We start from the raw sequence: 72,089 nt of genomic DNA, 5'->3' as shown, positions 1-72,089 counted from the left end.
ATTTACAAAGGACCTTGAAATTTCCATCCTCAATTTGTGGATCAACTTTCTACTTTCTTGGAAATTTATAATTGAATCATGTAGTTTAGATTTGGAAAGGAACTCAGGATCTCAGCTTTTATTTCTGTCCTTCGTAAAACTTTATTTAGTTGTAATTTTTTATTTACTTAATTTAAAAATCTTTGCCATCGGCTAGATTGTAATCTTTATTTATTTATTTATTTTTATTTTTATTTTTTGTGAGGAGATCAGCCCTGTGCTAACATCTGCCAATCCTCCTCTTTTTTTGCTGAGGAAGGCTAGCCCTGGGCTAACATCCATGCACATCTTCCTCCACTTTATATAGGACGCCGCCACAGCATGGCTTGCCAAGCAGTACGTATGTGCGCGCCTGGATCCGAACCGGCAAACCCCGGGCCGCCGCAGCGGAGCGCGGGCACTTAATTGCTTGTGCCACCTGGCCGGCCCCTTTTTTCTCTTTTTTTTTGTGGTAACATTGGTTTATAACATTGTATAAATTTCAGGTGTACATCATTATACTTCTATTTCTGAATAATCTTTATAGCATCTGGCACAATTGGAAGGCATATAGCAAGTACTCAAAAACTATCTGTTGAATGAATGAGGTTGTCTGAATTAACCTTCTACATAGAGATGACATCTTTTTTATAGCTTCCTGAACAGTTGACTCCTTAACTATGGTCTCTATTAATATCCTCAGTGATAAAGCTTGGCCAGTCACCAAGGTATGCTATGCCCCTGTTGGGCTGCCATCATTAAGAAGGAGCCAATTTCTTTTGAAAGAAGGGGGATGAACTTTAGGTTACCAGGATATTCTAGGTCAAAGGACATGAGAATATTGAATGCTTCTTAGGTTTCAGATAGGCAGTAGGCTTTAGGTAAGATAAAATGAAATGAAATATATCAGGGCCTTTTTGCATTTCTAAAAAAGCCTTATGGAATTAGACATTACTATACCCGTTTTCCATATAAAGTAAAAGAGGCTAAACTTGGAGTACTTTATTCAAGACAATATAGTAGTGAAATTGATTTGAAACCAGGTCTGGCTTGGAAACTCAGATTCTTCCTAACTTGTTACACATTTAAAAATATAAAACAGAATTTCTACCCTCAAATAAGTCACAATATAGCTGGAGAGATAGATTTGTAAATGCCTACCATAATGTTTCTCACAAGCACAAAAAAGAAAGCTATTAGTTTGGTCTGAAGTTTGGAAATGTCAGAGAAGGCTTCACCAAAGAGATGGCTTCTGACCTGGGTTATGAAGGTAGAATCAACCAGACTCATCAGAAAGCGTCTCCCAGAAGAAGTCCAAGAACTCAGTGCAGCCAGAAGACTTTCTCATTGGGGCATAGTATGTTCTAGCTAGGCTGGGGACACACCCAAGTCAATGTGTAATATCTTCAGTGGGTTTTTTATAAGGTTTTGTTTGCTTGATTCATAAGTACCCCCTTAAATCCCTCCACCTGTGTGCACACACACATACACACCCCACCACCACTACCACATACATCCTATTGTCATGCCTGGACAAATTGTCTCAGTGCCCTTTCTACTACATTCACTGCCTCTGAGCATCAATATACAAGGCACGCAGTTTATGTGATTATAAGGGTACAACTGAAGGAATTTTAAATGCCAGACATGGTTAATTTAACTGACTTCAATGTTACAGACACTTGTCTAGCACCAAAATTTAGTAAATACAGACTAGACAGCAGTAGAGAGATTTCCTGAACCTCTCAAGTTCATAATGGAAATTGGTGAATGTACTTTGCAATTTGCTTTTAATGCAGATGGAACCAGTCTCTCATGGAAACAGATATCTTCCTGTACATGTATTGCATGTAAAAAAAAAAAAAAGACTGTGTCTGGCTTTAAGATAGCCACACAGACCACTTCACTCTGTTGCTTAGAGGAGACTCAATAGGGAATTTAAAATTAAAACTACAGCTTGTTCATCACACATCACACACTATCCAATACTAATGGGCAAACAGTAAATCAAACTTGCTGGTATTATGGTATTTAAGCAGAACAAGAGGCGTTATTTGACATATTGAGTAAGTGGTTGATTTGTGATTATTGCTTAGCTGTTAATAAGTATTGTGAGAATAAGGACCTTTCAAAGAAAGCATTGCTACTCCTGAACAATGCCCCTGGTCACTCAATAAAGTTTGAGTCTTTGGCAGCAAACATTAAATTTTAAGTTTCTTCCACCCAGCACAAACCCATACAGCAGCCAATGAAGCAGGGAGTGATTGTGTATCCAAGACGGACTGGATGTACTGGATGTAACACCCATTTTATAGCTCATCAATGATACTGAGGTTCAGGGTGGCACATGTCACGGATTTTGGCACAATTCTACTATTAGGTTAAGAAAAATATTGAAAAATGATGGTGGGAAGTGACATGAACAGTGTGTAGAAAGAAGTCTAATTTGAGAGTGGACACGATTTCCTTAGTCCTGAACTTGATATGCCTCGAATTCCCAACACTCCATGGTTTGTACAACTGGATAGTTTTAATGAGGTCATGGAAGATGATGAGAGAGTGACATTAAATCCTTACAATGAGCCCTTAGAGAGCAAATGTTGCTGCTGCCGAAGAGAATTCAGAGAATTTTCCAGTGCAAAGAGCTTTAACATGTTCAAAGGAGCCAAATATACTTCTGAAAAAGAAGTCCTAGAAATGAGAACCACAGCAGTAAAGTGTTAAAGAAGATGTCGAAAGTACTGATCTATAATGAAAGGAATTAGGAACAAACGAGGAAAGAGATCTCTTTAGAAAAACTCAGTTCTATCTTGATTCACAGAAAGAAGCAGAGGAGGATTAACCCAAGAAGAGAAAATTGAGGCAACTATGCCTCTAAATAGCATGGTCTTTCTTCCAGGTTGTCACATTACCTTTCGTAGGGAAACTAATCTTGGAACTTTAGAATTAGAAAGAATATTAGAGATCATCTACCTCAATCCTATTATTATACAGCCGGGGAAACTGAGAGCCCAGAGGTGGTGATTGACCCAAGGCTGCACAGTTAGTAACTGATCAACTAGGACTAGAGCTCATCTTTCAGACTTCTTTGGGGAAAAGCAATGCCCCCAATACCCTTCTGCAACATAGTCTTAGCTCTAGTAAGAATTTAGAGATATAGAGCTGGTTGGGAAAAAAATTTTATTATGTTTTCTAACTTTGGAACTCAACAAATAATTTCTAATTACTATGCAACTTACTTTCCTTATTTCCCTATTTCAGTAGGGAAAATTCCTACTGAAACTAATCTTTCCTTCATTAGCAAACAAAGTAAATTTAATTTAAAAATATATACAGGAGGTTGGCCCCATGGCCTAGTGGTTAATTTCGGTGCACTCCACTTCAGCAGCCGGGGTTTTGTTCCCAGACGCAGACCTATACCACTCATCAGTGGCCATGTTGTGGCGGCAACCCACATACAAAATAGAGGAAGACTGGCAACAGATGTTAGCTCAGGGCGAATCTTCCTCAGCAAAAGAAAAAATATATATATACATATACACACACACAAGACCTCTCAGACAGCTGGTTAATAATTCAAAGCAATTGACACCTACTTAAAAATACTATCAGCATTTATGAACCAACTCATTCATTAAATATTTCAGTCAAGTTATAATTCAGTTTAAGTTTAGCATTTGGATTTTCTAAAAATAGAATTATTCCATTGATACAACCTGACATTATTTCATTTGCTACCTAGTTTTAAGTGGAAGAACATATACCAGATATTTGAATTCATAAAATGTTGGTCTTTAAAAATTTATTATTTCTATTTGTCCTTGTATTTTCTTAAATATCTTTGTTGTTAACTAGGATATAAAATGTCTTATGCTAACATTTATTCTTTTGCATCTTCTCCAGAGGACATTCATCATTCAGCACATAAAAATGACACTGTCTCTCATTTGAGAAGTGGCTGAATTTCAATGGGTATATTTTGTGAAATTCAACTAAGCTTCTGCCAGTACCACCAGGGGAAAAAAATGGTCCAAATTGCCACACTTGATTTTGCCTCTCAGTTCTAGGGCATAGAAACATTAGTTATCTTCATCATCAGAAAGTTCCAGGACTAAATTCTACCAAGTGAAATGATATTGTTGCTAAGGAATAAGATGTAAGAGAAATGAAGTTGATTCTCAAATTTGATTTCCCTCACTGAAAAAATGCCAGATAGTGAATTTTAATATACAGAGCCTTCACTGCCATCAAGACCTTCTGGAGTTCCTAAATTCCTCTCAACTAGCATCTTTCAATTTGCAGAGATGGAAAAGTGCTTCCAGAGACGTGGTCACCATCATCACATCTGTGACAGCAATGACATGGAAAGTTCTCACACAAGAAGTTGGTGTGTCAAAATGTAGTCTTGGGTGAACTTTGCTAATTCAGGACAGACAGCAATATTTTAATTCCATTCATAGCTTTCTGAATTTTTAAGTTTAGAAAAAACTTACTCCTATTTTACTCACAGGAGAAGTTCCACAGGAAAAACAACGGACTCTACAGGATAAAAGAACACATCTATATAGCTTGGCCCAAGCAAACTCTAACAACAGGGATTTGTTTAGCAATAGTCTCTAGATCAGGGTGATAAGAGGAAAGCAGAAGAATGGGAGCATCAACATGTGACCTGCATATTGTCCAAGGTGGTATGAGATACTTTATCAAAAGTCCAGACGAGATAGATCAAGTAAATTGATTGGCTCCAGAAGTAGCTCAGTGAGGATCCACAGAATGCTATAAGAAGGGTCAAGTATTACTTCTGAAAGCTATATGGGGGTCACATTGCAGATGATGGGGTTTGGAGTCAGACAGATCTGGGTTTGAATTCTGGCTCCACCACTCACTAGCTGACTGACCTTGCAAAAGTTACTTAATCTCTCTGAACCTCAGTTTCTTCATCTGGAAAGTGGGGATAACACTGACTACCTCAGTGGGCTGCTGTGGCATTAGGTGGGCACATGAGTGTGAATGCTTAACACAGTGCCTGGCACACAGCAAGAGATGAAACAAAATAGCTACTCCAGGGGATCACAGATGTGACCAAAAGGTTTTACAAAAGATTATATGGACTAAACAGAGAGGAGCAGTGTGCTATCATTACTAGCACACTTGTCATCCCTGTCAGTCCAGACAGGGCATGACAAGTCCAGAAACCTCATTTAAATCTTCCGGTTTTCCAAGTAAAATGATTGATTATTAGTAACAACATAAACCAAATTTAGGACCAGAATAAAAAGGAGATTTCACTAATAATTGGAGATGATTTGAAGAACTACATGGGTACAGGATATCTAGATGTATTCTCATCAGACAATGGAAAAGTTTATCAACTGAAGACGACAAAAAGAGTTGAAAGCACAATAGCCTTCAGGGTATTGCTTGCTAGTGATCACCAATAGTTTCAAGATACCCCCTAAGAATTCCTTCAGTTGGCTGGATAAGTGGACAGTGATACAATAGTCTGTTCATTGTCATCTGAAGTCAGTTGTTGCACATTTTGTCCCCAAACCATTTGTTCAATAGTTAAAAAACTACATGATAATTTTTAGGTGTACATAAGCCAAATCCATATTTTTATCCCCAAAGAGGCTAAAAACATATACTGTGCTCCAAAAATTTAGTTATTTTAAACATTTGAGAAACAATGTTATTTTCATTTATCAAGGCAGGCTATTCTAGTCTTACATATCTAGAAGAAGGTAATAGAACCTAAGAGTGGAACATACAAAGTTTGAATAAACCATGTTTTCAATATTATATTTTTTTAATACCTAGAAACAGATAAACAATAAAGTATTTTTCAAAAGCTACAGAAAAAAAAGTTTGATATAATCTTGGCTGGTGAAGAAACTCAGAAAACAGAAAACAAACGGAGCAATCATCTCTACCCCTCCCCCATCTTGGTCTCCCTCTTTTGCAGACAGGGCATAAAATAATTTCAAGAGAAACATGAGATTTTTCTTTATCAGAGAGGGGCAGAGGTTATAAAAAGGTTGAGAAACACCTTTAGAAACCCACCAGCTGGAGAACTATTTAAACATCACTAGGGACAACATATTCTCCCCATGAGGCATGCTTCAGGAAGGAGATGAATTGAAGCCTTTAATCTCCTCTGTGGTAAATGGAGCCCAAAAAATCAGATTATAAACATTGGAATACTAGCCCTAGTGGTCCCACCAAAGACTGTATTGCAGTGACTGTGTCAGACCTTTGTTGTTATTAGTTCCCTTAGAAGGAATAATTTTAAGTCAGAACAAGATCCGTAAATGAGGTTTCACTTCTTTACACAACTGCTAATCCTACATTCATCTAAAAAGGAAAATGAAAAAGTAAATATTACTCTTATAATTGCCAGTTTTATGTGAATTTAATACATGTTACTCTTTTTAAAATGACTTTTCACTTAAGTAAGACTTACAATAATATACTCGATTTTTCTCTAAGAGCTAAGTATTTTTTGCTTATGCTAAGAGTCTAATTGCCTTATGCTACTTCAGTACCTTCCCTTAGATTATTTCTTTGCATCATTGAGATATCTTCTCAGTCTCTTTTTCAACCCTATCTCTTGAATGTAGTCCCTCATTAAGGTTATATTTTTTAATTGAAATAATATTTTACACAAAACCAAAAACATCACCTCTCTTTGGGCAATAATGACCAGTTCAAGAATATTTGCACATCTCTGAACAACTACAGAAATGGCAAGTTCTGATATCTCATCTGCTGCCAAATATCTGAATGTTTCAAGAAAGTTTATGTTATTAATGATAGTTCATGGTTATAAGCACAAATTTATATTGTCAATAATTATCAGCTGATACTTCAGCTTACATTGCTAGAACCACTTCAGTGTTTACATTATAAAGGGAATGAACACACTAGAGACAATTGAATTGCATCAGTGTTAGGCTGTGGGTGATTGCTAAGTGGGTTGAGACAAGGACTTTGGGTCTTGCTCAGGGTCTGGTTGATAATGCAGTTAGTATTAGGACGCACTCAAGGCCAAGCAGACGGTAAGTAAAGAGCTCAGAATCTCAGACAGCAGTCGAGGTTGTTTGTAAAGTTCTGTAGGAGAAATGCCTATGCAGCTCAGTAAACGTGTTACATCTCCCTGGGTGAAGGATACTTCAAGAGAGTGTTCACTGCCATTGATAAAGCCTCACTGTTTAAATGCGAAGGCTGGGACAGGCTGAAGCTGCAGAGCAGGGCCGCCATGCAGATAACATGCTGGACAAAACAATTGAGCTCATCCAGAGATGGGCTGAAATAAGGTTATAAAATCAGTCATGGAAAACAGAAAGCTTCTGGATCATCCGTAGCAGCTTGGTCAAGCTTCCCCTCATGCCTAGATGGGCAACTCCAAACTCTTCTGGTATATGCAGATGTTTTATCCCAGCAGGCAGTTTGGGACTAGGCATAAGGTGGACTTAACTCCTGAGATGCTTCATTGGCAGTGGGTCCCTGACATCAAACTCAGAAAACCTCTTTGAAAACGAACTGTCTAACTGTAGGTAATATGAATAGGCCATTACATTTGTAAGACTGACCACTGGATATATTTGCCATTTCGTTGCCTTTCAAACCAAGACAGGTTTACATGAGCCAATTTTCTAGTGGATGAAGAAAAGAAATAGACATCAAATATTAGATGCCATTGGTGATTGGATACAGATTAGGGAAAAAATTATGACATGGACCTATACCACTAGCACTACTCTTAAATGGAGGATTAATTTCAAAGGACTCACTAAAGTTAGCTCAGTGAAGAAAACAAAATACGAGTAGAATATCCTAAGGCTTTAATCCAGACTCAATTATTTGCTTCAGGATAGTGAATTCAGAGAATCATTCTAGGGGTTAATGATAATTTCTAGATTTTCTTTGGAATCTAATGAATCATTTATGGCATTTGAGTCTCTATGTAATACAGAAGGGACCCAATAATTTGGAGATGAGAGAAACAAACATTCTACATATTGGTTTGCGTTCAGTCAATATGGGCTGGATAAATCTGAGAGTGTTTTCAGGATTTTAACGTCAACTTCTATATCACTGATATGAGTAAGACTATTATTCCATTTTCTCAATCCTTATAATGCCTTGATTTTAAGAATGTAAGTTCTACTTAACATTTGAGTATCTACTATATCCAAAACACTGATACTCAGATAAGTAAGGAATTTTACTTTGTGCCCGTTGTCCAGGGGGCAGTAATCGCATAAAAATGTAAGTTAACCTCAAAAGAAAGTGGAGCTAGTCACCTGGGGTACAGTTTATAACCAACAGGTACGTAATTGTGCAAGGACGAAGGCAAATTTGGCGTTAATGTACATTTTTTTCTGGAAAAGGGGACCATAGCTTTCATTATACTAAAAATTGGTCAAGATCATTGTTTTGTAGTTTGAGTTGTAGATTCTATTTCTACACAGCACCAGATGTGTATTATTTCTGAGATAGGGGAGCTGATAGTTTATTATAATTATACTTTAGAAAGAGAATACCTGATAGGATCTGAAGGAACTTCTAGTGATTTTAGTTTGAAAAACTGTTTTTCTTGGCCATAAATCTGCCATTCAGATGGATTTGGTTTATTGCTTGGGAAACAGAGGAGAAGGAAAGTGAAAAGTCTTAGAAAAAATTAAAAGTAAAAAACAAAAGTCTTAAAATATTAAAAAGCAATTAGAAATGTGAAAACACAAGCAGCAAAATATAATTCTTAACATAAACAATTGAAGTAAACTCAAATTCTAAACAAACTCAGGGCTAACAGTAGTTTTTAAATTACTTTTTGCCAAAACCAAACTTCTTAACACACTAATTGGTCTATTTTAGGCTAAAGATAATAGATAGATAGATAGATAGATAGATAGATAGATAGATAGATAGATGGATGATAGATCAATCATGGATACCAGATCACATAAAATTCAAAGCCACGGAGTAGGCTTAATTATTAGCAGTTTTTGAAGAGCAGAACAGGCAATCTTAGTAATGTGAGTTTTCAGGGGCCGGCCGGGTGGCACAGGGGGTTAAGTGCGCGTGCTCCACTTTGGCGGCCCGGGGATCACGGGTTCGGATCCCGGGGGCGCACTGACGCACCACTTGTCACGCCATGCTGTGGTGGCGTCCCATATAAAGTAGAGGAAGATGGGCACAGAGGTTAGGTCAGGGCCAATCTTCCTCGGTAAAAAAAGAGGAGGATCAGCATAAGACGTTAGCTCAGGGCTGATCTCCCTCACACACACACACAAAAAAGCAATGCGAGTTTTAAAATATTGTCAACAATCTGAAATAGTAAGAGCCAAGATAAAATAAAAGTCATCAGAGCAATAAAGGGTATTTAATGATGTAAACGTTACCTACCTATTTTCAAGCAAGCCAGAATCCACTGTTTAAAATATTAAGTATGTCATTTGGGGCTCTCGGCATTGGAGAGATTATCTTGTTGAATATCATAACTCCAGAGCCCATTACACAGTAGATTCTTGATAAATATTTAGTAAACGAATGGAGTCTGAAGATTCCAGAAATTTGGCACTCTTGGGCCAATTGATATTGGCTCCCCTACCATCACAAAACCTGCAGCCCTTTCAAGTATTAAGGTCTGGGTTCTGAGGTGAATCCGTAGGGAAGAGAGCTCTTAGCAATATTAAAAATGTAGGACTAGATTTTCAGAGCTGAGTCAGAAGGTGGTGTGACCTGGGGAGCACAGGGAAGAGGGGATGGAGGACTTTGTAAATGAAGTCTACACATATTTATGGGAACACCTAGGCCAGCTTATACCTACAACCAGTATCTGACTGGTTAAGGGAGTATTATTATATAGTTTATTCATCCTTATAAAAAACTATAGTGGTTCCTATCATATATCAGCAAGTGAAGCCTTCCGTGATTTAATAAATGCCTAAACATAGATTTTTCTTACATATATATGCATGCTGGGTAAGGTGCGGCATGCATAAATCAGAATCCAATACAAAATTCTACTCATAAATGACAGATTTTCAACAGTCTGACCTTAACCTTCAGTTAATAAAAGGACTTTTGTGTTTGAAATATACCTATTCATGATATGCAACTCATTTTATCTTGTTTCCAAATGGATGGGACTGGCAATGGGGGAAACAATGACAAAACTGTCTCGACGGAAAGTGTTCTACAAACCCTCCCTCCTCTCCAATCTCTCTCCTGTTCCCTTGCCCCACAACCAGTGGCTCCAAGAGAAGGAGGAGCATTAGGATGCTGCTGGTGATGATTGCTGTTGGCTGCATCTTCGCACTTAGGCACATGGCTGTCTGGCAGTGGATACAAAGGTTTCTGCAGCCCCACTAGCCAGTGCTGTGCTGCCCATTTCCAGCATTCGTTTCTGAGGCAACATGAGGGCAAAACCTTCGGTTCCTGTCCTCACTCCCCTCCCCGAGCTGAGCAAGGGATAGGCATTAAGTAAGGCCTCCTTTGCAGAGAGCATTTCCCCCACTTGAACATTCACTCACAAGCCCCCTTTGTTCCCTGCCCTCCACCCCATCTATATGCTGCAGCAGCAGTTGCCCAGATGTTCTCTATCAAAGCCTGAGCCATGCCAGCAAACTTTGGCACGCATGAAAGTGCACAGAGTACTGGCCCTCCAGAAATACCTTTTCCCCCCCTCTGATTTCTGCAAATATTTTAAAATGTTAATGGGTTCCACTCACCCACAACCTAGGGGGAGGTTACAGAACAGGGCTCTGTGTGTCCAGCAAATTAGCAGCCTGAGGATACTCCCTGGCGCCTGGGTTCTGTCCCACCCTTGGGCGTTGGCTGGGGTTCTCCAACCCTGAACTGCTGAGGCCAGTTTGCCAGTGCATAGCTTTCTAGTGACAGAGGTTAGATAGGCAGTTGACAGGAAAGTTGCTCCAAGCTACAAAAAAGAAAGGGCCATATCTTGCGCTGAAGTTTCTGAGAGCAAGAGAGATCCTTTAAGCATCACCAAAATAAGATTTGAAATGTTTATTTTTTCCTCTTACTCATCATCTTCCTCCTCTTCTTCTTTTTTTTCTTTTCCTATTAAAAATTTTTTTTCCAGTTCATTACATGGGTACAGAACAATTTGATGTGTGCTCCAGTACTCTGGCTATCACGTCCCTTTTGATAGAAAGGTGATGACAGAAAATGGTACATCAACAGAAGGCTTGGTGCAAATTTTAATGCAATGGAAATTTGGATCTTTTATATGGAGGTTGAAAAGTGTTATGTATTTGGACAGAGAAGAGTGGATTACACATGTTTATCACAGAGGAAACTTACTTGCGTTGTGACAGCTGTTTTAGGGCCCAACTGGAGGCCTCTGAAAAGTCCAGTTTCAAAAGATAATTGAAAGCTGCCCTTGAAGATTCGTTGTTTTTAATCCTGTCCTGATAATCTCACCATCATTCTAGAAACAAATTGCTTAGATGTTATCACCTCTAGGCCCTTGCTTCTCCCTGGCTAAAGCTCCCTTGTTGCTCATGAAGTCACAAGGCTTGAAGTAGGTAGCCCACATGTCTTGCCTCTGCCCATGATGGGGAGTAGAGACTCTGGCTCTCAGGGCTTCAGTCTTCTAGATGCGAGCTTCAGATAATCACACCATGGTCCAAAGACTTCAGAATGTGCCAGCTATACCATCAGCATTCCTGCTTCAGGTGAAATTTTATTCTACCGCTTTCTAGTGAGGACTAGCAGAGAATTAGGAGGACCGCAATGAGATCTGACTGCAGAGCAAATGCAGGGTTACACAATCCACATAACTGTGGAGAATCTTGAGAAGTAAAACCTTCTACCCATACATCAGCCTGGGTACTAAGAAAGGAAATCACTGCCTGCATTCACATGATTTTCTATTCCACTATCTTCATTATCATTTTTTTTTTTTTTTTTTTACTCTTCTAAGACTGTCCTACCCAAGCAAATGGTTTGGTTGTCCATTACAGGAATTTCCCAAAAGACTCAACAACTCTTCAATGGAAAGCATCAACAGACAAGTGCGCCCTCAGATTCTTTGAATCCCTTGCCTCAAAATCTTCCCCTTGCTCTTTCTAGAAATCTTGGACTTCTTACCCAATCCTAATCAAGTCCTCATATTGAAAGAGCAGATTTAAACCAAAATTCCAATCCTCAATAAATTCTGAACTTACCTTTCCCCCTTACCCGCTTCCAGACACTGCCAAAGCTTTGTAAGGTGGTACCTAGTACCCCACCACAGTAAGCAATACACTCAGCACTATTTTACCAACAGATTTTGTTGGTGATATTTACGGAGCCAGCTCTTGACATTCTTTTGTTTATAACCTGAGATGAAACTAAGATTCTTAGATTTTGGATTTTATGCTTAAAACTGGGGGAAGTGGGACAGTTTTTTCAATTCTCTATCTTCTTTCTCTCAAAATTATTTTTCTCCGTTAATTAAAAAGTTATGAGATAACAAAAAAAACTGAAATTAAGAAAAATTTCCATTATGAATTAACTCTAAAATGAAATTTAAATAATTTTAGTGAGCAAAACTTTACTTAAGCTAAAAATATAAGCAAGGACCATGTCTTCAATCTCCAAATTTGAGTGATGACAAATTAATTAACTTGGCACAAACCAAAATACCTCTAAATGTTTATGTCCATGTCAAATCATTTGGACTTTTTGGAAGTGGGAAAACCCAGCATTCAGAATTCTATTGTTGGCAGTCCTTGCAAGTGGGACTCACCCTGGATCCATGCTGATAAGGTTCCAACATAGGCACTATCTGGACATCAGGCAAAAGAATGTAACCAGACAGAAGAAGCACACATGGGACTTCACTAAATTTATTTTCAGTCAGCAGCCAAACAAAGCTCAGTTATAAATGCCTGATATAACATAGGTGCCTCACCAAAGAAAATGATTACACAGAGCACTAAAAACTCTGAAGGAGAGGGGTGCTAGTTCAAGGATAGAACTGGAGGATAATCACTGCCCTATTTATAAACGCTTTTGTTAAATAAAAAAAAAAAAAGAAGAAGTACAAACCCAGTGGAGATTTTAGGTACAACAGTGTTTCTCAGGCTCAGTGACCTCTAGAAGCCTGAAAAATTTTGGCTTTTCTTTAAAGGGGGTCTGCAAGTTTGAGGACCACTGCTATACACTCTAAATCCTTACTTAAACCAATATAAAGAAGATAAGACTTTTGGTTCAAGAAGGCAAGCTAAACATCATCTCCATCTGTTCTATCTCCCCAAAATCAGAGAAAGTATAAAAGCAAAAATAAATCCACAGCAAGCCTGGAATGTCGAGAAGGATAGCATCAGTGTCCACAAACAGAATTTTCTGTAGATGAGATTAGATTGACTGCAAATTCCAAAAGAGCTAAACACACACATACACACACACACACCCACCTTAATCTCATAAAAATGAAGGAGAGAATCTCCTGAAAATTTGAGTTTACCTACCAGGACCCTAGATTAAACCCAGGCATCACAGGCAGCAGGGGCTGGGAGGAATGGGTCCTGGGTGGGCAGGTAATGAAGGGCAGCAGAACTGCTGAGCCAATCTCCACACACAGAACCACTTGCTTTGGTATTACCCCAAGCAGAAAGCACGAGTACTGATCTCCCATAAAAATGGAAGTTCTAATCCAGAATAGACAGAACGCGCTGTGGGTGAAATATGTGCCCCTATCTATTACAAGGGCTGGGAGATCTCATAAAAGACAACAAGTCCCTCCTACACCCAAGCCTGGCCTGCAGCACATCATACCTCCCTTTTCACAACCAGCAGAGCCAGGGCTCACGTACTTAGCAAGGGACAAGTGTCATTACCTAGGCTGATGAAATATGTTCTAACAAGCAACAGTGATCAGCCTAGCCTGGGGGTTCTTGACCTCTTTTATGCCCTATGGACCTCTTTGACTGTCTGATGAAGCCTATGGACCCTTTCTCAGAATAATGTTGTGAAATGTATAACATAGAGAAATAAGATTAAAAAGGAAGCTAATTGCTTTGAAATGAAACTATCAAAATATTTTAAAATTATAATATAAAAATATACTTGCTTCTTTATTAACACATAAAATGACAAGATCTAGCAGAAATACTGCCAAAATTTTGAAGCAGCAATGACCATAATCCACCCTTATAAATTAATGTGATGTGGAAATATCTGTGATTTCAATCGGTGACAAAGTCACAGATACTGCTAATACTCCTGTGGTTGTTGCCTACATTCATAATTGAAGGAATTGCTAAATTTCATCTTGAAGCCAGTTTAAAAAATGTAATTTTCCCCATCTAAATGCAGAGACACCCTGAATTCTATGCAGGGACTCCTCATTGATCTGTGGCCCTCCAGTTAAGAACCTCTGATGTAGACCTTCATCTACAAATATGAACAGGCAATCAAATATCAAACATACGAGAAGGTCAACCAAATGTTTTAAGCAGCACCAAATTCCACAAAAGAACTAATTCCTGAGGAAAGAACATTATAGGAACTTGGAAAGAATCGTAAAATAACTATCAATAGTAACTACAGATAGTTTCAAAAGGAAAAGATGTCAAATAAAGAAAAATACTTCAACCAAAATAGGATGCTATGAAAAACAAGCAGAGTTTTTTCGAAAATTATCAAGATGATTGAAATATGGTCTGAATTGCAGAATGAATGAAACCTGAGATTAAATTAGTGAGCTGGAAGGGTAAACTGAAAGATTCTATCAGAATTCAGTGAAAAGGAGAGAGATTAAAAGGATGAGAGAAAAGATGAGATACGTGGAATATATCTAAAAGTTCTGCAATCCATCTAATAGGAGATCAAGAAAGAGAAAATAAAAAATAGAGGGAAAAGGGGGCTGGCCTGGTGGTGTAGTGGTTAAGTTTGCATGCTCAGCTTCAGCAGCCCAGCACTCACGGGTTTGGATCCTGGGTGTGGGCCTATTCACCACTCATCAAGCCATGCTATGGCAGCATCCCATACAAAAAAAATAGAGGACGATTGGCACAGATGTCAGCTCAGGGCCAATCTTACTTACCAAAAAAAAAAAAAAAAAAAGGAGGGAAAAAATCAAATAAATAATAAAAACAATAAGGAACAGTAAAAACAAAATTTCCCCCAGATAAAGTCTCTTCATATTGAAAGAATCCATTAACAGCAGTGCAAGAATAACATCTAGATACATTTTATTAAAATATATGAACTCCAACAATAAGTAAACAGTTTTAATAAACTATGAAAGAGATAAAGTGTATAACCAAATAGAAAGGGAAATTAAAACAGCACCAGACTTCTCACCTGCAACAAAGGATGCTAGAAGATAATGGAACAATACTTTAAATTAATAACGGACAATTAGAATTTACATACAAAGCTAAACTATCATTTAAAAACTAGGGTAAACAGGGGCTGGCCCAGTGACACAGTGGTTAAGTGCGCACGCTTCCCTGTGGCAGCCCAGGGTTCAGATCCCAGGCACGTACCAATGCACCACTTGTCAAGCCATGCTGTGGTAGCATCCCATATAAAGTAGAGAAAGATGGGCACGGATGTTAGCCCAGGGCCAGTCTTCCTCAGCAAAAAGAGGAGGATTGGCAACAGATGTTAGCTCAGGGCTGATCTTCCTCACAAAAAAACAAAACAAAACAAAAACAAAAACCACGGCAAATAATAATATAATAATAATAGTCTAAGAGTTGAACTATGACCTTTCTGAAAAAATACAAAATAATGTACTATAACAAACTAAAAACTGAATTCAAGAAAAAGGATAATATAAGAAAAAAATTGTAAGCAAAGATAAAGCTTGCAGTTAAGTTCAAATAGCAATTGATAATTGACTCTAAACTTAATTCAATTGCGAAGAAATTATTCCTAAGAAATCAGGAATCGGAAATCAGAAACGAGTGATAGAGAGGATGCAGATACACCCAAATCAATCAGAAGGGTTCCAAAAGATCTTAAAATGTAAGTTGATGGTGCAGTGTTAAAGAGAAAGTCTGCTAAAGGATTTGTGTGTTCTGGGAGATAGAGGAAATTCATAGATTAGGATTAATTCTTAATGTTGATAGAAAAGTTGATATCAGTATGCTATTACAAATGTATAAATAAAAATATTTTAAAATTTGCATAACATGGACACCACATATTTTCCCCCTCTGCTTTGGCCCTAAAAATTTTCAGAGCCAAAATTGTGATGCAGCTCTAGAAAGCATATAAGACCTTGAAACATGTTTTTGTGTACTATCTTCATTCTTGGCTCCATTTTATTTTTCCTACCCTTATTTTCCTTTAACTCAGATTTCCTTACTTTCTTTGGAAAAAAAAAATATATATGCATTTGCAGGTGTGTGTATATATGTACGCATTCACATACATACATGTGTATGTGTGTATATATATGTTGAATTTAAGGTGAGATATATATATCTGGCCAAGGCAGAAATATAGAGTACAGATTTATAGTTTCTTCAAAGATGATTTTAATTAACTAAAGGCAAGGGTATGGTTTAGCCACATTACTATTCACTCTCCATTTTATTAATATAATCCAAAGATTATTTGGCACAGAATTGTCTTAACCTTAAAATGGTTTACAAACTGTCTACTCTTCTGAATATCAATGACAGCTTCACTGTATCTCTTATCCACATATGTTGAAAGAATCTTACGTAAATTCAATTACCTAAAAGAAGAACTTTAAAATATTCAAAGTGATTGGCTAAATACAGTAATGATTAGGTTTCTCTAAAACAAAACAAAACCAAACCAACACTTGAGGCATACGAGTGCATTGATTAAGAGCACAATTTCTTGAGTCAGACTGTCCAGGTTAACACCAATTACTAGGTGTGGCAACTTGGACAAGTTTCTTAAACTCTTTGTTCTTCAGCTTCCTCATCTGCAAAATGGGAGGAATAATAAGAAGGTTGTTGGGAGGATTCAGTAAGATAATACATGAGAAAATCTTAGACTGGAGACTACAATAAATGTTAGCTACAATTATTTTAATAAAATATTTTCCTAGAAGACATCTTTCCCAGAGCCATATTAGCATCCTATCATACAAATGATGATTGTTTTGAGAGATCCAGCTCAAAGCTCATTCAGAGGAGAAGAGTCAAAGATTCTTTATGAATAACAAATAAATAAAAAGTGATCACTTCAACTTTTGCGATTTCCATTCATTTTGTCAAGCCACTTATCTAACAGCTACTAAAGTTTACAACTAGGCATTTGCTCAGAATGTTCCATCTGATATAAGGTGACTAAATCCTGTCAAAACTTTCCCAGATGGTGTAGGCCCAAATAACTGTACTAGTCCGTCTTACCCAATTAAGCCAATTTCTCCCATTAAACTTAGGCCTTCATAACTGACGGCTTCCATACTGCATTAGCAAATATATAAAAGAATCCCTCTTCAGCGGTCTACTGGAGCAGGCTGGCATCAACTGGTAGGAGGTGATTTATGTATACCTTCTTAACTCCATATTTCATAGTTACACTATGGGAATCAGTACATCAAGGTGGTTTTTGGCTTTTTTTTTTCTTTTCTGGAGAGCCTTTTGATAAATAATACCAGCACATCACTGCCTCCAGTCCAAAAGAACCAGCCTTTGTGAAGTCCCAGAGTTAGAGTGCCCACATTATCTTTTACAATGCAGCTTATCTCAAGAGCTTGTATCTTATTTCAGAACACATCATGATTTGCATATATAAAAGAAATATGGTGTAAAAAAACACAACAAAATAAGTGTGTTTCTATCTGGAATATTCCTATCTGTGAATCCAGCTTTCTATTCTGGTTTAAAAATCTGAGCACAAATCTTTTCAGATGCAATAGCAACTATGGTGGTAATGATGTGGTCTGATGATTCCACATACTAAATTAACTTGGAAATATTAATACATGTGATGTAAGTACCCTTAGCAATTCATTCTGTTTTATTCAAAGAATTTTAAATTCAGAATTTTATTTTGTTCTGGAAATTTTATAAAGGTATTTTTCCAAAAGCATTAAATATTTGATTCTACTTGTTAAGATTTGCAGGAACTGCTTTAAATTTATTATAAAAAATAACAGTAACAGCAACACATTTTCCCCTTTCATTTAAGGTAGTGAAAAAAAGAACTTTAAGAGCTTTTCCATAAAAATGCTCTAAAATATTCCATTAAAATTAAAAGGCAACTGCCATTTCACACGTGGTCAGATTTAACTATTCAAAGTTATTTTAGGTATATCAGCCCCCAAAGACCAAACTACCCGGGAGTCCAGCTGTGTTCAAAGATCTGCAGAACCCAGCCTCCAGAGTTGGATAGGGCTAATAAAAGGGTTGACAGACCTGACAAGGGAAGAATAATTCTGGGTTCCGTATTAGTATTCTGCCCCCTAAAATCCTCACTTGATTATGGTTTTCTTAATGAGACAATCATCCTTCGATGGTCAGGGAGAAATCCACAATAGGGCAAGGAGCTTGGAACAAAAGCCCAATCCAATACTGATAGCATGTGACCTCACGTCGGCAATAGTGAAGTGAGAATCTTAAAAGCAATCTTCCAGGGTTGTGAGAAATAATAGCATTTCAGTTGAAATCTTAAGCTCTCGTGATTATAAAAAGTATCTTTAAAACGCTACAATACTATGCATATTTGCCGTTAAATATTATACTCCTTCTGGTATGGCTCTCCTTGCCCAGTTTTGTTTTATGGCAGTATTTATGCATTTTAAATATGGTTCAAACATTAGTTGCCACAGAGATATGCAGTTTCCTGCATAAGTAACTTATTAATGTATTTCTTAGGGTGGTCCATTATATGTATGTTTAATTAGCCTTAGAATCAGATTGTTAAATACTTGTTTAAACGTCTCAAATATCAAGAAATAAGAGTACTCTATATTTTTCAGGAATTTATTATTGACTTTGTACTTAAACCTTAACAATCCTTCACCAGCATCCTTGTTAGGGTCTCCCAGAACCCCAACAAACTTTGATATTACTTACCCTTACCTTAGTACCAGATACCGATGTGTTTGGAATTTCATTTTTGGTATAAAAAAGAGTTATCAAAAAAAAAAAGGTGAACTAATGACTATAAGATTTAAAAACATGGACACAAATGATACAGTAATTAACTTAAAAGGCCAAAAGACTTGCCAGTAAGTGTTAACATCTTATTTCCTGAACCAGTGTTAGAAATAGGACATGGGGGTAGGAGCATTTTTGTTGGGTTTGCTTGTTTGTTTAGAGTTAAGTGAAAGGTACAGGGCTTGAAGTCATAGATACTTGGGATAATATTCTTACTCTTCCATTTACTCATTTGCTTGACCCTGAAGAAGTCACTCAACTTCAAGTAACTTCTAGATTTCATCAGATTTCCTTTCAGATCCATCAAAAAATGAGAAAACAAAAATAACAGACACTATTTAATGATATTATTTATACAAATATGGTATAAATACTGAAAAAAGATAGAGCAATGATAACTTGCAGGTTAGGCCATTGTGTTTCCTTGAAATATCCCTGTTAAGAACTTCTCAGCCTTTGCTTTAGAACGATGTCTTATTGTGAAGCGTGGCTATAACGTTATTTAAAGTGAAGAATTTCTTCAACTTCACACATATGCACACTACTTGCTTGCAGGCCACTGCTTTTCTTCTCAAGGAAGGGGCAATTTCCAGTCTACTTGCCAAGCATTTACTGTGAGCTCAACTGCAGTTGTTGGAAAGCTGCCATATGTTTATGAGAGCTGAAGAGTATACTGGGTGGTTGTCATCTTTCTTTTGCTCCCTCCTACCACACCAAATGCCCTGGCAAGGTTGCCACACCCGGACACCGCATTCCCTAGAGAGCACCTCATAACCAAAATTGCGAAAAACTTGGACCAAGTTCAGAGAAGAGCTACTAAAATGATTAAGTGACTGAGGGGACCAATTTATAAGGAACTCAGAATTGTTTGGTTAAGTGGTAATTACCCTAAAAAAGGTGTAGCGGCTTTTGCATTACATTTGAATGCCGAGCCATACTTGACAAAGAAGCCTCCTTTCAAGCCTCTACATTCAGAAATACTCTGAAAAGCGGGGCAGAATCTCATTCTTGCTTGGCCCTCCAACTACTGCACAGGCTACCTGGGTGGTATTCACACTCAAGGGTAGTGACCTTTACAAACAAGCCCAGAAGGCAACATTACCAAAGCAGAGAGCTCATTTAAGAAGCCAAAGGATGCTTAAAGGAAAGTCTTCTCAGGAATCATGAAGAAGGAGCCTGGGGTGTGAAGGGCCAGTGTTTCCATCCTAGTTAAGCACCTATCCACACCCCATTGCCAATCTCTGCTTGATGGGTGGTACCATTTAATAAGAGCTGCCAACTGAATCCAAGTGTGCAAGTCTGTCAAAAATACACTGCTGGGAATATTGATTCCTTTAAGAATGACAGTTCCCATCTGGCCAAAGAAGAAAACCTAAGAACACCTGTAACAGTTAAGAAGGCTGAAAGAGATAATTCCTCATAGTAGCATTTCCCAAAATGTCTTCCAGGTGATGTTACTATGTGTTACACACATTGAAAAAGAAAAGAACTAAAAACTGGAATAAATAAAGTTAAACCGTGTGTGTGTGTGTGTGTGTGTGTGTAATGTGTTTGTTTTTTAACAGCAACACCTCTCATTAATATGTCAAAGTCTATTGTGTCTCACTGAGAGGACAGTATGTGCCCTATTGCTCAAATTCAAATTGAGCACGGAATGCTTTATTCCCTAAGTACAAAGTCTTTGTATTCACAGGCACTTTCATAATGCCTTTTATAATGCTACACTCAATAAATGAACAATGAATTTATGAATCAGCCTAGGCTAGAACATAGGTCTTAAATCCCACCCCACTCCTCTTTCCACCATATTGATATTCTAGTTACTCTTCACTTACATGAATCTTTTCATCCTATATAAATGAAATAAAATTTGTTCACTAGAAGCGGATTGACCTGAAGCTACTAAAGATCAAGCTTGAGGGCCTTTCACTTGCTTAAGGCTTTCAAATCCCTATAAGTGTGTATTTAGTGTTGTATTCTTTCTTCTTAAGGAGGCCCCACAAAACTGTATGGCCTTCATGTCCTGCAAAACCTGCTGCTACCATATGAGACGAAAATGGCTCAACGGGTTTTCACCAAATTTATAAGTTGCGATTGAGAAAGCTGAACTTAAATTATTGCTGACATAAAATTCACTTTGGATTACTCTGGGGTCACCTTTGAGAGATAAGTATTCATCTCTCTGTGTAGCTAAAATTTAGATCTGAAGAAGAAATAAATCTAGACTCACTCTTTCTGTACTCTACATAATTACATTAGCTTCAACCGTCTCACTCCTTAGAATTCTTCTTAAGACATTTATCATCTCTACTATTCTGTTTTTTAATAAATAAGCACCTTACCCAACAGTCTTACTTCCACTCTCCCCACCTCTCAATATTTTAAGACTATGAATAGCTATATTGAAATCATCACATTGTAAATATTACCACAGTTGGAATTCCTTCTGAAGACCATCTGTAGTTTCTGCATCAATTTTTTCCATGAGCAGGGACTGACATCTTTAAACTTGAATCTACAGTACTGCAATTTGTCATTCCACTTCAATTCTTTAAAAGCTTCATTTATATTGATCTTGTCTTTTGGAATTTCCTGTAAGCTGCCTCAGATAAAATATTTTCCAGCCTAATCTTCATCTTATCTGCTCTCTAGTTTGACATTATGCCTTCAAAATCAAATCTTATTATTTAATCCAAAACAAAAACACTTTATTACAGAATATTAAATCAATAACATTAACAGACTGACTTTGGTAATTCACTTTTATTTTATGATTGATAAGCCAATGTTTAAGCTTTGACTATTGATACTCAAAACTTTGCAAATTTCTTCCAGACTACTCATAATTTAACAAGATATTCTAATCACCACACACACACACAAATCACTATCCAACCACTTTGTGTCTTAGACTAAATCAATGCTTTACGCTCTCATTTTTCTAGTAAACTTACAGCCAAAATTATAAAATTAGGACTGAGCGTAAAGGCCAAACATTTTACCCTCCTGTTTCCTTCCCATCATCTTCCTGAATTGGTGACTATGAAAATATGCTAAGCCCAAAATAGCAGTTATGCAGTGCCAGGTCAGCCTCAGTCATTTCTAAGCCAAAGGGGAATTGACAGACACCTCCTTTACAAGTCTAGTGTTTGTAAATATCCAATGAAATGACTTCATTCAGTAAATTATTTCTAGAGAGCTGGCAGAATAATGTAGTAATTATAGTCAGGACTGATGGAAACTGTTAAACAGAAGAGCTATTTTGCCTAGCAGTTCTAGTTAATACTTTTAATGCATTTTCATTTTTAAAAAATGCTTGAAATACTACTGCAATTAAAAGGAACTGCCTCTTCGTTGAGAAACATATTTAAAATATTCCAGTGACAATAGCATATGAAAAAGGAAGGAGAAACTCAGTTTTCCAGTATCTTCTTAGAGTCAGTATGATTTCTTATTTTACGTATGATAAATTCTGAAATCAAAACACAACTGTCTTCAAACATAAATAGAAAAGACAGCCCAAGGCTAGGACACCATACAGTCAGGACTCAATTGCCTGTGTGTTAGGTATTCATTTGATAGAGCATCCACTGTCTATAGCATATTTTCACTCTGCCCCATCTTCCTTTGATACTCCTCCAACTGGCCACCAATTGCAGCCAATCTTGATTCATCCATCCATTCATTCTTTCAACAATATTGAGCCACTATCTCAGGCACTGTTCTAGTTACTTGTAATGTAGCCATAAACAAAAATATTTTCCCAAATACCTCTCCTGGGTGCCTAATGGTTATGCACTTGGAGACAGACAAAAGTTGTAACGCAAAGTAACAAATTGGAACCCAAAAGCTGATGGAAAGAGCTCTAAATGCTTCCAAAAGGAAAATTCAAGCTGTTAAATTACTTGCAGCACTTCATTTTTAAAAGACTCTTGTATACAAATAACCACCATCTTTCCTAGCGCCCGATGCCATGGATACAAAGGTTAAAAAAAGGGAAACTTTTTGGCCATCTGTAACAATCTAAAGAATAGAGTAAGAGAAGTCGGCAAAAGTCAGGAACAACTTAGGGAAACCAAGCCAGAAAAATTCCAAGGTGAGCGAAATTGGAAGAGTTAGTGACTAACAACAGCTTCTGCTACACTTCACAAATATTTCTCATTTCTTTTTGTCAGAATACATGATATTTCACTTACTAAAGATTCCTCTGGATGAAGAAGCATACTTTTTTGAAAATGCAAATAAAATGGGAGTATGGGGTGAAGGACTGTCAGTCAATCACATTCTGTTCCTCTGAGCTACATAAGAATAAAGAAAATATTTTCCACAGTTCTTTTTAAACTGAGGAATACTATAAAATCCGAATGGCATGGTTGTTAAGATCATAGATATTGGAGCCATACTGCCTGAGTTTGAAGCCTACCTCTACTATTAACAAGCTATGCAACTTTGGGCAACTAACTTAATTTCTTGGTGCCTCAGTTTCCTCATCTACAAAATGGGAATAATAGTTGAAACTACTCCAGAAGGTTGTTGAAAGGCTTAAATTAGTTAATATATGTAAAGCATTTAAAACAGTGCTGGGGCTTGCACTTTTGACTGAAATAGAGTAACAAGGACTGAATTTATGCTCCTTCTTGAAACAACCAAAAACAAAAAAAAAGCAAATAGAATATATTAAACAATGATTTTCAAGACACAGGGTATCAGGCAACGAAGGGCAGTGATACCTGAGACCCCTGGCCACAGTATGGGAGGGGAGAGGAAGAAATCCAGGAAAAGCCTGCATCACTCCCTAAGTTGAGATGGAGTTCAGAGTACTAGGAGAACAAGGGGGTGAGAATTTGCAACACAAAGTACCAGAAAGGAGGGAGCTGCACAGCAGAGGGTCCCCTCAAGTATTCAACAGAGTAGTCATCAGCAGATGCATGTGAGGAAACTAATGAGGCCAGGGAAAGAACAACCCAAAAGCATCAGAAAGTAGAGTACACAGCACTCACACAGGAGCAGGAATAGTGGCCATTGCCACCAGTCAGAATGGAAAACCTTGTAATTCACAAAGCATTTGGTAGAGTATTCAGAATATTCTTGCCTCAGCAGTAGGAAATAATTAATCTTGACTAAAAACTTCTCTAACAAATTTTGTCTAACAAATTTTAAAAGCAATTCTCAAAAAGATAAAACTATTGCCAAGTAACTTAACTGCATCTCAGAACAAAGCTCAAAAATATTTATAGGAAAACAAGAATAGCTAGCACCCAACAAGGTAAAATTCATAAAGTCTTGAATCAAATCAAAGATTATCAAGCATGCAAAGCAGGAAAGTATGAATCATAATGAGGAAAAAATTAATCAATTGAAACTGACCCAGAATTAATATAGACATTAGAATCATCAATGACATTACTGTTTATCATTACCGTATTCCATACGTTCAAAAAGTCAAAGAGAGAGATCAAAGATATAAAAAAGACCCAAATCGAACATTTATAGATGAAAACTACAATGTCTGTGATGAAAAATACACTGGATGGAATTAGTAGAAGATTAGACATTGGAGAAGAAAATATTAGTGAACTTGAAGACACAGCAATAGAAACTATACAAAATGAAGCACAAAGAGAATAAAAGATGTTAAAAAATGAAAAGAGCATCAGTGAACTATAGGAAAACTTCAAGCGGCTAACAAATGTGTAATGGAAGCCACAAAAGAAGAGAGTGGGGAGGACAGAAAATATATTTGATAAACTAATGGCCAGAAAATTTTCAAATTTGCTGAAAACCACAAGCCCACACATCTAAGAATCTCAAATAACCTCAAGCACAAGAAATATTAAGAAAACTACACCATGGAATATCATATGCAAGTTACTCAAAAAGAGTGACAAAGTGAAAATCTTAAAAGCAGACAGAGAAAAAAGATATGTGTGAAGAAACAAAGGTGAGGATAATAGATTTCTCATCACAAACAATGCAAGCTAAGAGACATGGAGCAGCATCTGTAAAGTACTGGGAAAAAAAAGTCAAATTAGAATTTTATACTCAGGGAAATATCTTTCAAAATCAAAGGCAAAATAAAGACTTTTCATATATATAAAAGCTAAAAGAATTCATCAACAGCAGCCCTGTACTATAAGAAATGTTAAAAGAAGTCCTTCAGGCAGAAGGAAAATTATACCTGATGGAAATATGGATCTGCAAAAAAGAATGAAGAGCACAGGAAATTGTATCTATATAAGTAAATATATAAGACTTTCTTATTTAAATCTTTTAAAAAGATAACTGTTTAAACAAAAATAATTATAATGCATTGTGAGGTTTAAAACATATGCATAAGTGAAATTTATGGAAAAAATAGCATAAAGGCCAGGAGGGAAGAAGTGGAAATATATATTTGTAAGTTTCTTATACTATATGTGAAGTGGTATAATATTACCTGAAGGTTGACTGTGATAAGTTAAAGATGTGACTATGATGCTGAAGCAACCACTAAAATAACAAATCAAGGAGTTATAGCTAATAAGTTACCAAAGGAAACAGAATTATTAAAAATAATTCAATACAAAAGATGGAGAAAGGGAACAAACAACAGATGAAATTAAGAAAACATAAAGACTGAAATGTTTTGGTTTAAGGTTTAAGGTTTAGCTTAGAGGTTTAAGACCTAAACATAATAATCACATTAAATGTAAACAGTGTATGTATGATTTCATTCATATGTGGAAGATAAACAAACACATACATAAGGAGAACGATTAGCGGTACTAGAGGAAAAGGGGGCAGGGGGAGGGCAAAAGGGGTAAAGGGGCACATGTGTATGGTGACAGATAAAAACTGGACTATTGGTGGTGAACAAAATACAATCTATACAGAAACTGAAGTATAATAAAGTACACCTGAAATTTACACAGTGTTAAAAGCCAATATGACCTCAATAAAATTTAAAAAATGTAAATGGTATAAACACACCAATTAAAAGACAGAGATTGTTAAACTTGATAGAAAAGCAAGACCAACTATATGCTGCCTAAAAAAAGGGTACAAGTAGGTTAAAAATTTTTAAAAAATGAAAAGAATATACCATGCTAACATTCATCAAAAGAAAGTTACAGTGGTATATTAATATTAGACACAGTAGATTTCAGACTAATATTACCAGGCAAAAGGAGGGCAAATTTTATAATAATAAGTGATTCAAATAATCAAGAAGACATACAATTCTAAATGTTTATGCACCTAATAACAGAGTTTCAAGACACATAAAGCAAAACTGACAGAACAGCAAGAATAAATCCAAAATTAAAGCAGATTTCAATTTTCATCTCTCAATAAATAATAGAATAACTAGATGGAAGATCAGTAAGGATATAGGGGACTTAAAAAACACAATCAAAATTGACCTGATTGGCACTAATAGAACACTCCAACCAACAGCAGCAGAATACATGTTCATTTCATTTGCACACAGAACACTTTCCACGAGAGACTACATTCTGGGCGATAAAAGAAGTCTCATTAAATATAAAAGAATTCAAATTATACAAACTACTTCTCTGACCACAAAGGAATTAAATTAGGAATCCATAGGAGAGGTCTCCAGAAATCTCCAAATATTTGAAACTAAACAACAGAATTTTAAATAATCAATGACTCAAAGAAAAAATCAAAAGAGAAATTAGAAAGTATTTTGAATTGAATGAAAATCAAGACACAATATATCCAAATTCATGGGATTCTGCTAAAGCAGTACTTAGGAGAAAATTTATAGCACTAACACCTCTTTAGAAAAGAAGAAAAGTTTTAAATCAGTGACCTCAATTTCCACCCTAAGAAACTAGGAAAAGAAGAGCAAATGAAACCCAAAGTAAGCAGAAGAAAAAAAATAGTAAAGATTAGAGCAGAAATCAACAAAGTGGAAAACTAATAAATAGAGAAATTCAATAAAACCAAAAGCTTGTTGTCTGAGAGAAACAGAATTGATAAACCTCTAAGGAGAGTGATCAGAAAAAAAGAGACAAGATACAAATTACCAATAATAAGAACTAGAGAAGTGATATCACTACAAAATCTACAGATATTAAATAATAATAATGAAGGGTAATAAATGTTGGGGGTGCCTACACCACCCTCAGTTTTGATAATTAGCACTAAAAAGACTCAAAGAACTCAGAAAAGCTGTTATACTCACAATTACAGTTTATTACAGTGAACAGATACTGATTAGTATCAGTAAAGGCACAACACACATAGAAAGGAGGCCAGAAGAAATCAGATATGAGCTTCCAGTTGTCCTCTCCCACTGTAGTTGTACAGACAGCAATTAAATCTCTCAGCAACGATGTGTGACATTACATATGAAGTACTGCCAACCAGGGAACCTCATTAAACCTTGTCCTCTAGGGTTCTTTTTGGGAGTCAGTCATGCAGGTATGGAGCACTCCATGATTGACTTAAGCTACCCAGTCTCCAGCCCCTCCAGAGATCAAACTGATAAGCAAGGCCCAGGAATTTAGGTAAATAAAAAGAGGCATTCACCATAAATCACATTGCTAGCATAAACTATCTGATGAGCACAAAGTCCATAGGTATATAACGACAATCTTATCAGACAATATATTCCAAGGGCTTAGAGGTTTTCTTCCAGAAGCGAGTCAAGGGTCAGTTCTTTCTTTGGAATGTGCAGGGTTTGAGCATCACAAACACTCTGAGTTAACCCTTTACTGCACAATAAGAAAATATTATGAGCAACTTTATGCCAATACATTCAACAGCTTAGATGAAACGGACAAATATCTTGAAAGAAAAACTATCAAAAGTCACTCAAGGAGAAATCATCTGAATAGTCCTATATCTATCAAAAAAAAATCCAATTTGTAGTTAAAAAGTTTCCCACAAAGAAAACTTTAGATGGCTGCACTGGTAAATTCTTCCGAGTATATAAACAAGATTAATACCAATGTTAAAAAAGTTTTCCAGAAAACTGAAGAGAAGAAAATATTTCTCATTTGGTAAGACCAGTATTACCTTGATCCCAAAATGAGGCAGAAATTACAGAAATGAAAACTACAGACCAATATCCCTCATGAACATAGGCAAAAATTCTAAACAAAAATTTAGCCAGTCAAATCCAACAATATATAAATACATTACGTCTAAGTAGAGTTTATCCCAGGAACGCAATATTGTTGTAACATCGGCCAATTGTTCAATGCAATTCACCATATTAACAATATAAAAAAGAAAAATCATACTATCATCTCAATAGACCCCACCAAAAGCATGCAAGAAAATCCATTATCTATTTCTGATAAAAGCTCTCAGCAAACTAGGAATATAAAAGAATTTCATCAACCTGATAAAGGGCATCTACCAAAAAACCCCTAAAGCTAACATCATACTTAATGGTGAAAGACTTTATGCTTTTCCCCTAAGATCAGAAACATGACGGGGTGTCCAATCTCACTTTTTCCAGTCAACTTTATACTGGTGGGTCTAGTCAGTGCAATAAGGCAAGAAAAGAAACAAAAGCATGCAGAATTGAAAGAAGTAAAACTGTCGTTTGCAGACAACATGATCATCCATATAGAAAATCCAATGGAAGCTACCTTAAAAAATGCTGCTACAACTAAAAAGTGTGTTTATCATGGTTGATCAACAATTTTTTTTTTTTTTTGTGAGGAAGATCAGCCCTGAGCTAACGTCCGTGCTAATCCTCCTCTTTTTGCTGAGGAAGACAGGCTCTGAGCTAACATCTATTGCCAATCCTCCTCCTTTTTTTTTCCCCAAAGCCCCAGTAGATAGTTGTATGTCATAGTTGCACATCCTTCTAGTTGCTGTACGTGGGACGCAGCTTCAGCATGGCCGGAGAAGCGGTGCGTCGGTGCGCACCTGGGATCTGAATCTGGTCCGCCAGTAGCAGAGCGCACGCACCCAACTGCTAAGCCACGGGGCCGGGCCCAAACAAATCAATTTTATTTCTATGTAGTAGACACAAAAAAATTGAAAATTGAATAAAAAATGCTGTTTATAATAGCATCATGTTACTAACTACTTAGGGATGAATCTGACAGAAGATGTGCAAGACCTATACACTGAAAACTACAGAATATTGCAGAAATACTATTTAAGGGCCTTGTAAAAAAAATAAAATGGAGGGGGCTGGCCCCATGACCTAGTGGTTAAGTTCGGCACGCTCCACTTCAGCGGCCTGGGTTCGGTTCCTGGGTGCAGACCTACAACACTCATCAGCAGCCATGTTGTGGTGGTGACCCACATACAAAATAGAGGAAGACTGGCACAGACGTTAGCTCAGGGTGAATCTTCCTCAAGCATAAAGAGGAAGATTGGCAACAGATGTTAGCTCAGGGCAAAGCTCAGGGTGAATCTTCCTCAAGCATAAAGAGGAAGATTGGCAACAGATGTTGGCTCAGGGCAAATCTTTCTCAGCAAAAAAAAAAAAAAAAAAAAAAAAAGGCATGTTGATTCTTCTCAACCTATTTTTAATGTTTTTTATTTACTAACCAATGAGTCTATGGCTGCAACTAGCAATAAGTAATAAATGGGGTTAATGTTTTCGCCATCATAGAAATTCATACTAGAAATAGAATACATGAAATTTGGAGATGTTTCAATTCAATACTTAACTTGGAAAAGTTTATTCAATATTTATTTAAGTGCTCAGTAGGTGTCAAACATTGTTATACACTGAGTGAAAAAAGATGCATCCCCTGATCTTGTGAAGTTATTATCTAATGGAGGGAAATAGAAAATAAGTAAGCAAACAAATGCAAATAATTCAGCAGTTGTAATCAGTGCTATGAAAGTAATAAAGAACACAGAAATGGGGAATAAAAGACGGGTGCTATTTGGATAGGTTGATCATTGAAAGTCTCTCTAAGTGGACATTCAGGTCAAAACCTGAAGCAGAAAGAACCAGCCACCCAAGGGAAAGATCATTCTAGTGTAATAAAAGAGCATTTGTGAAAGCTCTGGGTAGGGCAGTAGGGGATGGGGGGATAGATTGGCATGTTCTAAAACCCAAAATAAAGCCAATTTGGTTGGAGCATGGGGAGTGTGGAGTACAAGAAAAGAGCGCCTAATGGCCATGTAAGAGTAGGCAGGGGTCAGATCATGCAGGCTCATGTGGGCACTGGGATTTTATTCAAAGAGCAACAGGAGGCCATTTTACAGTTTTAACCAGGCTACAGACATTAGCTTTTTGTTTTTTAAAAGATTACTCTAGCTGCTATGGTGGAGAAGCAACTGGAGACAATATAATAGTCTTAAGTCCTCACAGATGACCCCCTTTTGCCATCGCACATAAAAATGCTGAATACAACATACATTTTTATTTAAAAGAAAAAAATACATCACAGAACTTAAAAGAAAGCAAGAAGTGATATGGAAAGCAAATCCAAGGGGGACTCTACCCGAATATAAGTGCTGGGGATTGGGATTCCTACACACATTTGAAGACAAGATCACTGAAATAAAGTTTAGAGCCTGGAAAGGATGGTCCAGGTGATAACAGAGAATTAGAAAAAACTCAGCCTACTGCTCTGGAAAAGCAGTAAGGAAGCCTGCTACCTGCGAGTAATATTAGATATACACATATATATTTTTTTAAAAAGGGCACCTACACAAAACTGATAGCTGAGGCCTGTATCACAATGTGGGTGAGATCCAACTTTATATCACAAGTTGAAAAAAATTACCTTAAATCTGGTTTAAAGCAACTGAAACTTCTAACCAATCTGTAGAGACAGTCTCTCAACCCAAGGTACAGAGGACTCTCACAGAACAAAGAACTTCTTTGAAGATAAGCTCCCAGTAAAACATTATACGTTATTTGAAGAAACCAGTCACCATGAGGGAGGGCCAAGAGTAACAACAGGAGATTTAGAACCTTACAAAGTGGAAATTATAATTTTATACAGATGTTATCTTTTACTATAATCCCTCTCACGCTTTGTTTCTCATTCAAGGCTAATGCAAAACCTTTTAAAATATCTTCATTTCCATTTCTGTAAGATTATTGATAATTCTTGAAATTCACCCAGACTGAGCTAAAGAAAGTTTACGTATAAAATTTAACATGGGGTACACAAGATGGCTGGTGCCTGTAAATGGGAAACTGAATTAACTACTGATCCCCATTTACTGTTTTGGTGCTAGATAATGTACGTCTTTTACGTATTTAGTCTGTGTTCAAAAACTGGGTGAATCTGTCTCCTCCAACCCTTTTGGATAACATTTTAATATTTAAGTGTTAGGAAAAATTAGTCCATATTCAAAATGAACCATTTGTGCACATCTAAATTTCAGAAATCACTTCTAAGTTTACAAGTTTACAAAGGTTACAAGGGGAATTCCAAACATCCTTCACCTCCTGATCATCTATTTAAACCTGAATTACTCATTCCAATTCTTTTCTTGGTGTATTTTATTTTCAGTCTACTTCTTTACTTCAATTTATTCAAAAATATTGACAGATTAAAGCCAAAAGTCACACCTGGGATTTTAAAATGTAAACCAAAATACGATTTTTTAAAAATGCAAAACAGAGAAAAGAGACATGAAAAATGAAGTAACTGATCTCTTTTAAGCCATCCTGATCTGTATGTACTTTGACAATACTTGCATCTTTTAATCTTCGAAATCTTGCCTAAAATGAGAAAACGGAAGCCCAGAGGTGAGTGTTCAAGGTGGAACCAGAACAGAGAGAGGAGGCCTCCAGGCTGGGGATGCCTAAGAAATGTTTTCCCATCCCCCAGCGCCAATGTTTTACATTGTCTTCTCTAAACATAAAAACTGATGAGAGATCATCTTTAAGTGGAGAGAGACTTAGATATCTCTTATGAGAAAGCTTACAGATTAGCGAGAGTCATTCACAAAACATCAAGGAAACAACCCACAATCAACAGAAAACTGGGAGACGCTTCGGCCTACGGGAAACCCAGCTAGGCAAAGAAATCCTGTTAACCGTGTCTGTTCCCTTTCCATTCCTTATACCCCAGTCCTCTGGAATGTTCCTTCTCAATTAAAGGCCCAAATCTGATCATTCCCTCGAGTCAATCCGCAGGATGATTCAGAAGCACAGTTTTGAAAACAACCTCTTCAAGCCAAGAAGCACACCCCTCCAGGCACGTCAGGTAGAAGACGCCGCCTCAGTGAATTTCCAGAAGATCCCGACAAGCAGTTCTGCCCGCCCTTTTCCGCCACTGACTCGTAGCCACTTCCCAACTGCCTGTTTACCTCCACCCTTATCTCCGTCGCTGTTTCCCCCCTTATCTCTTGAAGTGACTAACCCACGAGACCAGGAGACAAGAAGAGAGAGCAGAGCCAGGTCAGGGGAAACGAATGTCCGCGAGGCCGAGACTTCCTCAGGTAGTTTGCCCGGCACCGCCGGAGGCAGCCTTGAAGGGAGCCGGACCCTGCTGCACGGGAGAGTGGGCCTTGTGTCCAGAGCTCCACGCGCTGATTGGTTGTTCGGCCGCGGCCAGGGAAGAACCCGGATGTGCCTGGGTAGCCGTGTTGGCAGTGCGGGCTGTGAGGTGTGGGTGTTCTGGGGGTGCCTGCGAGGATGGCGCAGGGTTGGGCTGGCTTCTCTGAGGAGGAGCTGAGGCGACTAAAGCAGACTAAAGGTAAGGGAATGCGGCTGCGGATGTTTAATTCTTGGATCTGTGAAGGGCAGGGGGCGGGGCTGCAGCTTTTGAGGGGAAAGGGGCGGGGAAGAGGGGACTGTGTGTGGGATAGAGGAAGGAGCAGTAAGTGGGAGGACCGGACTGAGGGGGGCTCCGGAGGTGGCCGTAGCGGGAGCCGCCGCGGGAGGGGCGGACCCAAGGTCTGGGTTCTACTTTTAGAAAGAGAGTCCCGGAGTCCATTTCAGGGAGTTGATCTTTTCCTATGGGAGGAATGGGGCTTGGGAGAGGAAGCGAGCCCACAGCCTGGCTGTCTTCTCTGGGAGGATTGCTGCACAGATCAGTGTTTGGAGGGTTGGGGTCTGGGTAAAGGAAGGAGGAGGGGAACACACCTTATTACAGTAGTGGTGAATTTATAGAATGATGGGGGAAAAGGGAGCACAGGGATTCTGAATAAACGCAAAAAGTTAGTGCTTTTCATAATACTTCTGGAGGCTTGCATTCACTTCTGGTTGCCAGATGATTTTTGCGGTTCTTTCCAACTCTTGAGAGTCAACAAACCAAAACGGTCTTTGGGAGTTTAGATGTGACTCTATCTATCTATCTATCTGTCTGTCTGTCTATCTGTCTATCTATCTATATCTACTCACTTCCATGTAAGCTAAAATTTTGTGCTTCCCCCTCCAGTTTTATAGAATAATCACTGAATGGACTTGTACTATTTTGTTATCTTTTAATGAAGGAATTAAGTTTGCTGATACTTGGTGAGAAAGTCTGGGTGATATAAACTGTACTTTGTGGTTGAAATTTTGTAAAATCCTGTCTGGTAATCCTGGTAGTGCACACCACTTCTGTGAGTTTACACCATTCTTGGTGCCATTACTTACACATTTTACTTTGGGAGAAAATTAAATAAGCCCTGCCATGCCTTTTTTTAAAGTTTGTGAGAAAATTGGATGTTGCTAAGGTGTGCCTGTGCATTTTTAGCATAGATGTGAGAATAATCTGGGGCTGACAGATGGAAAAGGAAGTAAATTAGTAACATAGGGCAAGTGTAGATTATATAGATGGAGGAAATTTTGACTGGTCTAAAGGCCTTTAAAAACTATTATCATAAAAGTTATACTAGTGTATAATTAACTGACTGTCTAGCTTGGTGTTCTTAAATTCTTTTGCTCTGTGTTTTCAACATGCGTTCACTTACTCAGATGTACAGAGTATAAGTATCCCTGCTTCTGCTCTGACCGGAAGTTACAAGTATCAGCTTCTGCATTAGGGATGCTAAGATGAACAAGGCATCATTCCTGCCTTCAAAGAACTTATAGTCTGGGGAGGAGACAAACTATTATATAATGTGATAGATGTTGTACAAGAGCTTACTGCAGAGCTAGCAGAAACCTCACTGTGCTGGGGGTTGGGTGGAGCTTGGGAAGATTTCAGAGATTATATGTTAGCAGAGGTGAGTTTGCCAGAGCAAAGACTTACTGTAGAAGTCTAAAGTAAACAATAGATTAATTATGTAGAAGTACATTTCTAAATATCACTGCAATTTGGGATAGAGGGCAGAAGGACCTTCACTTCAAGGCCTGTCATTTCATAGTGAGATGTTAGAGCATAGACACCAACTCACTAGTCTATGTCCACTTTGAGGACAGAGAGAGCACGTTAGCATCTTTGTGTACTCATAGCCAAACACGATGATTGGCATATAGATCTCCCAGCTCTGCCTCTAAGTCTTTTCTTCTTGGATTTCTCATATATAGAACTAGAAGAGTTGGATCTTTACTTTTTAAGACTCCTTCCAGCTGTTCTCCAATCTTAAAAATAGAATTAATCTATGAAAATGGAGTTGGTTGCTAAGAAAAATAAGGACACTAATACTCTAGAGAAACCCATATGTGCATGGGGGAAGGTCAAGAATGTTCTTAGCACTCTTGTTTATAGTATTAAAAAGCTGGAAACAAACCAAGTACCAAATTTCATGGAAAACTCAGTTGGAATTTTGATTGGAATTGCATTGAATCTTTAGATCAATTTGGGGAGATTTGACATCTTCGCATTAACACTACCGCTAACATGGTACATGTCTTCATTTATTTAGATCTTCTTTAATGTCTTTTTTTTTTTTTTTTGGTGAAGAAGATTGGCCCTGAGCTAACATCTGTGCCAGTCTTCCTCTATTTTATTTGTGGGACACCACCACAGCATGGCTTGATGAGCAGTGTGTATGTCCATGCCTGGGATCTGAACCCATGAACCCCAGGCCGCCGAAGCGCAGTGCATGAACTTAACCACTACAGCACTGTGCTGGCCTCTTTTTTAATATCTTTTAATAAAATTTTAGAAAATTTCCTGTAGAGGGTTTGAACACCCTTTTCTTAGATTTGTTCCTAGGTACTTGATAATTTCTGGTATTGAAATATCTTCTCTTTAATTATGTTTTCCAAATGCTGCTGCTATATGAAAACTATAAACAAGCCAAAAGAAAAATTGACAGAAGACATGAATAGCTATTTCTTAGGAAAGGAAATATAAAGAGATGCTTGTCACCACAATGAGCAGAGAATTGCAAATCAAGAGCACAGTGAGATGCTACTTCATACCCATTTGATATACAGAAATTTAAAAGTCTGGCAATGTTATATATTGAAGAGAGAGTACATCCACAGGATCTTATACATTACTAGAGGGAATGCGCTTTGGAAAGCAATTTGACATTTCTTAAAGTTATACTTTATGACCCAACAGTTCTTAGATAATATCCAAGGCAAATTCTTGTATATACGCAAGAGGAGACACAACAGCAATATTCACAGAAGCAAAAAACCTGGAACCAACATATGTCCATCAGTGGAAGAAGATCAGTAGACTCTGGTTTATTCACACAATGGAATATTATACACCATTAAAAATGAATGACTACAACGACATGAATAATATGCGTGAATATTGGCAATATATTAAGTTAAAAAAACATTATGTACAGTACAATATGCTTTTTATAAAGTTAAAACAACTAAATAAAAAGAAAATTTTTTAGGGCCGGCCCTAGTGGCCTAGTGATTAAGTTCAGTGCCTGGATTTGGTTCCCGGGCGTGGACCTACATGGCTCTGTTAGTGGCCATGCTGTGCTGGCAGCCCACATACTAAAAAGTAGAGGAAGATGGGCACGGATGTTAGCTCAGGGCGAATCTTCCTCAGCAAAAAAAAATTTTTAAATAAAATTTTTTAGAAATATTTGTAGAAACGGTATGACTTATAAAAAGCAAAGGAAAGGAATGATCAACACGTGATTCAAATGATGCTTGTCTTGGGTGGAGAGAGCAAGGCTTAAAGGATATAGAGCAGAGATCACAAACTCATAGCCAACAGGCTATTAATTTGGCCCAAAAATATGTTTGTCTTTTCAATTTTTTTCTTTTTCTCTTTTGGATTATCTAATCTTTAAATTTCTTTTTAAATTAATAGTGGTGATAATCATTAGTGCTGTTTGCCAGATACTTCTAGTTCACTTCTCTTCCCATTATATTTCTATTGCCCTTGTTTTTGGGTAGGACCAAGTGCTAGTTCCACATTGAACTGTGAGCAGAAGTGTTATGTCACTACTGGGTCAGAGCAGTTAGTTGCTAGAGCAAGACCTTCCTGAGCTCTGTCTTATCCCTGCCATGGAGGCTAGTGACACTAAATGGTGGCTATACAGTCAGCCTGGAGCCCTGAAAGACTGAACACCAGGGCCCCTTTACTGACCTTCAGTTGGTACATGGCATTAATGAGAAATAAACCTTTGTTGTTTAAAACCACAAAGATTCCAGAGTTCTTTATCCGATAGCATAATCTAGATTTTCTTGATTGATACAATTCCCTACATTTAAAAATCAGGATATTTTACATAGAAATCTAAATTTTTATGGTGAAAAATCAAAATGTCTGGTAACACTGACCTAAACTTTTAAATGACAGAAGCCATTTTTAATGGCTAGAGGTGGCTACGGATTGTTCTCTTTAAATTAGATTTGTTCTCCTTGGTTTACCACAGTCTCTTTGATATTTGCAGCCCCCAATATAAGTATCAGAAACAGTATGTCCCAGTTTTTTTCCCTAAAGACTTTATTTTTTTAGAGCAGTTTTAGGTTCACAGCAAAATTGAGAGGAAGATAGAGATTTCCCATATACTTCCTGCCCCCACACATACATAGTCATCCTCATTATCAGTATCCCCCACCAGAATGGCACATTTGTTAATAATTGATGAACCTACGTATTGACACATCATTATCACCCAAGTCCATAATTTACATTAGGGTTCACTCTTGGTGTTGTACATTCTGTGTGTTTGCACAAATGCATAATGACCTGTATCCATCATTATAGTATTGTACAGAGTATTTTCACTGCCTTAAACATCCTCTCTTCTCTATTCATCCCTCCTCCCTTCTCCCCAACCCTTAGTAACCACTGATCTTTTTAGTGTCTCCATAGTTTCCCATTTTCTAGAATGTCATATAGTTGGAATCATATAGTATGTAGCCTTTTCAGATTGGCTTCTCTCACTTAGTAATATGCAGTTAAGTTTCCTCCATGTCTCTTCATGGCTTGATAGTTCATATCTTTTTAGCATTGAATAATTTTCTGTTGTATGTACCATAGTTTGTTTATCCTTTCACCTACTGAAGGACATCTTGGTTCTTTCAAGTTTTGGCAATTAATAAAGCTGCTGTGAACATCCATGTTCAAGTTTTTGTGTGCACGTAAGTTTTCAGCTTCTTTGAGTAAATACCAAGGATTGCAGTTGCTGAATGGTATGGTAAGAGTATCTTTAGTTTTGTGAGAAACTGCCAAACTGTCTTCCAAACTGACTGTACCATTTTGCATTTCCACCATCAATGAATGAGAGTTGCTGTTGTTCCACATCTTCACTAGCATTTGTTGTTGTCAGTGTTCCAGATTTTGGCCATTCTTATAGATGTGTAGTGGTATCTTGTTGTTTTTATTGGCATTTTCCTGATGGCATATGATTTGAAACATCTTTTCATATGCATATTTGCTATCTGTATATTTTATTTGGTGACGAGGTGTCTGTTAAACTCTTTGGCCTATTTTTTAATTGGGTTGTTTTCTTACTGTTGAGTTTCAAGAGTTTTTTGTATATTTTAGATGATAGTCCTTTATCCGATGCGTCTGTTGCAAATATTTTCTCCCACTCTGTGACTTGTCTTCTCATTCCTTTGACATTGCCTTTTGCAGGGCAGAAGTTTTTAATTTTAATGAAGTCCAGCTTATCAATTATCTCTTTCATGGATAGTGCCTTTGGTGTTGTATCTAAGAAGTCATTGCCATACCCCAAGGTCATCTAGGTTTTCTCCTATGTTATCTTCTAGGCTTTTGTAGTTTTGGGTTTTGCATTTAGATCTGTGATCCATTTTGAGTTAATTTTTGTAAAGAATGTAAAGTCTGTGTCTAGATTTATTTTTTTGCATGTGAATGTCCAGTTGTCCCAGCACCATTTGTTGCAAAAACTGTCTTTGCTCAATTGTATTGCCTTTGCTCCTTTGTCAAAGATTAATTGACTGTATTTATGTTGGCCTGTTTCTGGACTCTCTATTCTGTTCAATTGATCTGTTTGTCTATTCTTTCACTAATACCCACCATCTTGAGTATGGTAGCTTTGTATTAAGTCTTGAAGTCAAATAATGTCAGCCCTCCAACTTTGTTCTTCTTCAATATTGTGTTGGCTATTCTGGGTCTTTGCCTCTCCATATAAACTTGAGAATCAGTTTGTCAATATGTACAAAGTAACTTGCTGAGATTTTGATTGGGATTACAGTGAATCTATAGGTCAAGTTGGGACAGACTGACATCTTGACAATATTGAGTCATCCTATCCGTGAACATGGAATATTTCTCCATTTATTTAAGTCCTTGATTTCATTAATCAGGTTTGTAGTTTTCCTCATATAGATCTTGTACATATTTTGTTAGATTTATACCTAAGTATCTCAGTTTTTTTTGAGTGCTAATGTAAATGATATTGTGTTTTTAATTGCAAATTCTACTTGTTCACTGCTGGTACATAGAATTGACTTTTGTATAGTAGTCTTGTATTCCGCAACCTTGCTATAATCGGTTATTAGTTCCAGGAGTTTTTTGGTCATATGTTCTATTTTTAAGGGCCTGATTTGTTTAATTGAGAGTTTAAAAAATTAGTGTTTTTAATTTCATAGGTAGGTTTGATGAAAATGCAAAATAAAATGGAAGTTGCATTACTTGGGGCCGGCCCATTGGTGTAGTGGTTAGGTTCACGTGCTCCTCTTTGGCGGCCGGGCTTCGCATGTTCAAATCCCAGGCGCAGGCCAATGCACCGCTCATCAAGCCATGCTGCGGCGGTGTCCCACATACAAAATAGAGGAAGATAGGCACAGATATTAGCTCCGAGCCAATCTTCCTCAGCAAAAAGAGGAAGATTGGCAATACATGTTAGCTCAGGGCAATCTTCCTCACCAAAAAAAAAAAAAAAATGGAAGTTGTATTACCAAATTACACAGGGACTATTAATTCAGCTAATGAGTGTAACTGGGAGGTAAGCAGGCTCAATGACATTTTCTGATGATGTGAATAAAAGCTCAGTAGCCAAGGATAAGTTCCTGTTGCAAGATAAAGGAGGCTACTTTGTGTTTCTGGCTCAAGTCAACAATAATACAGACATACCTCAGAGATATTGCGTGTTTGGTTCCAGACCACTGCAATAAAGTGAGTCACATGAGTTTTTTGGTTTCCCAGTGCATATAAAAGTTATGTTTACATTATACTGTAGTCTGTTAAGTGTGCAATAGCATTATGTCTAAAAAAAAATCTGCATACCTTAATTTAAAAATACTTTATTGCTAAAAAATGCTAACCATCATCTGAGCCTTCAGTGAGTCATAGTCTTTGCTGGTGGAGGATCTTGTAAAACATACTATCTGCGAAGCCAAAGCGAAGAGCAATAAAATGAGGTGTGCCTGTGACATTTTACCTTTTTTGTGTGTGTGTGTGAGGAGGATTGGCCCTTAGGTAACACCTGCCAATCCTCCTCTTTTTGCTGAGGAAAACTGGCCCTGGGCTAACATCCATGCCCATCTTCCTCCACTTTATATGGGACGCCACCACAGCATGGCCTGACAAGCAGTGTGTCGGTGTGTGCCCAGGATCCGGACCGGCGAACCCCAGGGCACCACAGCAGAGCACGCACACTTGCACCACCGGGCCGGCCCCCATTTTACTTTTTTGATAGTATGTCCATCTTTTAAAAATATTTTCTTTATGTATCTCATTTAATCCTCACACCAACTCCATGAGTTAAGTAGAGCCCGTAAATTTTCAACCAGTTTGACAGATGAGGAAACTGAGGTAGGAAATAATTAATTGACTTGCCTAAGGTTACTGAGCTGGACAAAAGCAACACAGAACTGTGACTCCAGAGCTTTTAACTCTCTTTTGGGAAATTTAAATAATAAGTTTGTGTTTCTTCGGAGGTCACTATGCAGAATTTAAAAGCCCTATTTGAGTTCATTTACAAGAACTTATAATTTCATTTCCCAGGCATTTTATAAAGAATACCATTTATAGATCTTATTAAATATAGTATGAATGTGAGTCAGATTCTTCAGTTGTCTGCCTTACAAGCTTAACGCTGGCATGGACAATCCAAAGAGTATAATAGAATTATTATTATTTTGTTTTTAATGCTTTTTAAAAAAATTTCTCCCAGTTGTTAATCTTCCTCTATTGCTTTGCTCAGGCTGCTATTAAAATTAGCTTGCATACATTGCTTAAAGGCTAACTTAGACTTCAGGAACACAACCTTGCACTGTTCTGGAAGATGAAAGAAAACAAATTAGGGTTAACTAGCGTTCCTAGACATAAGAGACTTCATTCAGTTATACTTTGTCTATAGCGTCTACCTGTGTATCAAATTGTCCTGAGGTCTGTTAAAATTTAAGGAAGGTGAAGCCCATTTGAAAACTCAACCACCATTTTATTTCAAGAGAGCAGACAGAACCATAAATCAAATTTAAGACATTTCAAAGAATTCATTTGTCTACCTATTTTGGTCAAATTAGTTGATTCTTTTGACAATTATCAAGTCAAGTTGAAAAAGGAACCTTGCTTTGTATCCTAAAGGCCTAACTCACAGACAAATGGACTTCCCTGAAGATCAATTGGGAGCTAGCACAGTTTTTGTTAAATATTAACAGTATGTTCGGAGAACTGTTGAAACTCTACAGGAAGATGGCCGTTTTCCCCTGGGCTTTTAAGATAGAAAAGGGGGAAACACTCTTTAGAATTATTATCAAAGTTTAATGTTGATGCATTATTTTCTTGGAGAAATTATAATTATTTGCTACTTACACGAGGAATTTTCCTGCATTCTCTTTTTTGTATTAGATCCATTTGGACCACAGCGGCGTCTCCCTGTGAAGAAAAGTCGACAACAACTTCATCGAGAAAAAGCGCTTCAGGAGCAAAGCCAAAAACTTGGACTTCAAGATGGATCAACTTCATTACCTCCAGAGCAGCTGCTTTCTGCGCCAAAACAGAAATTTAATACTCAAAAACCACATTCTCCCCCTACTCCTCCTAGTGCTCTTACACTCACCTCTCCTGTTGGGGATGGAAAACCACAGGGTACTGAAAGTCAACCAGGGGAGCTGGGACTCGAGAATTCCCATGATGGTCACAAAAATGCTGAGGTTCTGCCTCCAAAGCCAGATTGCAAATTGGAGAAAAAGAAAGTGGAATTGTTAGTAAGTCTATATATTGTGAGGCTTTTTTCCATTTAACCTTTTTTTCCACACTGGGCTTTGAAGCAATAATAGTTTTAACATTTTCTCTATTTTGTATTCTAAGCTAGAAATGTAATGAATAAACTATTGAAAAATACCTACCACTTAAATATATTTTAGCCCAGTCAGTGTTAGGCATTTTGTATGCTTTTATGTCATTTAGTCTTCACAACAGCCTCACGATGCGTGTTCATTATTTTCACTTTACAGATGAGATATCTTGGACTCAGAAGAGATAATATATTCCCAAAGTGAATACACAGCTAATAGGTAGCAGAGTTGGGTTTCACATAGAAGTCTCTCTAGATCCAAAGTTTATGTGCTTTACACTTATTCCTCCCCAAATTGAACCCATTCTTCAGCTTCCAGACTGCATCTCCATTGGCCCAGGAAAGGGTACTTGTGAAGAGACATGAAGGGGTAGTCAAAGGAAAGAGTGTAGGAAATTGAGGGCATTAATTAAGTAATTCAGCTGCATCATTAGTTTTTTTCTTTGTTTAATGTGTTTGCATTAGAAACCACCTCCAGAATTTAGTTTAGTCACATTTTGTAGAAATTGCCATTCCATGACTTGTGAATTCTTACAATCAGAATTTTTATTATATAGCTTTTGTTTTTATATCTACTTTTATTTGTTTCCTCCTGATTTATCACTCATAGGGAAGAAAGGATGGCAGTAGTAAACCACCACGGCCTCTGAAGGAGAGATGCCCTGATCACAATAATGGTTAGAGAAAATCCAGGTGTCAATGTTGCAGACCATTTGGGATAAGATGCTGGTAAGCTGGCACTAAGGCATCTGATGAGGAGATGCCTGCAATAGTAAAAATGAGAAAGGACCAGTGCCAGCACTAAGGTGGAGGCTGTGGGAATGGAGAGAAAAGGGTAACTTTAGAAGCTGTTACTAGGTCTGGGAGTAGAGATTTTTGATGTAATAGCTGTAAGAAATGAAAATAATAGGAATAAATAGCTTTATCATTACCTTGTTTAATTTGAGTTGACATCAAGTTCATGAATTTATGGGAAATTTTAATATACTTCTTTCAGACTTAGATTAGAAGACAATTTATGTTTTCAGATCTTTGAAGTTTTTCTTTAGCCCAGCATTTAACTCTTAGCTCATAATGTTTCACTCTGTTTAAGAATCTTTAAGAACTGGAAAGAGGTGAGCAAATTGAAAGAAAATAATGAAATAAACATTGGTTGTTGTCCTAAAGGTGTTACATGGTGGCAACTTTCATTATAGAAAACCCTAAAAGCTATGCCATGAGGTTAGCTACAGACCAATTTATTTTGCTCTCCATTCTGCATATAATACATAGTTAATTTACACAAGTTTCCTTGTACTCCTAAAAAAATGCCACAGTACTCTTGCTTCCAGTTTGTGGGTTCCTAGATTATGTATATATAATGGATTTCAAAGGGCCAATTTATGTAAGCCTTCTTTACTTCAAATCATAGTCTTTGTTCCTATGAGAGCAAAATAATGAGCTGCAGATGGGTTCCTTTTAAGAGGACTTTTGAAAGAAAATATACATAATCTGGGTGATTAAATTTTATACTTTAGGGGACAGACTGGTAAGGTGTGGGATGGTGTTTCAGAAACTCATTTTTATACTTTTTTTGCTCCCTAGGCAAGAAAAGTCTCGTTGGGAAGTTCTTCAACGAGAACAACGGCTAATGGAAGAGAAAAATAAACGTAAGAAAGCTCTTTTGGCTAAAGCTATTGCAGAAAGGTGAGGCACCTGAACCAGGAGAGGTTATCTGTAACCTGCAATCAGCTCTGTCATGTTTTATATTTATTTTGCCGTGTCTTTATTCTTATAAACTGACGTTTTCTCTACAGCCATTCCTTTTAAGGCTAACTAAACAATTTATGCTTTATAAATGGTAGTGAAATTCCAGTGTTAATTTATTAAGGAGGACTTCTTAAGCATAAATCATATTGAATTTATGAATACAGGTGCTATTAAAACTTAAGGATCAGCATTAGTGTTTTCAGTTTTAACCATCTACGCATTCATAGAGGAGTGGTAAATAGCTATCAATATAAGTAAATTAGCAACAAATGCAAGTTTTAATTTTGACGTAGGGAGGCCTTAATCATCTGACATGTAGAGGAATGAGAATATCCCACGTAAGTGACTTACACTCTCACTAATATTAATTGTGTTTCCTATCAACATTTTTCTTAAATAACTTGCCCTGCCCCCACTAATAGAAGATCCATGGTTACTTTAACCTTTTACCAGTGACTCAGGGTCACTGTTATGAGCACTCTCCCGTCCTGTGTGCGATTCAGTTTTCCTCTCACCTCTGCTGTCAGTTGAGCAGCGATCCCTCTTCCCCTACTGCGTGGTACTGGCTTCAGACAGCAGCATTCCCATTTGAGCCACTTTCCCATCCCTTACCCACTCTTTCAGCCTTTTTAGTGTGCTGTGGCCTTCAGAAACCAAGCTTAGTCAATAAAGCAAGGATTGAGAATAGCGAGAACTAAATGCAAGCAAGATTCAGTGGCATTTTCTTTTTAGATCTCCAGAAAAGTCTGGCAAAACTATTATTGATTGAAGCTGGCCTGTTTGTCACAGGGAGGGGAAAGGATGGGGATGGAGATAAAGGCAGGTGGGTACAAGAGCAGTTCAGAATTTATCTGCCAAAGGGATATATGTATTTGAAAATAGTAATTTTTTTTTCTTCTACTGGTATAGCTTGATCTTTCATGAAGCATGGGAAATATGCAGCTTATTAAATTTATTATGTTTCAAGGAGGAAAAAAACAACGTGATTATTGAAAAGCATTTTAGTAGTCTTCAATTTGGAAGAGGTTGGGGAGGCTGTTTGCTGGGGATTTTACAAAAAGATTTAGAGGGTCAGCACTTGTTCTTCTCTATGTGCTTTTGATTTAAGACAGACAGCAGTGATGTAGCCAAAAGCATAAGGAAATATAACCTGATTAGATTATTAATAAATGGACAGAAGTACTTGAAGTGAAAGAATCATACTGTTAAATTAACTTTTGTAAGCAGAAAACAAGGGTAAACGCACAATGGATTAGAAATCAGGAGAATGTAAGTTGCGATATAGTGATTTTATGTGAGAGTTTTATTTTTCTGTGAGAATATGTGTGAAATTTTGAAATGAGTGAAATCATGATTAAAGGTTGGCTTTTGTATTTGTTTATTCTGTTTCTTAATTGCATAATATACTTCGGGGTGGTGAGGGGACTGAGAGATGATGAGGTTGGATGTGCTTTTAAACAAGGAAAAAAAGAGAGTGTTTGGTTTTGAGCCCCAGAAAGAAGAATTTTGAGGACCTGTAGTTTTGCCTGAAGAACAGGAATCAAAGCAGTAAAAGTCTGGAGAAATGAGTCCTAAGAAAGTTAAAGCCAAATAGATGTTTTCAGACATATAAAGAAATGGTGTTTAATGTAGGCATTTGTTTTGGTGTCCACTGAGTATTAGCCAGATGAAAATGGGCTTAGCCACAAGAATTTAAGGCTGGAAATTTGGAAAGCTGTGTTGGGTGTTTCAATGTAAAGAGAATACAGTTATATTCTTTTAGTGCTTATTTTCATCTTTATGGAATGAATATAGACTGTAAGAGAACTAATTATTGGTATTTTTTTAATCTTTTTCCCTTGTGTATGAAAATAATATATGCTAACAGAAAATTTGGAATAATAAAGGAAGAAAGCACAAATGCAGTCTTAGAGATGTATCAAAATGTTATCAACATTTCAGTTTTTCTGTTTTTTTCTAATTTTGAAAAATTATACATTATAATCATATTATATATGCAATAGCTTGCTTTTTTCATTTATTTTGTGTATGGATACATGATCTTAAAATGTTTTTATTTTTTCACTCATGTTCCTGATTTTCTAGATCTAAAAGAACTCAGGCAGAGACCATGAAACTAAAGCGGATCCAGAAGGAGTTGCAGGCTTTAGATGACATGGTGTCAGCTGACATTGGCATCCTCAGGAACCGGATTGATCAGGCCAGCCTCGACTATTCATACGCTCAGTGAGTTGGGAAAATTGAACTCTGAACAAGGAATCCAGTTTAATTAATGTTTATTGCTAGCTGGGCCAGGAGCTTTAATGTATATCATCATTTAAGCCTGGTAACAACTCCATTAGGTGCTGTATTTCTTCCTGTTTTATACTAAATCAAGTGTCTCCTCTTCTTTAAGTCTTCCTTAACTCTGCTCTACCTATTAACCATATTCATGTTCCTATTAGAGCATTTCTTGCATTATTTATTTACATTTTAGTCTTTCCTGCTAAACCATCAGATATTTAATGTTTGGGACTCTTTAAATGTCTAAATGACTTGCCCCAAAACTGTTATTCTAACATCAAGTCTATGCTCTTTCTATTAAGAAATTTTCATTATCTGAGATGGTCCTTAGGGATTAGCCTTGTTCTCATTTCAGTTTTCATCAAAAAATGATCTAGTTTATTTTTTAAAAGCCTATGAGTATTTTAAAGAAAATACCACTCTGTCTTGAAAGCTTGAAGTTTTTTTTTTGTTTTTCTTTTCTTTTTGATTATACTCTGTATAAAATGGTTTGCTATCATGTGTTTCCTTGGTTTCAACCATTGGCATTTTTTTAAAGAGAAAAAATCATCATGGAGTATTTTTTAAATGAAATAACACATGTAAAGAATTACATGAACTTTGCAGATAGATAAAAGGGCAAAAAATTAAGTCCAATTTCAGGGTTTTCAGTCCTTTCAACATTGCTTTAATCATCCTGGTTTGTCTTTTTTCACAAGAGAATGCTGTGTTAATAACTCAGTTTTGCATCTTTCTCTGTAACACTAGAAATCAATCAGAATGCCTCATTAGAGCAGGGTAAACCACGGCATCAGAATGTTTATATAACAATTTAATAAAGCGGAAATGCTTGATTGTGGTTTTTAATTCACTGTTTATTGTTTAAGAAAGAGGTTTGTGGTGTCCTTGTGATTTTTGTAATTGTTGTTTGACCATATGCTGTTAGCTTAACGGGCTGCCTTTATTAATTAACTGCCTAAATTAATGCCATCAGTAGCTGATAACTGGACTTTCCAGATTTCTATTAATAAGGTCATTAAGGAGGTAACCAAGATTTTGTTAAGATTAAACTAAGCCTAGATTTTTAGCACATTCTAGTCTCTGTAACTTAAGTTTGCCAGAGGAACATTTTTATACCTTTTTACCCCTTTATATAAATAATTCAGACTATTTTCTAGCTACCTCACCAAAAAAATCATCTGATTATATTTTATTTCTGTTCTAGAGAAGGCTGGAGAAGGATGCCTTTGTAGGTTGAACATTATGTAAGAAATGGCATAGTCTTAGCCTTTAGAGAACCACAAAGAAGGTGGGATTACTGGTTAAAGGAGAAAACATCCATAATATGTAAATATTTTTAATGAAATGTTAGTAAATTGTTACATAGTAACAAAATTTTCCATGGTAAATTTTTACCTCTCTTAAACTAAAGATGATATTGACATATAGTTGTATGTGAATATGCATATTGTATGTATGAGGCTATTTTTAAAAACCTAAGCTCTTGAGTTAAGTCAAAGAGAAGCCACAGACAATTGTGACTAGAACCAGGGTTGTATCTTGTTCATGCATAAGATTAAGACAACATTTTCTAAATTTACATCTCTGGTTATTGAGAAATTATAGATTAATGATATAACATTATGGTCTAGATTTCTATGGTAAGGTAATCCCCAGGGCAGTCAGTTTCTATGGGAGATTTCCTTAATTTTTTTTTTTTTTTTGTGAGGAAGATCAGCCCTGAGCTAACATCCATGCCAATCCTCCTCTTTTTGCTAAAGAAGACTGGCCCTGGGCTAATATCTGTGCCCATCTTTCTCCACTTTGTGTGGGATGCTGCCACAGCAGGGCCTGACAAGCGGTGCATTGGTGCACACCTGGGATCCGAACCCGGGCCGCCAGCAGCAGAGCGCGTGTACTTAACCGCTACACCATGGGGCCGGCCCCGCCTTACTTTTTTTTTTAAGTAAAAATACTATCATGGTTCTATAGTACCTGGTACAGTGCTATGTCCACAAAAGATTCTTGGATACTGAATAGGCCAGAGTTCGCTTTAAAATTGGCTTTTGTAGAGCCATGTCAGGGTAGACACCTCTGAGGAGACCAGCACTTTGAGTGAGGCAGCTTAAGAGAGTTGTTGCTGCTGCTGTTCACAGCTATGATTACAGTGCTGCCATATGCTGTGCAGACCAGCTTGTCAAACTGAGTAGCTGCGTGTAGAACATTTCTTTAACCTTCAGTATACCAGGAAAACAATTATCACTATTTGCCATCTATGTTTAATAGACACTCTCATACACATATACACGTATATACATAAATATTTTGTCATTTTATGAATAATTTACATAAGAATAAAAGACACTGTAGAAAACAACTTTATTAAAATTTTTAATAAGAATGTAAGCACAGCAGACCTCTTTGTATCAAGTAATGTTTGGCTCCAAACATTTTAAAAAGCTGAAAGAATGTACTTGTGTCCTTTCATCAACACAGGATAGTCCAAGTACTTGTAAAATATTTTGTGATTAAGTTCTTCCTGTTGAAATTATTAACTCTATGAGAATAGCATGTTTCCTTTTTATCCTCAGAAATAGATTTTTCACTCATTGATTCTTGAATTTGAGAAAATTCATCTAGGATGTATTTTTCTGAAGACATACTCTGAGATTTCACTTATATGATCAGTTTTACTATCTAGAATCTAGACTGTCTTGTCTCTGCATTTGTATTGATTTCCTAGGCCTGCCATAACAAATTACCACAAACTGGGTGGCTTGAAACAACAGAAATTTATTCTCTTACATTTCTGGAAGCCAGAAGTCTGAAATCAAGGTGTTGGCAAGGTTGCTCTTCCTTCAGAGACTCTAGGGAGGAATCCTTTTCTTGCCTCTTCCAGCTTCTGGAAGCTGTGGGCATTCCTTGGCTTGTGGCCGCACCACTCAGTTCTCTGCCCCACAAACACATTGCTTCCTCCTTTTCTCTCTCAAAACTTCCTCTGCCTCTTTTTTAAAAGGATACATGTGATTGCATTTAGGTCTCAACTGGATAATCCAAACCCCTCTAAAAATCTTTAACTTAATCACATCTTTTGCCATTTAAGGTAATATTCACAGGTTCTGGGGATTAGGAAGTGAATATCTTTGGGGGGTCATTTTTTAGCCTACCACAACATTCATCTTTTGATTTGTCCAATAACTGCAAAATGTCTTCATCTGTCAGTTTTCTTTACTTTGCCGTTATGGGCAGAAAATGAAAAATATTAATTTTCAACTGTGTTCAGTGAAAGCCGAGAGCAGATTACAAATATCATATTTCCAGTCTTCTTTTATACCTTCTTGAAAGGTAATGTAATACATTGAACAACACGGTTAGGAAACTAAACGATGATGATTTATTTCATTATAGCATCATCCTTTTAGGTCATTTCATCATTTTCTGTTTTCTTATTATTTTAATTTTTTTAGCATAAATGCAAATAATTGATGAGTAATGAGGAAGTAATTCCTAGGGTGATGAAATGGCACAATGTTTCAAGATATAGGAAAAACAGTATCTCAACAATCTCAAAATGTATTTTAGATTTATAAAAGGGTCCAGTGTAGCCATATAGTAATTGCAAAATAGTTTTATTCTATTTTTTAAAAATATAAGTAAATTTTCTCTTTGTTCTCTGGAAGACTTCTAAGAAAGGATAAAATCATGATATGTTGATCCTTAGAAGTTCGACCTGCTCAGAAAAGGAACTGGAAGACTAAAAGTGGATCATTGGAACCTAACGGCATGCCAAGGGTTAATGATTGAGTTTTTAAAAAATTTCAGTGATACGAAAACCAAGAGGCAGTTTCTAGAATCCTTTAAATAACATTCATTAAATCATTCACTGTCCCTTTAAAATAGCAAAATTATTCTATGATTACATTTCCAGTTCAATTCATCTTACTGTGCTATGTATAATGGTCTTATTATTCCATTCCAAAGTATGTCATCATACTCTGATTTGGTATTATCCACCTGACCCCCAGGCTCATAGTACAGTTTGTGAAACTAATCAATATTTTAAACATAAGTCACTCTGTACAAGAATATATATGCATGTTTCTGGCTGGAAAGACTTTAAATAAATAAACAAAATGCAAAATCTTTAGTGATTTATCCAGGGTGAAAGATCAGTGGAAGCCTAGGGACCTATTTGGAAATTTTAATTTCAACTCAGCATTCATGAGCCCAGTCAGTAAATCTTTACTAACTTTGACTGGCTGAGAGAGACCACAGACTTGCAGAGAAGGGATGTTTGAGTGGGAGGAAGGGGCAAGGTATTCATATATCTATAGAGAATGTTGTCAGAGTTCTTAAGCTTGGTGTAAGAACGTTCATAAACAGGATATGTTATAAGTGTGGAAATAAGGGATGCAGATAGATAACAGAGCTCCTTTAGAACAATTCTTTTAACGTGGGAGTAATTGAAAAACAGCTAGTTTTCTCATATGTTTAGCAGATGACGTAAAAATATGAAATATGATAAATTAACATTATGTAAATAAGAGTTTTCAAATAGAAACACAGGTCCTTAAGTTTTACATAATTCTAATTTTAGATACATGTTCAGTGATATACTACCAGTACCTTTTGATTTGGGTGGTCTGAAGGGGAAGTTCTGTTTCTTGAGTGCCTGCCAGGCAGTGGGCTAGACGCTTGCCTTATTTATACTGTTTAGTCCTCAGCACTCCTATGAAATGTTATCATCACCATTTTACAGATAAGCCAGAAGTCAGTTGAAGAAACTCCCTGGAGTCACTGTACTAGAATTTTCAGCCATTGCATGCCTCTTCTCCAGCCCCTTCCACGGGAACCTTGCTGTGTTTCGTACTCATGATCCTGACCTTGGGGCACACCTCATCAACAGAGATGGGCTACCGACTCCAGAATATTTAATCCGTAGGCTAAACACGGGTTCATGGCATGGCCTGGTGCTAAGAGCTCTGTTTAAATTGATATGAGCCACGCCAAGCCAACGCAGGTCCTCCCTCTGGAATTTTGGAGTTGGAACACTGAGAGATTGAGGGGAGTGAATTTGAGGTAGAGCCACAGCTGGTGGCCGTATTGGGCTGTAAGTATGGTAGGAAAGCTGAAATGAGAGAAACTGGTTTCTGAACATTGAAGAGAATAGGCTTTGATTCTGATGACATGCCTGTGAAATTGCCTCTTGTGTCCTACAAGAATTTTTCACCTGAGCTACTTTGACTGGGTATCTGTTGTTTACATCCAGAAAAGGCCTTGACCAAAACAGGTACACACATAGTGATGGCAAAGGCAGGCTTTGAACCCTAGTTTCTCTAAAGTCAATGCCCTTGATTTTTTTTCACTCTATTTCCTTTCGTTAGGAGATATACCTGTTTCTTTTTTGCTATAACTCCAGTACTAGAAATTGCTTACTGTTGAGTTGATGTAGGCAATCATAACAGGTAAGGCAGCATGGCCTTCACAACTGTTAGCAGTAATTAAATTGAATAATTAGTTGGTAAGTGGGGATCAACCTCTTTTCTTGGCAAAAAGAAAAGCAACAAATTATGTGGAAAAGGCAAAAGACAATGAACCGATATATGATCACTTTTCTTTTTGTATCACCCTAATGCAAAAGAAAAAAAAGGAAGATCACAGGGTGATCCCCCCATTAGAGTTATTCTACTTCAAATAAGACTGGCATTACCTGTCTATGGAGTTTATGTATATGTAAATATATAGAATGTCCTAATAAAAGTTTAACAGTAGTCTTTTGTTGCAGAGTGGAGAGGGTAAGAATGGCTTAACCCAGGGATTCTCAACTAGGGGCAGTTTTGCCCCTTAGGAGACATTTCGTAATGTCTGGAGACATTTTTGGTTATCACAATTAGTGGGTGCTACTGGCAGCCAGTGGGAGAAAGCAAGTGATGCTGCTACGCATCCTGCAATGTACAGGACAGTTCCCCACAGCAAAGAACTATATGGCCCAGTTGTCAATAGTGCCAGGGTTGAGAAACTCTTCCTAAACCCATCCTGAAGTTTTCTATTCTGTGTGATGTTTACTTCTTGCCCTCACCCAGTATCATTTTGCTGGGTGTTCTCTGTCCCATTTATATTCACCTCCCAACCACTGTCTGTATCCTTCTCCATCAAAATTTTTTTCTTTCCTAATCCATTAATCAAGAGATACAGATTTTCTATTTTCTCTCTCTCTCACTGTTTTACCGCTCATAAATTTACCCAGTTGTGTATTGGAGCTAGCTTGCACTGCTTCATGAAAGCAGATTTTGTGTATCTCTTCCCAGTTCTGCATTCAGTGATGTCACGTTGATAGCTTGAAATTGGTCATGGTGGTAGTATTTATATTACAGAAATTGACAAGCACTACTAATCAGGGCTCTCCCCCACTGGAGCTAGCACACCACTGAATTAACCCTCCTAGCTTGCTTTTATTCAAGCACACCCTTGCAAAGAGGAATGCAGAAGAATGTTGTTATATTAGGAGAGTCCAAATGGGGATGTTTTAGAAGATTTAGCAGCAATAGCTTAGTTTTTCTGACGTGTAGACAAGTGTTCCTAAAGTATTGATATCTATGTCTTCATTATACCTTTTTTCCCTCCAATTTTGGAATTTAATTATTGCTTCTAGGCCCTCCTTTGAATATCTTCCTCAGTGGAAAACTAATGGACCAATCTTTCTACCTGTCTCTACAGGAAACGGTTTGACAGGGCTGAAGCCGAGTATGTTACAGCAAAGCTTGATCTACAGCGTAAGACTGAGATTAAAGAGCAACTCACTGAACACCTTTGTACGATCATACAGCAAAATGAGCTCCGCAAGGCCAAGAAGTTGGAGGAGTTGATGCAACAACTAGACGTACAAGCTGATGAGGAGACTTTGGAGCTTGAGGTGGAGGTGGAGAAATTGCTGCACGAACAAGAAGCAGAAGCAAGGAAACAAATGGTTCATTTAGAGAGGCCACTTCAGTCTTCTGGGGAAAGTGTGACATTAGGATTTGCTAAAGAGAACAAAAAGCGTCCGGAACAAGCTGCTTCCCCAAAGGTAGATGAACAATGTGAAAAGTCCAATAGCATTCCCGTTCTTAATCCAGACTGCCCAAATCAAGAAGTTGAAACTACTGTAAATGACATTTCAGCTGCTCTGACCACGTGACGTGCCAGTGTTTGTTCTTTTCAACTAATAAGGTATTCGGTAAAGTAAACTTTCTGTTGTAGATTATGCCATGACCTCTGATAATAAATGCCTCTTTAAAACAGCATTAATTTTTGAATTCATGATTAGTTTAGTATAACATGTTTGACCCTTCTAAAGTCTCAAATTATGATAATTTTATATATAAGGGCAAAGTACACCTTGACTTTGGTCCAGTTCATTCCGTGTACCTTTATTACTGACGTAAACAAGTAACTGAAGAAAAACTACGTGGCTAAGAGTATTTTTAGACAGACAAACAGAAAAGTAAAATGAAAATGATACTCAATACCTAATCGGACTCATTTAACTTCTCCTGGGAGAAGTATTGAGATTGAGAGTACTGTTTTATGTGATCAGTAAAGGGCCTCAAAAATTAACATGGAAAAGAGACAGAACAAGAAATAACTAACAAAAGTAGTAGGTTGAATTATCTATTTGGATCTTACTAAAATTACAAAACACAACTTGGAAATTGCAGTTCATGTAAAGAAAGAGACAACTTAAGCCGACATTACTTTTGTCTTCAGTTTGCCTTTTAAATGGCTTTAGTTTACAACCTGAATTTTGGTTAGTTGATACACACACATACTATTTTACTGTTAATATATTGTCTTTAATCAGCACATTGATTAAATTTAGACAATGAAAACATTTTTAGAGTGAGGCTGAAAATAATATAGAAAACCTTATTGCTATTTTTGATTATCAAAAAAATTGATATATTTTTTTCTAAAGTTATTGTAAGTATGTGTTTTCTATGTTGGATATAAATTATCCTGTCATAAGGCATTTAAATTGTTAAAATGATGATTTTCTTATTACTTTAATAGTTTGTTAATTACCATCACTCATACTTGACCGCTACATTGTGCTATATGTGAATATGTAAATAAATATTGTAGTTTTGTCACAAAATCTGTGACTATTACATTAAATTATGATCTATTTCTCAGGAATTCCGGAAGTACAAATATTGCATTTTAAGTCTTAAAAAAAGAACTATAAAAGAGGATAAGGACAAATGTAATTTTGTATTCATAATAGTTTCTGAAAAAGTTGGGAACATCCTATTTTTAAATGAGTTTGTTTGAGGGTATTATCTTCTAGTGATGTGGATGAGCTTTGTATTTTTGTATTATATCATTTGAGTTGAGATTATAGCTTTCCATTACTGACTTCTCTAAACAGAGGCATTTATGTAGATAGTCATGTATTTATTTATGAATGTCATACATAAAAATTGAAAGCTTCAGTGTCCAAAACGCTCATTTTTCTAAGGAATAAACAAGTCTAATGCATTTATGATGTGGTCTTGCAGTTGCCTTTTAAAAAAGTTTCAAACAGTTTAGTATGTATTCTTAAGAAGTTTGTGGAAATAATGCATTCTGGATCTTCGTGTGGTAGAGACAGTTATCTACTTTTGTATGAGCCTCTGTTACAGAAACTTCATCAATAAATGAGGCTCTGTAATATTGTACCTAAGTACAGGTACAGGTAGGTACAATCTAAGTCTTAGTACTTTAAGTACTTGATCTTGTAAGGTATATGGAGAAATGAGAACCATGAAATAAATGAATTGGATGGGACCTCAGAGATCATCTGATTTAATCATCCTATTTTACAGACGAAGAATTTGAGAGCCGGAGATTTCCCTTATGGCATGTTGGCCAACTGGCTCATTTTAGTCTTAAAGTGCTAGTAAAGTTGCAGTTCTAAACTCTTGATGTGTTTCTTACATCTATCAGGCCATGAAGTTCACTACATCCCTCCACTTGAAAATTTGGCTTTATAATCCATGCAGGGATTATGTTTGTGCTTGTGAAATGCTTTCAAATATGTCTATAAAAGGTCCACCAAAACCATTCCAGTATTTTGAAAAACTTACCTTGCTTGGCTTCCCCAGCTTGGTATCCAAGTGCTCAGGTGATGATATAAGTGACAGAATTATATTGCATCAGCTTTGTACAAGGCAGCTGTATCCCATGTGCGAGAGGAACAGGAGCAAATTAATGAGAAACGGGGCCTCATTGGTATGAGGACCATATGCACTGGCTTTTCCAGGATAGCCCTGATATCTTTTAAAATCGTAAAATAACATTCAAAAGATTTCTGATATCTAGACTCACAAATCCGCAATAATTGTTAGTTTCTGTGAAGGAAATTATTGGTTCAAAATCACTGCCATGAGTTTATTGGGGCATTTTGTAGGGCTGTTACTCTCTGGTGTTAAACTCCTCTCCTCTTGCTTCCACTTCTCAAATAGAGCATAAGGTTATCAGGGCTCTTAATCACGTGATATGTCATTTAGGCGTTAACTACTTTGTGTTATCCCACTTGTTCTGTTTAAAAGATAGTCTTTACGAAGTTGTGGTAATTTTCACTCTTTATCTTGAAAAAGCATACTTTTACTTGGGTAAACTTGAATTCTTGAATTTAAGAGTTCTTATACGTCGATTCCTTACTGCTTTCTTTAAATTATAGCCATTTTCGTAGGTTTCAGAGAAGCAGAATTTCTTAAAGCATGGTTCTCATTGCATTTAAAGTAAAGACAGAGTTTTTCACTTGTATAATTCTACTGAATTATAGCAATTGCAGGTGGTAAATCTTTGCACTCACTGACACACAGCTGGTTTCCAAGTCAGATGATAAAAATCTCTGATTGGAATTCCTAGAACATATTTCATTGCTGGATTGGCATTTGAATTATAGAGTAAAAACTCAGCTATAAACCTCTCTCATTCTTTGTTTGGATTTAGCAACATAGTACTCTCAAGGAGCTTTATCTAAGTATTCAGCAACTTCCTCTTCCGAGGCATTGGCACAAAACGGACTCAAGTTATTCTGACCCAGGCCATTCCCAGTGACCTTTGTAAATGATGTTTTTGGTTTTGTATTTCTAAGGAGCCAAGTCAGCATTTTAAAAGGCCCTGATAGATATAATTCAGTCTGCCAGACAAGACCTGGGGCCACTCTGGACCAGGGTAATTATACCCCTACTCAGCATAGATCTACCCCAGGCCTGACTTGAACTGCTCTCTGGAGGGAGGAAGCAGGACACTGTTCTCCAGTCTGCCTTTACCTTAATGTCAGGCTGGTTTTGCAAGCTCCTAATCCCAAACAGCTGTCTTGAAAATGCAACATCGTCTCTTTATGCAACTGATTAAACAACTGTATGTAGCTACATATATGGACAGGGCTATGTAAGAGATACAGGATTTGTGCCTTTTGTCCTTAAGAAGCTTATAGTCTACTTGAAGGACTAAGATTTACACTCATAAAACAAAGGCTAGTACATACTGTCTTATTAATGGGAGGCAAGTAAGTGATTGGAACACTGAACGTGGATGCATCCTCTAGAAGTCCCCAATTTTTAGAACACTTCTAATTTTAAATATTCTATCCAGTTGTTTTGCAATCTGAATGTATCTAGGACCTGCCATATCTGTCAGTTTGCCTTTAGCACTGGGGAACAATACATACACAAATAAACAACAAAAACAACAACCACAGAAAACCTCTATCAGACAGTGTATCCAGATTTTGAGTTAAAGAATTGTGGTTACCAGAGAAAGAGTGAATTGGAAAGAGGGGAGATTTTTGCATGTCACTAGGATTTATAAGTGCCAAAAAAAAAACCTGTCAAGTATTGGAAAAATTAACTTGAAGCACATGCCTTTCTGACAAAAGGTTGATAGTATCTTCTTATAAGGAGAGTAACATAAATGTAAGAACTCATTACAATAATTCAAGGTGTTGCTGAACCAAGAGGCAATAATTACTGCTCAAGCCAGAACAAGATGGAAATGGAACAGTCTGGTGTGAACCCAAGGATAACTCATCATGGATGCGTGTTCAAAGATCACACATAAGAGAGGTCTTTCCAAGCCAAATGACTCTGGGAGCCTAAAATAGAGCCATAATTAAGCAATAAGACATGACGGGGAGCACATTTCTCAGTGATTATAGCATGCCTCAAGGGATAAGTTGCTAGGCCAAAGGTTCACATGAGGAGTAAAATAAGAACCCTGCAATGTATAGTATCATGCTGTTAGAGGGAGAAGGAGAAGGAAATGAATAATGGGAGTTAGAAGAGTCATTTCATGAGCCATTATTTCAGTTGTTGAGTAATACTGCCATGTGTATAGTACATGTGCCCATTATTTGTATCCAGCATCCTGAAGCTCTATATTTACAGCAGAGCCTTCACTTAATTTAAAACCCTGCAGAATTGTCCATCTTCTCATTTTCTTAGTTGAGCAGAAACCAGGCAATTAAGACACAAACAGACTTGCAAGTCCATGGCCATATATGTGGAACTACAGTCTGGTAGAATTATAATTACAGTTGCTTAGACCTGACTTTTATAACTGAAAAATAGCTGAAGCAACCACACTGAGTCATTTTCAGTATTTTGGCTCATTTACCTCATGTGCATTTCCCTCAGAAACTACCAATAGACATGGCCCCAGTGTCACATAGGTCCAGAAGCATCTCCAGCCTTCTAGTCTGAGCTTTCCCTTTCCTGCCGCTGTGCTGCTGGTGGAGAGGGAGCACTGTGGAGCTAGTGACCACTGAACCCCACACTACAATGGAGGCAGGCCTCTCAACAGGACAAGAAGTGAGAAACCCAGTAGCATAAGGTGGGGTAAAACATTTCCAAACTCTGACAGAGGCCCTGAAAAGCCCTGGAGATAGGAGCAAGTGTCTTATTGCCAGATTCCTCTCCATGTTTCTATGATTCTTATTTATCACTTCAGAAGACAGTTAAATCTTCTCAACCAAACTCAGATGACAAGCTTTTTTAAGGTCCTTAATGTCTCCCATAGCACCGGCCAGGGCTGTACCCTGGACAAAATTCTGGGCAAGTAATGGTTTACCTTAGACAGCCCAGCTTGTCTTTCGGGTGACCAGTGCTGTCTCTCAAAATCGGCTCTTAAGAAAAGATCTGAAGACAGTTGCTGTAGACTGAATGTTTGCATCCCTCCAAAATTCATATGTTGCAACTAACCCTAGACGTAATGGTATTAGGAGGTGGGGCCTTTGGGAAGTGATTAGGTCATGAGGGTGGAGCCCTCATGAATGAGATTTGTACCCTTATTAGAGACCCCAGAGAGCTCCCTCACCCCTTCCACCATGTGAGGACACAGCAAGAAGACAGTCATCTATGAACCAGGAAGCAAGTCCTCACCAGACACTAAATCTGCCAGCACCTGGACCTTGGACTTCCCAGTCTCCAGAACTGTGAGAAATAAATTTCGGCTGTTTATAAGTCACCCATCTCTACTATTCTTATAGCAGCCCAAAGAGACTAAGACAACAGTTACTTACATCTTGGGGAAACTTGAAGTCAGTAAATTACTTTTCCCAAAGGTGTCTGCATTGGAATGGAATGGAATATTTTTTAAGTATAGTGTAGTAGAAATCGTAACCCCCAGCTAAAGGAATTTCAAGCATCAGAGAGCAGGTGTGAGGATTATGGGGGTAGCACAGCTGCCTGGAGAGGACTTGAGGAGATCCTGAAATCACACCTACTGCATGAGTGGAGAAATGAGTCCCTGAAGGCTTTATGGCCCATGTCATCATAATCCCCATTTGAGGAAAACTGCCCCAACCTGTCCTCCCCCAGCTTCCTATTGCTAGTCCAACATGCTGTTAGAGAAGTGAAATGAAGTCTGCCATTCTAGCCACATATATCAGTTATTTATGTCTGCAGAGTAAACCATCCCATAACAGTGTCTTAAATCAGCAATCGCTTTTATTTGCTCATGATTATGTGAGTGAATAATTTGGTCTAGGCTATGCTGGGAAGTTTCCTGATATTGCTGGGGATCACTCAGGTGGTTGCAGTAATTTGGTGGCTTTCCTGGAGCTAGATGGTCTAAGAAAGCCCCACTCACATTCTGGCAGTTGGTGATGCATGCCAGCTGGGCCTTTCCCCCATTTAGTCTCATCCTCAAGAGGGCTAGCTTGAATTTCTCTTCGTGGAGGTCCCAGGGTTTCAAGACGGCAAGAGCGGAAGATGCAAGGCTTCTTAAGACCCAGGCTTAGCAGTCACATACATCACTTCTACTGCATTCCACCGATAAAGACTAGTCACAGGACTAGTCCAGATTCAAAGTGGTGGCAAAATGGACTCTACATCTTGATAGGAGCAGCAGGAAAATCAAGTTGCAAAGGGACATTCATACGGGAATGGGAGGAATTGTTGTGATCATCTTTGCAAACAATTTACCACAATCTGCCTCCCCTTGCTCAATAATTCACATCCATTCCATGTGCAAAATGCACTCATCTCCTCCTCCCAAAATCTCATCCCATTATGGTTTCAGGCATGAAGTTCAGGATCTCATCATCTGATCAAGTCCAGATGTGAATGAGGCTCCTCTTAATCTAAAGACATGTGAACTAAAATGAAAAATTACCTGTCCTCACCACACCTCAGCATACAGTAGTGAGAGGACAGGATAGCTTCAGTAGACATTCCCTTTTAAAGGAAGAGCTACACAAGGCAAATGGAAGACATTCTGAAATGGAGCCTGGGATATGTTGTCAGATCTCCCTCTTCTGGGGCCAGGGTATGTAATTAGGGCCTAGTTCTGCTCTCTGGGAGTGGCTCCGTAGTTCAACATTCTCCACGATTCTTGGCTCTGCACTCTGAGATATCTTTCCTTTTCCATAAGAAATGACCCGTGTTTGCAACTGAGTTGTTTTCTCAGTCTGCTTCCTGTCCACAGAAACTTGAAGGTCCAGAAGTCTCTTGTCATTTTGGAAAGTCTCAGTCTCTTTTAGTTCAAACTGGTGGTGCTTTTGTCAATTCACCACCTTTGGTTTTCTTTCTTAAAACTTTGTAGGTTTTCTTTGAATCTTAGTGGGATTCATTCGTAACTCCAAAGCCACATTTACAATTATTTTTTATGAAAATCTTTCTTGACTTTTGTATATGTCAGGGAGCTATGACCCAATGCCCCAATTATGGACTGAATTGTGTCCCCCGCAAAATATGTATGTTGAAACCCTAACCTCCAATGTGACTGTATTTGGAGATAGGGCTTATAAGAGGTAACTAAGGTTAACTGAAGTCATAAGGGTGGGGCCCTGATCCAATAGGATTAGTGTCCTTATAAGAAACAACAGAGAGCTTGCTCTCTTTCTCTTTCATATGAGGACACAGCAGGAAGGTAGCCATCTGCAAGCCAGAAAGAGAGTTCTCACCGGAAACAGAATCAGCTGGAATCTTGATCTTAGTTTTCTAGCCTCCAGAACTGTGAGAAATAAATGTCTGTTGTTAAGCCATCTAGCCTGTGATGTCTTGTTATGGTAGCCCCAGCTGACTAATACAGATTTTGGTACTAAGAAGTGGGATAGTGCTGTAACAGATTCCATCCCAACAGCTCCAAAAGTCTTAACTCATTCCAGCACCTGAAGTCTAAAGTCCAAAGTCTCATCTAAATATTATCTAAATCAGGTATGGCTTACATAAAACTATACATCTGAAAAGGATAAATTTCACTCTAAATCACTCCTCAATAAGTAAGACTTCGAGGAAAAACAGCAACTCAAAACAATTATTTTATTTTCTCATTATCCTGTGGGTCAGCAATTTGGCCTAGGATCAGATGGGCAGTTCTGCTGTTCTATCCACAGAATTGGAAGCAAATAGAATGGTTATAGTTTTAAGAGATTAATTTTGGGGGTGGTTTTTTATGTAGTAATATATAATTTATATGGCACAGTAGATCGAATCAGGAGTTCTTGTGTGTTCTATGAGGCAATGAAATACAGGCTGGCCATAAGGGAGGCCACTCATCCTTAGGGTGATTAACAGAAACTGTCCCATGTTAGGAGGTATATGCCATATCTAAATGGTGTCTAAACCACACAACCAGAGTCCCCATTTGGGGAAGTATTCAGTGCAGAGCTCAGAGGATTGTGAATCAAGCTCAGATTTCTACCCAAAGGGAGGCTGAGCTGCTTTTCCAGAATTGCCCTCACATGTTTAAGGATCTGGTTCTTGGTTGTTTTCTATCCAGGCTGGCATCCTCTAAGCTGTATATGGTACCACTGGTCCCTCCTGCTCAATTCATGTGGATTACATCTTCATCATTCCTTGGACCAGTCTGTGGGATTCCTCCAGGTCTGGCTCTCTCTTATTCACTTTTGTACCTCTCTCAGGGCCACAGAAAATATTAGGCTCACCTCCCTTACCACTCTAGGACCATGGAAAACTCTCTGAGGCAACACATACTCTTTTGCTCTAGATATGCCGCGGCAGCTTCTTTGGCACAATGCTGGGTAGAGGGGATTTCTCTGAGGTTTGCCATCTTTGGGATTCCAGCCAGGAAACAAGGCACAGGTCTCCTTGCTCTCAGAACCTGAAAAACCCACTCATGCCAGGGCTTAGCCTGTGGAAGGGGCAGGAATAGAGTGCAGAAGCTCCTTTCAGGGACTCACCCCCTCTTGCTTTGCCTTAGAATAGCCTCTTGTCTCCCAGCCAGGGGAATTTTTATTTTACGTGGGCAGGAAAAAATTGGCTCGAATCGATCAAATAGTCTTCCAAATCTTTTTTGTCTGAAGCCTGAAGCTCAGCTTTTTAAACTCAAAAGCCAAGAATTTGTCTCTTTTGTTCTCTGGTTCTGCTGTGACAACCCTCCCTTGAGGCAAGGAATGACTCATGGTCTAGCTGCCCGGATGGGGGAGGGTCAAGGGTAACAGGAAATCGTGGGGAAAAACACATTTGTTAATACATCAAAATATTATCCTGCTACACTAGGATTTCTATTCTTTTTCTTATTCTTTGTTAAATGTAGACGAATCCGTCCTTCTTTCTTACAGAGCCTTCTGCATTAGATAGGGTTCTTTGGGATGTAAGTAATAGAAATCAACTCATTCTTGCCCACCCCCTCCCTGAAAATGAAATGCAGGTGCTGGGAGAAGGAGTGAGAAGGACTGGAGACTGAGACAGAAATGGAATCATGCTTTATGAAGGCACCAAAACCTGAATTTCCATCAGAACCATGCTTTCGTTGGTTTCTGCTCTTTTTCACTCTCTGGCTTTCTCTGGCCCCTCTGTAGACATGGCCTAAATTCGAACTCCTCCTGCTACCAGGCTAAGACTGAAGCTCTTGCTCTGATTTCTGAATTCTAATGGAAGGAATTCTGACCAGGTCAGCATGGTCAAGGATCAAGCAACTGTAGCTGAGGGAGTGCTTGTAGGGAGGGACAGAACCCCATTTTACAAAAAGGCTGCCATGTGCCCCCGACAAGGAAACTTCTTGAAACAGTGGAGGTTGGGCAGACAACCCCTTAGATGTCTAGTTTACCGTTCCCTGTCTTAGCAGCTGATGCGTACCTAGCATGTAGCACTTACCGTACTGCTATTTTGTAGCTATTTATGGATATGTCTCTCTTCGAATGGACTGCCAGCAACTTGTGGGCAAGAACTTAGTTTTTCTTCCCACAAAGGAAAACACAATGCCCTGGGTAAAATAGACATTCAAAAGTATCCATTGAAGTATCAAGTGAATCAATGAATGGGAATGAAGGAAAGAGTTAATTGAATCAATAAACCCAATCAATGGATACTGTAAGGGGAGAAATACAAGGCATTTATATGATAGATATAATTTTGAAAAAATTTCCGGATACCTTCTATTATGTGCTGCAAATTTCTTTAGGCAGGGAAAGAGTTAAGGAGTTTTGCACGGTGTTCATGGACTTCTGACATGATATAAAACACTACAATTTTGCTTTTCCATTTTAGCTGACATAGTTTAAGTTGATGAATATTTTGATTTGTGCCAGTCTCGGGCAGTTTTAAATGCTATCCCTGCAGGAGTCGAGAACTCCAGTCCTAATCATAACAATATGCTTGTCAGTCAAAAGCACCGGAAGGTTGTGTAGGTGCAAAGAAAGCATTTTCCCCTGAAAGGAAACAGGGCAATTGAAATCACCTACTTTTCAAGGCATTGAAGTCAAAACTGTTACCAGCTTCATGGTGTGAAAATCCAGGTCTCGGCACCCCCTTGGTCAGACTCCAGTATGTCCTGGGGCTATGCAGCCAAAAAACAAGTTACAGTCTAAAGTTCAGAAGAAATTAGACTAAAGGGAAAGCACAGCGATCAAGGTTGATTTCCCCATCATTATTTGCAGGTCACCATTTCAGCAGGGAATGTATAATGAATTCCCTTCCATCTCTGCAGTCAATGCACCTTGGGATAGATTTGCAGAGCCAACTAAATCAGAGAATTCATGCAATTACACAAGATCTGGGCAGAAGAAAGTGATTTTTTTTTTCCCCTGAACAGACTGAGCAAATAATACTTGATAGAATTGACCTAAAGTTTATACCGTAGGAACTATTTGCATTATAGCAGGCAAAATTAAAACATTCACATAGAATTGGGTTCATTAGAAGAAAGGAAAAAGCCAGAAACCAGTGTGGGAGAAAGAAAGGAAGAAAGGAACAGCCTGGAGAAATGGATTTCAAAATTGGAGGCAGCCCAGAATTATTCAGATCTTTGGGTATGTTGATGTCAGGACCTTCTTTTTTCAATGTTAGTGTGACCTTAACAATTCCAGCTGCTCAACAAATTTGCTCAGCAACTTTGCCCCACCAGAGGAAAATTAAAAAACAAATCTGGTATGCCCCTTCTAATTTTATTGCATCAATAGCAGCTTTTACATGGAAATGAACTGGTTAAATAAAAAGTTACTATAATAGAAAGAACACCTTTCACCCCCAAAGAATTCCATATACCCCATGCTGATATCAAAAGAATCTCCTCATGGGAAAGAGCAATGTGGAAAGCAGAGGGGAACAAAAATCTGGTGTTCAGAGTCCGCTGGGAGCTTCACACAAATATGAAACAATGACTTCATATAGTAGATAAATTTCTCACATTCTTCCGCCAGTTTTATTGGCTAAATACTCATGTATCCAGTTGTAGGAACACCAAGCCTGCCCAAAGGAGGAACTGAGTGGGTATTAAAAAAATGTCTCCAGGGTGGAAATCTAATCATCTGCTAGCCCTTTTGTTCAGCAATTTGCCAATGTTCCTATTAGTCGGTCATTCTTGAAGTCATCTAAAAACATGTCCGTGATTATCCTCCATTTCACTGACAAGGAAATGATAACTTTGAAAAGGTAAAGAACCTTTTTGCAATAATAGAGCAGGAGGACATATACTGTCATTATGTCCAAGTCCAACTTTCCACATTCTCTACTCTCCTAAGACGCAGGACAATGTGTCCCAGACGTCTCTCTTTGGCTCTGTCTCTTAATTCTCTCCTATGAGAATCTTTCTTTGCATTTAAGCCATTTCTACTCATTGTCCCTAACGGGGCCATGCACACATGTGCCTCTGCACCCTCATGCACCGTCTCTTCACTTTTCTCTTGTCTAAGCGCTATCTTCCTATCCTTCTGACTGGGTGCCTCTATGAAATCCTCACGGGCTGCTCCAGTTTTTGCCAGATCTCTCTCATCTGCATTCCTCTCAATTGGCACTTAGCCTAGTCTACCTTGCCCTGCAATATCTCTTATGATTCCATTAATGTCTGAAGGCCATGCAGGATAACAGAAAGTATATAGGCTTTGTAATCTGACAGACTTCGTTGGAGATCCAGGCTCTTTCCCTAACAAACTGTGGTAATTTAACGTCTCTGAAGTTCAATTTTCTGATGTGTAAACTGGAAATAATAATATGTAGCTTACAGAGTTCTTGGGAACATCAAATAAAGTCATATATACAAAGTGCCTAGTCCCTTACACTACAAAGTAAGCCAGAGCTTTGTCTCTTTTGTTCCCTGCCTTATCTTTGGCACCTAGAAGAGTACCTAGCACAGAGTAGGTGCTCAATTAATGCTTATTAAAGGAATTAATGAATATTCAGTGTGCAGTAAACATTGGTTCTCTTCTATCTGTTTTTTCCTCCACTAGCCTGTAATTTTTGGAGGACGGAGCTTATGCGTGAATCTCTTGGCATACTCACCATGAGGGGCTTTGATGAGTGCTTCTCATGAGTCCTTGGTCTCCGTTCTTACCAGACAAATCTCAATGGCACAAAAGGATCCATTTATCATGGCAGTTAACCCATTTGTCTATGAACTTCACTGCTACTCTCCACTCATGGAAGCAGTAGCTGAGTAAAAATAATAATAGTCTTAGAAAAAACAACAGAGCTAGAAGGAGGCATTTGACAAATATGTATCATTTCTTAACCTTTTCCACCTGCCCAGCATGCTGAGAAATATACTGTAAAACTCAAAAATAAAAGTCAAGCTGTCAATAATAAAGATATTGAATAAGGAAAGAAGGAAGTAAGGGAAGGAGAGGGGGAGGACAGAGGAATGGGAGAAGGAAAGAAGATGGAGAGAGAGAGGAAAAAAGAAGAAAAACAGAAGAAAGAAAAAAAAGCTGTGAATATTGCTGTTGCCTCAAGGCTGCGTGTCTTATGTTTGTTCCCAGGCCTCTCGTGATCATTCTGGCTCAGGCTGGGAACAGCCTCTGTGGAGTTCTAAAATCCCAAAAGGATAGTGGTATTTACAAGTCCAGAAATCTCATAGCAGTCTCTTCTTCAGAGACCATGCCAAGCCACCATACATCAGCTTCTTCTCTCTGTGTCTATCAGAATAAGAAAGTAGATCTGAGATCCTAGAAGTCCCTTCTTCATTTTAACCCAGGAACTTCTCCATAATTTTTAAAATCAACTTGGGCTGTGATGTCATACACTGGGGAGACAGTTCAGAGCAGTCAGGACAGGCTTTCCCTTGGCATAATGGAAACCACATGCACCGTTATGGATTTCTAATGCTCCATTGAGGTGGGTACATGTTGCTTTGAAGAAAAGGAAGCCATTTCCAACCACATTTCTCCTGATTTATGCCCAAGTCCCAGAAGGTCCAGACAGGTTGGAAAAGATTTGGTAACTGGAGAAGTGACAGGGGGTGAGAAAGTATACTTTGTAAAAGACTGCAAACTTGACTCTCACTTTAAACTCCTTGCCTTGGGCAATGTGTGCATTTCAGAGCTTAAATCATGTTAGTAGGTTAAGTCAGATTGAGGGTGAAAGACTACATAGCTCTATGAATTAGGACTGGATTGTTTTGGTAAAAACATTTTCTAAGTTGGCTAAGCATAAATCAGTCCTAACAAGGCACCTGTGATTACAAGCAGGTCTACTGCCCTTCCTCACTATCCGCCCATTCTTATTTCTCTGCCACTCGCATTTTTTTTCCAAGCAGAAAAACAGAAAGCAATGAGGATTTTTAAAAACATGTTGCCCTCAGCCCCAAAAGAGAATAGAAGAGTCCAGAATGACACAAGTCCAGGGCACAGGTGACTGCACCAGTCTTAGCAAGGAGGCTGGGAACAGGCAGAATCTGATGGTGAATACAGGAGAGGTTTTCATCAGACAGCAGGGAATGGAAGTCCTGGATTTCAGCGTGATGTCCAAGAGCTGACGTCAGCTGTCACCTGGCAGCTGGCGTCCCACACTTCTGCGCCAGCGGACCTCCATGACTACACATGTGCCTCATCTTTCTCCTTCTCTTATTCACTGAGCTGCAGGTCTGGTTTGGGAGAGTCTAGTCGCCCCTCTTTTCAGGTGACTCATTTATCTGTGGAAAATCTTCATAGTTGTTTTCTTATTAACCCTTAGTATATTTCTTCGTGATTGCATTATTCTTTATTGCTGTCTCATGAAAAATGTTCTCACCTTTGAATTACTGCTTTATTTCCATTAGCAAATGCCTTTCTTCTTCAAGTCTTTTTTTTTTAAATTTATTTTTTTGTTGCAGTAACATTGGTTTGTAACATTGTATAAATTTCAGGCATACATCCTTATACTTCTACTTCTGCATTGATTACATCTTCTTCAAGTCTTATCAGAAACAGAACAGTTAACATTGAAAAAGACACCAGGGTTATTTTGTCCTTTTGCAAACCTTGTAAACTGGTCAAGGAGGCTTGAAACTTTTTGTCCGCCAAATCCAGAGGTCTTGGGAAAAAGCTGTATATGCGGCTGTTTCCAGTCTTTTATCTATTTTTAAAACTTGATTCACATTGTTGGCTCTTATCATGTCCTCTGCCATGTGTAAACATTTTTACGCGTAAACCTTCTTATTTTTATTGTTTGTCACTCATCACGGATGATTCCGTTTTTCAGTTGACTTAATGCTACTTTAATATTCTATATCAACTACTGCTCAAGTTAGTTACTGAGTTCTGAGATCTGACAGAAAACAATTATTCTGTTTGTGAGCATCATGTGACCAAGCTATCCTAATTGGTTGAAATTGCTTGGGTTCTCCTGGATCTCATCACCAGTGAGAACACAGATTATGGCCTCATCTTCAAGGAGTTAATTTAGTTTGCATTATATATTTTACATAGTGCATCAAAGTTTTTCCACTTATTTTAGTCAACAAATGACAAGGTCCAATTTGTCAAACTCTTGAGCTGAGATCCTCCACAAGTGTCTGTTCATTTAAAATGATCACGTTTTAAAACTAAACTTACATAAGCAGGATGTTCAAGTGCTGTGTCCAGCAACATGATGGCCTTTTATTGTTTTGTCCACTCTAATGGGGAAGATTAGCCACATTTTAAAATGAGGAAAAGAGGTTCAGAAAAATTAAGTAACCAATCCAAGATCATATAGCTCTAGCGTAGGGGACTCAGGATTTAAACTCATGTCTGTCTGATTCTAATGCTCCTAAATAGATTGGTACATGAATAATAATAACACGTTGTAGCCATATAGAACTTCAGAGTTCGCAAGTGCTGATTTTATTGAATATTCCCGACAACCAGTTAAGACTGACAAAGCAATTATTGCTATTTCTGTTTTATAGCTGAGGAAATGGAGGATCAAGAAGTTAAGTAATTTATGAAAGACCCCAGTCTCCTGATTCCCACTGCAATGCTTCTTTTTGAGTACATCCCACTGTCTCCTGAGGCTTCCTTCTGGGCATCACCTTTTCCTCCTTTCCTACTTCTCTCTGTGGGGTTTGTTAACCTTGCGGTGGATGATAAAGATGGGGATAATCACACTGATGATGAGGAAGATAATGCCCTGTTACACACAAAATCTGTGCATATTTTTTCTATGAAAAATTATATAATTGCTCCCATCTTATGGTTGTACATGTGGTCTCTCTTTTACCTGATTAACTGGGATATACTCTTCAAGGTAAAAGAACAAAAGGGAATAAATAATAGGTCTCAAAATTATGTGCTTCCTATAGCTTAGTGTGTAGCCTAAGAGTAAAGCCTGTCTAGATTTTTCAGAATTGGAGGTGGTTTCAAGAGATTTAATCCACTAGAGTGATCTCCTTGGATAAATTTCATTCTTTGAACATACATTTCTTGAATATCTACCATATGTCAAGCACTATGATACTGGAGATACATCAATGAAAATCAACAAAATTTGATCCCTGGGTTGAATAAAAGAAGATACAGTATATTGACAGGTGGGGTGGGGATGGTTGAGGGAGGGACAGCAAATGAACAGGAATGTACAATATCCATTTTTTACTTTTGTGTAGACATAATAATGTATATACAAACATGTGTCACAGTTGAATATCAACTAGAACAAAGCAGTAGTAATAGATCTACTGACAATATGATAGACGTTGAACCTTAAATCCTGTGTCGTGTGATAATTCTGAAATTTTATTGTTTTTACTCATTATTTTAATTTTAAAATTAAAATAATAGCCATCTCTCTAAATACTCATAGAAAGGTTAGGAGGAAATGAAAATCATAAGATTTCAAAATAGGAATTTGGTGAGTATAGCTGCTATGGATTTTCAAGCTATTTTGACTAGGTTGTGGAGAATATGTTTATGACTGCAATTATATTATATTGGTGTACAGACACTTATGCTATACAACTGGGCAGGCCCTTCAGTTTTTCCTGGGCTTAGAAATTGTGACACAGATAATTGAACGTTTAAGGGAAGAAGACATTGGTTCTGCCCTCATCCTACTTATCTGTTGTGGTGTTTGCTCTTTCCTGTAGTCACTTTTTTCTCAAGCTTATAATTTTTCAAGCATAATTTGAGAGTATCTGGAAGCTGCCGTTCATTATAAATAGAGGGCTTATAATAAGGAGCCCTTCCTCTAGAACATATTATCTTTTCACATATCAAGTTCTCTATTTCCCTTTACCCAGAGCTGTCATCTGAGAGGCATTTAGCTTTGAGTATGTAACTGGAAAGTCCTATTTAAGAAAGCTTGATATCATGGTGAGGTATAGTCATTTCTAAGGGAAATGGAATATCTCGTGGATTGATTACTGGGCTTAGGATGTAGGAAAACAAATAATAAAGTAGAGTCAGTCGTGTTACATCCCATCAGTAAAAGGGCCTCACAACTGTCACACTTGCCCCACAGCAGTATAGCCAGGGTATACAGCAAATAGTTATCACACTGCGGTAGCTCACGTACAATGTCCTTGGTCATTCTAACTCAACAACTGCGTTATAAAAGTTGGCTTGGGGCCAACTTGTATTATGGAAACTTTAACCCTTCCCTCAATCCTCCCCTTTCCCAAATTTCCAAATAGTTCTAAAGCTTCTAAGAGGGGCCTCACAAGTTCTTCTGAACAAGTTCTCTCAAACCACCGTGTCCCACCCACCATACTCTCTCCTCTTCTAATTCTTTTTAGTGATTTTCCTGTGAAGATTCTTATCACAACCACTAAGGCTGGGCTACTCCCTGTTACTGGTATTGCCACCCAGTGGTCCCTCAGGGCCACCCTGTGCCCACATTGTCCTGCAGATTTGCTGCTCTGAAGAAGCAGAGAGACCTCTCTTCCCCCTGCCCTCATAGATGTGTCTTTGTGCCACTGCCACCAGGATCTTAAAGGGGGGCTGTCTAGCATTCCCACCTCCTCAGAGGGATTTCTTACTTGTACACCCTTTTTCTAAGATTCAGCGGGCAGTCCATGAGGGTTGTTGAAAAGACTAATTTCTCAGAAGACTTCACGCTGCCCTCCTGTCTTAGCTCAGGCCCCTAGAAAACAGATCCTGAGGCAAGGGTTAACTGATGATGCTTTGCTTGGGAAGTCTGATAGAGTGAGGAAGAATGAAGAGAGGAAGGGAAGGAAGAGGAGGCGATATTGCACTGGCTAATTCTTTGCCACAACTGTAAAGAAACATAGCTGGTCACACAGCTGGCCTATCCAGTAGGAACTTCTGCATATAGGCAGTGTTAAGAAGTGATGCTTCAGAGCAGTCCATGGGCGTGAGGGAGAAGAAGGAATGGATCTGGCCAGCTCCCACCTATTTCCCTTTCCCATTGGTTGAAGTTTGCCTCATGGGATGGGTCTCCCCACTCTTCTGGATTACATCATCTCAGTGGCTGCTGGGAAGTCAGATACCATCGTGTGTATAGCATGTGTAGTATGCCTGCAGTATACTGTTTTATCCAAGTCTGAAAGTGGTGGGAGGAGACAGAAACTCTGGACATATGATAGGCAGCGGAGGGGGAGGACTTGGCATTCGCAAAGCAACAGACTGCTCACTGCAGCAGGTAAGCCACCAGGCCAGGCTGAGTTGGTAGGCGGTGGCAAAGCAAGGCAAGTGAGGGAAATGGAGAGGCTCCAAGGTAATCTTGAGAGATGCTTAGAATGTGTCAGGTCACCTCCAAGTCTCTCCCCTCACGCCTACATCCCACTCTTTCCCCACAGTCTTGTGAGCATTCCAAACCCCCTTGGAACCCCGTAATTCAGTACAAGACTTAGTTTACTTTGAGGTTTGTGCTACATAAACATGGTCCATTAAATTTTGACAAAATGTTAGGTATAAATCAGCTACGAGGTCATTGACCATCTCTTTTCAGCAAAACTGAAGGGCTAAAATGAAGAGAGTTTTAATTGAATAACATTTCTCAGGGACTCATTACATACTTTCTTTAAAGATGAAAAAAAGAAGTACCTGGCACCTTACATAATCATCGAGATGGCACAATGAAAACCTAGGAAAACTAATTTCTATCCCTAAGATACCTCAGGGGGCAAAGTGGATGCCTAAATGTAAAAAGCAATACACCCTGAGGGATGGGATTGTTTAGCTCACAGAGTGGAATGAAAAGTGGTTTCTGTTTGTTTGGGTCTTTTTAGTTTGTTTTATTGTTGTGATTTTAACTTCTCCATGGTTAGAGATCAAGTATTTTCTTCTTTTCTATTATAAGTTGCTGGCAGTCTGGTAAAGATTCCATTTCGTTCTAATGTTTGGAGAAAATGATCTTCCTGTTCCATATTCAACGATAAAAATATCTCCCAGCTATAGAGATTGCCAATGCAAGGGCCGGGGCCCATTCCAGGATTGGCCCTCCACCTTCCTAAATGACAATTGTTTCTCAGCTTTTCTGAAATCAAAGTATTTACCAACAGGGTTTGGTTTTATGACATCGCATCTCCTTCTTTGGCCTGCTGCGATAGTTACATCAGACTAGCTGATGCCGAGCAGGGGAGAAGCCAAAAGGAAACCTCTGTGAGCAAAGGAGGAGGAAAGGAGATAGTAAGCAAGAGTGAGGAATAAGCACTGACTATTTGACATGCACATCGGAATTTCAAAACAGGCAATAAGGCCCAGTACCCACACAGAGAGCAAATGTGTATCAGATGGAACGCCCACTCTTTGATCTGTCTTAGGATGTAATTCCTTTTGGCAAAAACTCTTTCTCCTCCATGCCCATTACAGAAACTAACTTGTCATTGCCAATCTATAAGGATAAAACAATAACAATGATATTAACACCTTCCAGTGAGAAAACAGTGTTGGGAACTGTGCATACTACCTGTTTTGGGCTTGGTTTCATATTTAAAAAGGGATTTGGAATAATAGCTAAATGCTTCTGTCTACCTCCCTTCTATCCCATCTAAACTCTATGCATCTCAATAAACTGATGTCAGAGGAATTTGGTAGAAATTTAGTGATAGCTCCTCAAATCAAGTATAAGTCGGGCAGAAAGAGCCTTTCTGGAAGATATCTCCTATCTCAATCCCTAATGTAGTCACAGTTAATGCGGAGTAATGCTAGAGCTGGGGATGGTGTTGAGATGGGATGAGGTGGTGGTGGGGTCGGGGAGATTACATCATTTCAACATGTTTTTTTCTGACAAGAGTGACATCCTTCAGGGCGCTGAAAGCACAACATAGATCCAAAATGTCATCACTCCTTGGAAAGCATGGCATTCTACAACAGGAAAACAT

General features: G+C 38.0%; 1 protein-coding gene across 3 annotated transcripts; it reads left to right on the top strand.

Annotated features, from left to right (window-relative positions):
- The first annotated feature begins 32,363 nt into the window (after positions 1-32,363).
- Positions 32,364-54,161, top strand: GORAB (golgin, RAB6 interacting). 3 transcript variants are annotated; one of them, XM_058540093.1, is made up of 5 exons: positions 32,364-32,764; positions 41,186-41,540; positions 43,218-43,319; positions 45,468-45,608; positions 52,362-54,161. In XM_058540093.1, exons 1-5 carry the CDS (start codon positions 32,704-32,706, stop codon positions 52,819-52,821), a joined length of 1,119 nt encoding a protein of 372 aa, XP_058396076.1. In that variant the 5' UTR covers positions 32,364-32,703; the 3' UTR covers positions 52,822-54,161. The 3 variants fall into 3 exon arrangements, with proteins under 3 accessions (XP_058396076.1, XP_058396078.1, XP_058396077.1); XM_058540095.1 differs by lacking the exon at positions 32,364-32,764 and adding an exon at positions 42,244-42,362 and having other exon boundaries at positions 41,457-41,544; XM_058540094.1 differs by lacking the exon at positions 32,364-32,764 and having other exon boundaries at positions 41,482-41,544.
- The last annotated feature ends 17,928 nt before the right edge of the window (positions 54,162-72,089 follow it).

This window comes from Diceros bicornis, chromosome 4 (assembly GCF_020826845.1).
Source record: "Diceros bicornis minor isolate mBicDic1 chromosome 4, mDicBic1.mat.cur, whole genome shotgun sequence".
In the NCBI taxonomy this organism is placed as follows: domain Eukaryota; kingdom Metazoa; phylum Chordata; class Mammalia; order Perissodactyla; family Rhinocerotidae; genus Diceros; species Diceros bicornis.
Note: the sequence above shows the minus strand (reverse complement) of the source record. Positions and strands in the feature narration are given on the sequence as shown.

Coding starts and splice junctions, on each gene's coding strand:
- GORAB (XM_058540093.1), top strand. CDS start 32,704: ATGGCGCAGGGTTGGGCTGGCTTCTCTGAGGAGGAGCTGAGGCGACTA. Junction 41,541..43,217: donor GAGAAAAAGAAAGTGGAATT/GTTAGTAAGTCT, acceptor TTTGCTCCCTAG/GCAAGAAAAGTCTCGTTGGG. Junction 43,320..45,467: donor GCTAAAGCTATTGCAGAAAG/GTGAGGCACCTG, acceptor CTGATTTTCTAG/ATCTAAAAGAACTCAGGCAG.